Source organism: Lactuca sativa, chromosome 2 (assembly GCF_002870075.4).
Source record: "Lactuca sativa cultivar Salinas chromosome 2, Lsat_Salinas_v11, whole genome shotgun sequence".
NCBI classification, from domain to species: domain Eukaryota; kingdom Viridiplantae; phylum Streptophyta; class Magnoliopsida; order Asterales; family Asteraceae; genus Lactuca; species Lactuca sativa.
In genome coordinates, this window is record NC_056624.2 from 45,314,568 (window position 1) to 45,386,656 (window position 72,089).

General features: G+C 36.7%; 2 protein-coding genes across 2 annotated transcripts; one reads left to right on the forward strand and one right to left on the reverse strand.

Annotated features, from left to right (window-relative positions):
- The first annotated feature begins 19,881 nt into the window (after positions 1-19,881).
- On the forward strand, positions 19,882-27,596 carry LOC111887178 (protein argonaute 1). The gene is made up of 21 exons (XM_023883333.2): positions 19,882-20,075; positions 20,863-21,659; positions 21,740-21,948; positions 22,034-22,183; positions 22,277-22,410; positions 23,216-23,325; positions 23,410-23,516; positions 23,601-23,739; positions 23,824-23,940; positions 24,297-24,404; positions 24,501-24,572; positions 24,665-24,787; positions 24,864-25,029; positions 25,740-25,999; positions 26,090-26,232; positions 26,302-26,364; positions 26,436-26,635; positions 26,712-26,785; positions 26,904-26,998; positions 27,093-27,124; positions 27,211-27,596. Exons 2-21 carry the CDS (start codon positions 20,871-20,873, stop codon positions 27,429-27,431), a joined length of 3,312 nt encoding a protein of 1,103 aa, XP_023739101.1. The 5' UTR covers positions 19,882-20,075; positions 20,863-20,870; the 3' UTR covers positions 27,432-27,596.
- Positions 27,597-39,859: 12,263 nt separating this feature from the next.
- On the reverse strand, positions 39,860-40,378 carry LOC111887173 (uncharacterized). Its single transcript, XM_023883329.1, has one exon. The coding sequence runs from the start codon at positions 40,376-40,378 to the stop codon at positions 39,860-39,862; it is 519 nt and encodes a 172-aa protein (XP_023739097.1).
- Between the last annotated feature and the right edge of the window lie 31,711 nt (positions 40,379-72,089).

Below are 72,089 nucleotides of genomic sequence, written 5' to 3' on the forward strand. Positions count from 1 at the left end.
AACAGTCCATGTTGACATCAACTCACCGAGTACCCTCGGCTACTCGCCGAGTTCCTTGAAGTACAATCCAACCTGACGAGTCATTGGGGTGACTCGTCGAGTTCCTTCGATTCTCGATCAAACTTTAAGGCCACCCGTTGAGTTCCCTCCTTGCAACTCAACGGATACACACGCATACATATTCTAGGGAAAACTCATCTGACTCGCCAAGTTGTTCTTCAACTCGTCGAGTCTTATGGTAATCTTCATCGGACTCGCTGAGTTGTTCATCCAACTCGGCGAGTTCACGACCATCTTCATGTGACTCGCCGAGTCAACCTTGCGATTCGTCGAGTCCATTCATTCCTCTTTCCATACAGACTTGTTTTGAGCCATGCAACGGCTCCAAATCACAGATCCAAGCTTCTAGGGCATGCTTATCACGTAAAGTTGCAAACTTTACATGCATGCATGGCTATAAAAGCTCTAAATGCCTATTTTAAGTTCTTAATGGAACTTCATGCTCAAGAGGGACCTTAATCATGACCAAAACTGAAACTTTATGCTTCTAGAATCCAAGGAGGGTCCAGATCTCAAGTTACAACCTCATATCTAGCCCATAGTTCATCGTTCCAACTTGTTATCTCACCAAAACCCTAAAACTCAACCAATAGAAGAGATTCACTAGGAAAAAGGCGATGTGTTTACCTCCAAAAGATGATAACTGAGATAAGAGTTGATTTCCATATTCTACTTGCTCCAATCTCCTTCTCCTCCAAGCCTTCTTCCTCCAAAGATCCTCTTTTCAAGCTTCAAACACGCAATGGGCACACACACGCGTATTAGGGTTTTAAGGGGATCTCAAAGACTGCAAAGAAGCCAAAGGAGGATAGGCTCCTTTAAATAGAGGTGCAAACCCCGGGATGTAGGGTTTCATCTGCCAGCTCCTACTCGCCAAGTCCCAATATGGACTCGTCGAGTATGTCACTTAACATGCGATCCCACCCCGCTGCTACTCGACGAGTAGGTTAGCCAACTCGCCGAGTAGAGCTTCACCCAATAAATCTTATTTAAACAATACCTAAGAATCGGGGCGTTACACATTGTGTATTCATCAATGGACATGCTTCCTTTCTTCAATGTAATTAATTGGTTCTCTGGCTCAAGCAGATTTTGGGCCGAGTAGTACTTGCGCTTAAAATGCACCAAAAACTTACACATGTCAGCTGTAGTGGCTCATTGGTGCTTATGGTCTTCCCGAGAGTGTTCCATCAACGAACAACACCACCTCTGAACTGACGTACTGCATATGTGGTTTGTAGCTTGCCTTTGCAACCACATGTTATGAAGGCCAACTCCATCTCTGAGTCCGGTCCATAACTCCAATTGGATCATCTTTCCCAGTGAAATTTGATGGCTTGCAGGTTGTGAGGTCCTTATACTTGCATTCGTTCCTCTCGACTCCTTCATCTTGGTTCATCCTAACTACTGGCGGTTCAGCTTGACCAACGGTCCTACTGTAGTCCCCTTCTTTTGACTGTCCATCATTCAATTATGGTTGTTCAATAGGCATCAAAGGTTCATCCTTATTATTAAACAACATTTGCCTCATTTATTCCCTCTTTTCGGCCACCATAGCCCGAATCATGGTTTGTACTCCAACTATCGTGATTGGCTCAGGTGCAACTGCTACCACCGGTACTTGCTCGTTCACTTGGGGTTGAGGCTGCTAATTCATGTTCCCATTTGCGTTTCCGAGTCCACTTGGGTTCTCACCATGTCGATCTATAAACCAAGTAGGTGAATTTAGATCTTTATTTACGATAGACGTTTAAATCCTCCTTATCACTCTAAAACGTTACATGCTAGTTTTAATATCGTAGTCGAACGCTTATCCAAATCCGGTCGGCAATAGACCATAGATCTGAACAAATGATAACATATAAGGAATCTTTACAGCTATAACATAAAGCATTTAGCACATAAAACATTTTAGACGTCTTTCCTAAAATAAACTAGTGCTCGTGTCTAAATTATAGTAGACACTCATCTCACAATCATCGCTTAGCATTCTAAGTTTAAGTCTAGAAATCCTACAAATTCCTAGTTCTCTTAAACTAATGCTCTGATACCAACTGTGACATCCCCAATTTCACGGCCAGAAAAGACCGATCTATTTATGCTTTATTTGAAAATCATAGTATACTTTTAAAGAAATATGCTGCGGAATTTGTTCCAAAAAATATGATAAAGAATTTATCAAAGAATTTCCGAAGAAATGTATTTTCATTATATTACAAACCTCGGGATGTCATTGTCAATACATATCAAAAGCATAAATAAAAACAACATAGGCCACAAAAACAACATAGGCCTTACAACATTCTATTTATTTCTACTGGCCTATAATCCATAATCTCTCATCAGATCATCACATCTATGCTCTTGTGTCAGTACCTGTAATACAATAAACTGAGTGGGTCAGGATGGGGAGCCTAGTGAGCACATAGGGTTTTCAACCCACAATAAATAAGTTTATTATTTTCATCAAATCATTCAACCCGATTACCTGTTCCCGTAATCCTCAGTTTGCGTCCCTAAAGCATCTATTATAAGGGACCTAGTCTAAGGATTTTTCATCGGTGTGGACAACATTGCTTTGGGGATTCCTCAACAATACATGTCAAATAAGGCAACCATGAGGGGGATGGGGTATACCTGGTGAACATGTAGTTAAAATAAACACCTACAGGTTGCGCAACTACTAGCGTTCCACTTAACTGTCTAGAATAGTTTGTGGTTGTCATCTATACTTCGCTAGATGACTGGATCATCGTAAACATCTAGGCCTTTCATCATTTTATTTCATCACACATCAACTATTTCATCTACCCGTGTTTTACCCAACATATTTGTAGATATAAAATACATATACAACTTAAATCATAAAAAAATGTTTAAATCATTCATCCAGCATAGATATCAGGTAAACATATAATATGCACACATATCAAGTAATTTATAATAAATACTTCATATCTATGTGTAAGATAAAAGTAACTATGCACTCACATGATAAAGTGGTGATTCCAACCTGGACAGCGCTTCGTTTCTTAACAATATGATTTCCTTCGACGAAACCGGGAGGTTTGCTAGAAATCGGGATCTGCGGGGGTAGAACTTTTCGAGCCGAAAAGCTCTTTTTTCTCGGAGCTTTTGGGCGCTCCAAGGCCTTCTTTTAGCACTAGGAAGATTCTAGGGGTTGGGATGTTTAGAGAGAGAGAGAGTAGAGAGAGAAAGAAAGGGTTTTTGGTGTGAAGAATATGGAAGCCTCGCGCCTCTATTTATAGGGTTGGAGCTGCGCAATACGTTGGGCGTACCCTCGGTGGTACGCTGCATATAAGGGGAACGTGTCATTCTTCAGATGGTGCGTCGTGGCTACTTCGGAACCGCGCAATAGGAGACTGTGGTGCGTACCTTCGGTGTACGCAGGGCGTACTCGTTACGCGAGACGTCCGTAATGTTACATTGGGTGTAAGAAGATCACGTGTCAACATCCGAGGCGAGGACCGTGGGGAGCAAGGGAGGGTCCGAATCATGCCACTTCATCACACTTCACAAACTCCATTCCCGACTTCTAAAATTCGTAACTTTCGCATACGAGCTCCGTTTTTGACGTTCTTTATATCCACACATAGGTGGAGACGTACTTTATAACTTTTGTTTAGACTCCGTCAACTAATTTTGACTTTATTTTTAAAGTTATAGTTTTAACAGGCCAAGACAGGAAAAGTCCGTTAAAAATTCATATTTTTGTCATCCGACGTCCGTTTTCGTTTGTCTTTATATCGTTGAGCTCCTATTGATGAGATCTTCGATTCTCGCTTAGGTTGTATCGGCTAAAAATCGTTCGATCTAAAATTCATAAGCGCCCTCTTGCTACCCATATGCGAGGCGCCGTCTTAGCCTTCCCTGACCAGGGTCGCTCCCACACCTATAGCGTTCGTGATCGGCCTCCTCAACTGTGTATCGATCGAAAGGCGCATTTGAAGTTCTTTCCAAATGGTTCAACATTTGAAGTTCTTTCCTTGGTCTTCATTCAGTGAAAGAAGGCTTGAACTTGCTGCATTCTAGTTTCCGACTTACTCCCCAAAAGCATGCTATGCTCAAAGGGAGAAGCCGGTCCGCCCGATTTCAGTTGAAGTCAATTCACGGGGAAGAAAGAGCTGGCGATCTTCACTCGTCCATAAAACTTCGTGTTGCACACTGTTATGCCAAATCTTAGAAAATTAATAACTTCCTCATACGAAGTCACATTTAGACGTTCTTTTTATGCACACTCTCGGTTTAACATATACTTTGACTTTCGTTTAAATGCCTAAGGCTAAAAATCACTTTATCGTAAACTCACTTTTTACGTCACACAACGTCGTGCCGGTTTTGTCTCGAAACTTCGACATGTCATAACTTATTCGTTATAACTCGGATTTCAGCGTTCTTTATATCTTCGGAATCCTTGTCACGACCACTACAACTTTCTTCGTAGATATTGGGTTTATCTATTATTTTATTTTTGACGTTTATTTTCATTCTTAATTTATTATATCTTATAAATAAGTATAATGCACATAAAATCACATAAGCCACATAATATTCAAGTAATTCCTCTTTATTACTTAAAAATAAGTTACATTTGTTGACCTTAACTATTACATCATCATATTAATGCTTAGTCTTGAAACACGAGCGTTACACATGATGCTGAAAGTAAACAATGTAGAAAATGAGTTAAGTAAAAAGAATACAAACGTAATTGTTTTAGGTAATTTTGGCATTATATAATTATATAAAAAAGAGTTCCCAATTCAACAGTACTTGTTGTTGATTGGACTAAAATTTTAATGGTATATACTCATTTGCACCGCTTTTACTACGTGTCCCCAACCGTCATCATCCTCCAATTAATTCTTCTTGGGTGTAACCCCCACCCCTCCACCGCCTAATCAAGTACCCGTTTCTCCTCATTATTTCAGAACCTTCTTCGTTTTTCTTCTCTTGTGCTTCATTCTACCATCGATACCCTTCACCACCTCTTTCTTCTCCCTGCTTCGCACCTTGATGCATTGACACCGTGATTCTTCCAGTTTCTTCTCCACTGCCACTTTCTCAATTCATCTTCCCCAATCGACGAAGGTAGGGTTCGCCAACTTCCCCGCAACGTCGCTACATTGTCGTCGGAACTTAACGTCAACGTCGACGAACTTCTCGCATCGGGTCCTTCCACCGGTTCAGTGGGAAACAGAAAGGGGAATCGAGAGATTGAGGGTGAGACTTTCGTTGTTTTCTCTTCCTACCACCTCGATGTTGCACACTCTTCTTCTTGATGGCTCTATTCCCTCGTCACTCCTCTCCCAACCTACTCGAACCATTACCGGTGCGACTACTGGAGCAGGTTCCCCAATCGACGAATGTAGGGTTTATCTTCCAATCTCGAAGGTAAAGGTTTGCATACACACTCTGTTTCCAGATGTTTGTTGTGAAATATTTGCTATTATTTGTATGTTTATGCCTGATAAAGGATTTGGTTTTATTTGTATGTTTATTTGGGGTAAATTGTAGAAAATGAAAATAATTTGAGAGATTAATACAAAGAAAAAGCTCACATATTGTCAAATTTGAAACTGACTTCATGAGGCACACCAGTTCTCGACAAAATGTTATTTGTTCTTTCTTACTGAAAATACCCACACAAATTCTCACTGAAGTTCTTTTGTTGTTGTCATAGTTCAGAGATAGCCTATAGTATGTCCTTTCTCATATACCTTTGTAATAAATGATATGCACTAAAAAACACTGTTTTGGTGTTTGTATATGGTAGGAGTGATTTGTTTTTTTTTGTTTTTTTTTTTTTACTATTCTTCAGGTAAAACTTGAATTCCGTGATTAGTTTGTGTTTATTTGTATTTCAGACCTGAACTAAAATTGAAGTAACGTAATCCTAACAAAGCTTCCGAGTTCCAAAAATTTGTGAGTTCGACTCTTTCCATGATCAATCCTTCGTTGGTTTTCATCAGTGGCAATCTCATTGGTATTCTCTTTGAATTTTACTATCTCTTTTGAATTTTATTTGTTAGCATATTTTCCTACAAAATTAACCTAATTTATTTCTTTTGATGAAAGTAGCTAACCCTTGAGTTGTTCATCGGTTATATGTTATAATTTGTTGAAGTTGCTTATTTGATGATGTTTCCTTATTTGATTTTTAAATGCTTAGGAATTGGAAAGCCAATTACTCTGATGTAGTTTGACAAGAGTTAGGGATTGAATGGACGAGACTATAATTCGATAATAATTACCATTGTAGGAGTTTGATGGTTCCTCTCATTATTGTTGATTTCCTGCCCCTTTGTCTTTGAAATTTAAACCTGAATTGTATTTTTCCCCAATTTTCCTTTGGTCAGCTTCAATTGATTGTTTCAGGTTCTATAGTGGTCTGTCGATTGTCTGCTCCATTCTTACTATTCGTTTGTGTAAGGGTAGAAAGACTGCATTTCCATCGGAGAATATTGGGATAATAGGGATTAATCACAAAGCTACATGTAAAATTACAATATCTAGCAGTTGAAGTCATCAATGATTTAGGATTGGATACTGTGACGTTTTTAGCTGTTACTGTTTTGGTGGTTCCCACTTTTAAGATTGTCATATCTAGCCCTGCAAGCTTATAAAAACTTCACACAATTTCTTCCCTTTTTACCCTTATTAGTTTTTACTCAAAAGATATATCATATTTCAGATGCTTGTTTTCTTTTTTTGTAGGGGTTGTGCTTAATCAATTTGTGCAAGCTTATAAAAACAAACAATTTCTTCCCTTTTTACCTTTATTAGTTTTACTCAAAAGATATATCATATTTGAGATGCTTGGTTTCTTTTTTTGTAGGGGTTGTGCTTAATCAATTTGTGCAAGCTTATAAAAACAAACAATTTCTTCCCTTTTTACCTTTATTAGTTTTACTCAAAAGATATATCATATTTCAGATGCTTGGTTTCTTTTTTTGCAGGGGATGTGCTTAATCAATTTGTGCAAGCTTATAAAAACAAACAATTTCTTCCCTTTTTACCTTTATTAGTTTTACTCAAAAGATATATCATATTTCAGATGCTTGGTTTCTTTTTTTTGTAGGGGTTGTGCTTAATCAATTTGTGCAAGCTTATAAAAACAAACAATTTCTTCCCTTTTTACCTTTATTAGTTTTACTCAAAAGATATATCATATTTCAGATGCTTGGTTTCTTTTTTTGCAGGGGATGTGCTTAATCAATTTGTGCAAGCTTATAAAAACAAACAATTTCTTCCCTTTTTACCTTTATTAGTTTTACTCAAAAGATATATCATATTTCAGATGCTTGGATTCTTTTTTTGCAGGGGATGTGCTTAATCAATTTGTGCAAGCTTATAAAAACAAACAATTTCTTCCCTTTTTACCTTTATTAGTTTTACTCAAAAGATATATCATATTTCAGATGTTTGGTTTCTTTTTTTGTAGGGGTTATGCTTAATCAATTTGTGCAAGCTTATAAAAACAAACAATTTCTTCCCTTTTTACCTTTATTAGTTTTACTCAAAAGATATATCATATTTCAGATGCTTGGTTTCTTTTTTTTGTAGGGGTTGTGCTTAATCAATTTGTGCAAGCTTATAAAAACAAACAATTTCTTCCCTTTTTACCTTTATTAGTTTTACTCAAAAGATATATCATATTTTAGATGCTTGGTTTCTTTTTTTGTAGGGGTTGTGCTTAATCAATTTGTGCAAGCTTATAAAAACAAACAATTTCTTCCCTTTTTACCTTTATTAGTTTTACTCAAAAGATATATCATATTTCAGATGCTTGGTTTCTTTTTTTGTAGGGGTTGTGCTTAATCAATTTGTGCAAGCTTATAAAAACAAACAATTTCTTCCCTTTTTACCTTTATTAGTTTTACTCAAAAGATATATCATATTTCAGATGCTTGGTTTCTTTTTTTTGTATGGGTTGTGCTTAATCAATTTGTGCAAGCTTATAAAAACAAACAATTTCTTCCCTTTTTACCTTTATTAGTTTTACTCAAAAGATATATCATATTTCAGATGCTTGGTTTCTTTTTTTGTAGGGGTTGTGCTTAATCAATTTGTGCAAGCTTATAAAAACAAACAATTTCTTCCCTTTTTACCTTTATTAGTTTTACTCAAAAGATATATCATATTTCAGATGCTTGGTTTCTTTTTTTGTAGGGGTTGTGCTTAATCAATTTGTGCAAGCTTATAAAAACAAACAATTTCTTCCCTTTTTACCTTTATTAGTTTTACTCAAAAGATATATCATATTTCAGATGCTTGGTTTCTTTTTTTGTAGGGGTTGTGCTTAATCAATTTGTGCAAGCTTATAAAAACAAACAATTTCTTCCCTTTTTACCTTTATTAGTTTTACTCAAAAGATATATCATATTTCAGATGCTTGGTTTCTTTTTTTTGCAGGGGTTGTGCTTAATCAATTTGTGCAAGCTTATAAAAACAAACAATTTCTTCCCTTTTTACCTTTATTAGTTTTACTCAAAAGATATATCATATTTCAGATGCTTGGTTTCTTTTTTTTGTAGGGGTTGTGCTTAATCAATTTGTGCAAGCTTATAAAAACAAACAATTTCTTCCCTTTTTACCTTTATTAGTTTTACTCAAAAGATATATCATATTTCAGATGCTTGGTTTCTTTTTTTGCAGGGGATGTGCTTAATCAATTTGTGCAAGCTTATAAAAACAAACAATTTCTTCCCTTTTTACCTTTATTAGTTTTACTCAAAAGATATATCATATTTCAGATGCTTGGATTGTTTTTTTGCAGGGGATGTGCTTAATCAATTTGTGCAAGCTTATAAAAACAAACAATTTCTTCCCTTTTTACCTTTATTAGTTTTACTCAAAAGATATATCATATTTCAGATGTTTGGTTTCTTTTTTTGTAGGGGTTATGCTTAATCAATTTGTGCAAGCTTATAAAAACAAACAATTTCTTCCCTTTTTACCTTTATTAGTTTTACTCAAAAGATATATCATATTTCAGATGTTTGGTTTCTTTTTTTTGTAGGGGTTGTGCTTAATCAATTTGTGCAAGCTTATAAAAACAAACAATTTCTTCCCTTTTTACCTTTATTAGTTTTACTCAAAAGATATATCATATTTCAGATGCTTGATTTCTTTTTTTGCAGGGGATGTGCTTAATCAATTTGTGCAAGCTTATAAAAACAAACAATTTCTTCCCTTTTTACCTTTATTAGTTTTACTCAAAAGATATATCATATTTCAGATGCTTGGTTTCTTTTTTTGTAGGGGTTGTGCTTAATCAATTTGTGCAAGCTTATAAAAACAAACAATTTCTTCCCTTTTTACCTTTATTAGTTTTACTCAAAAGATATATTATATTTCAGATGCTTGGTTTCTTTTTTTGTAGGGGTTGTGCTTAATCAATTTGTGCAAGCTTATAAAAACAAACAATTTCTTCCCTTTTTACCTTTATTAGTTTTACTCAAAAGATATATCATATTTCAGATGCTTGGTTTCTTTTTTTGTAGGGGTTGTGCTTAATCAATTTGTGCAAGCTTATAAAAACAAACAATTTCTTCCCTTTTTACTTTTATTAGTTTTACTCAAAAGATATATCATATTTCAGATGCTTGGTTTCTTTTTTTTGCAGGGGATGTGCTTAATCAATTTGTGCAAGCTTATAAAAACTTCAAACAATTTCTTCCCTTTTTACCCTTATTAGTTTTACTCAGAAGATATATCATATTTCAGATGTTTCTTTTTTTTTTTTTTTGCAAGGGTTATACTTAATCAATTTGTGCAAGATCAAAGTTACAGGGCATATGTTTAATAAAGCGTATTTTTTTTAAAGAATGTAGTCATTGTCATAGTTCAGAGATAGCCTATAGTATGTCCTTTCTCATATACCTTTGTAATAAATGATATGCACTAAAAAACACTGTTTTGTTGTTTGTATATGGTAGGAGTGATTTGTTTTTTTTTTTGTTTTTTTTTTTTTTTACTATTCTTCAGGTAAAACTTGAATTCCGTGATTAGTTTGTGTTTATTTGTATTTCAGACCTGAACTAAAATTGAAGTAACGTAATCCTAACAAAGCTTCCGAGTTCCAAAAATTTGTGAGTTCGACTCTTTCCATGATCAATCCTTCGTTGGTTTTCATCAGTGGCAATCTCATTGGTATTCTCTTTGAATTTTACTATCTCTTTTGAATTTTATTTGTTAGCATATTTTCCTACAAAATTAACCTAATTTATTTCTTTTGATGAAAGTAGCTAACCCTTGAGTTGTTCATCGGTTATATGTTATAATTTGTTGAAGTTGCTTATTTGATGATGTTTCCTTATTTGATTTTTAAATGCTTAGGAATTGGAAAGCCAATTACTCTGATGTAGTTTGACAAGAGTTAGGGATTGAATGGACGAGACTATAATTCGATAATAATTACCATTGTAGGAGTTTGATGGTTCCTCTCATTATTGTTGATTTCCTGCCCCTTTGTCTTTGAAATTTAAACCTGAATTGTATTTTTCCCCAATTTTCCTTTGGTCAGCTTCAATTGATTGTTTCAGGTTCTATAGTGGTCTGTCGATTGTCTGCTCCATTCTTACTATTCGTTTGTGTAAGGGTAGAAAGACTGCATTTCCATCGGAGAATATTGGGATAATAGGGATTAATCACAAAGCTACATGTAAAATTACAATATCTAGCAGTTGAAGTCATCAATGATTTAGGATTGGATACTGTGACGTTTTTAGCTGTTACTGTTTTGGTGGTTCCCACTTTTAAGATTGTCATATCTAGCCCTGCAAGCTTATAAAAACTTCACACAATTTCTTCCCTTTTTACCCTTATTAGTTTTTACTCAAAAGATATATCATATTTCAGATGCTTGTTTTCTTTTTTTGTAGGGGTTGTGCTTAATCAATTTGTGCAAGCTTATAAAAACAAACAATTTCTTCCCTTTTTACCTTTATTAGTTTTACTCAAAAGATATATCATATTTTAGATGCTTGGTTTCTTTTTTTGTAGGGGTTGTGCTTAATCAATTTGTGCAAGCTTATAAAAACAAACAATTTCTTCCCTTTTTACCTTTATTAGTTTTACTCAAAAGATATATCATATTTCAGATGCTTGGTTTCTTTTTTTGCAGGGGATGTGCTTAATCAATTTGTGCAAGCTTATAAAAACAAACAATTTCTTCCCTTTTTACCTTTATTAGTTTTACTCAAAAGATATATCATATTTCAGATGCTTGGTTTCTTTTTTTGTAGGGGTTGTGCTTAATCAATTTGTGCAAGCTTATAAAAACAAACAATTTCTTCCCTTTTTACCTTTATTAGTTTTACTCAAAAGATATATCATATTTCAGATGCTTGGTTTCTTTTTTTGTAGGGGTTGTGCTTAATCAATTTGTGCAAGCTTATAAAAACAAACAATTTCTTCCCTTTTTACCTTTATTAGTTTTACTCAAAAGATATATCATATTTCAGATGCTTGGTTTCTTTTTTTGTAGGGGTTGTGCTTAATCAATTTGTGCAAGCTTATAAAAACAAACAATTTCTTCCCTTTTTACCTTTATTAGTTTTACTCAAAAGATATATCATATTTCAGATGCTTGGTTTCTTTTTTTTGCAGGGGTTGTGCTTAATCAATTTGTGCAAGCTTATAAAAACAAACAATTTCTTCCCTTTTTACCTTTATTAGTTTTACTCAAAAGATATATCATATTTCAGATGCTTGGTTTCTTTTTTTTGTAGGGGTTGTGCTTAATCAATTTGTGCAAGCTTATAAAAACAAACAATTTCTTCCCTTTTTACCTTTATTAGTTTTACTCAAAAGATATATCATATTTCAGATGCTTGGTTTCTTTTTTTGCAGGGGATGTGCTTAATCAATTTGTGCAAGCTTATAAAAACAAACAATTTCTTCCCTTTTTACCTTTATTAGTTTTACTCAAAAGATATATCATATTTCAGATGCTTGGATTCTTTTTTTGCAGGGGATGTGCTTAATCAATTTGTGCAAGCTTATAAAAACAAACAATTTCTTCCCTTTTTACCTTTATTAGTTTTACTCAAAAGATATATCATATTTCAGATGTTTGGTTTCTTTTTTTGTAGGGGTTATGCTTAATCAATTTGTGCAAGCTTATAAAAACAAACAATTTCTTCCCTTTTTACCTTTATTAGTTTTACTCAAAAGATATATCATATTTCAGATGCTTGGTTTCTTTTTTTTGTAGGGGTTGTGCTTAATCAATTTGTGCAAGCTTATAAAAACAAACAATTTCTTCCCTTTTTACCTTTATTAGTTTTACTCAAAAGATATATCATATTTCAGATGCTTGGTTTCTTTTTTTGTAGGGGTTGTGCTTAATCAATTTGTGCAAGCTTATAAAAACAAACAATTTCTTCCCTTTTTACCTTTATTAGTTTTACTCAAAAGATATATCATATTTCAGATGCTTGGTTTCTTTTTTTGCAGGGGATGTGCTTAATCAATTTGTGCAAGCTTATAAAAACAAACAATTTCTTCCCTTTTTACCTTTATTAGTTTTACTCAAAAGATATATCATATTTTAGATGCTTGGTTTCTTTTTTTGTAGGGGTTGTGCTTAATCAATTTGTGCAAGCTTATAAAAACAAACAATTTCTTCCCTTTTTACCTTTATTAGTTTTACTCAAAAGATATATCATATTTCAGATGTTTGGTTTCTTTTTTTGTAGGGGTTATGCTTAATCAATTTGTGCAAGCTTATAAAAACAAACAATTTCTTCCCTTTTTACCTTTATTAGTTTTACTCAAAAGATATATCATATTTCAGATGCTTGGTTTCTTTTTTTTGTAGGGGTTGTGCTTAATCAATTTGTGCAAGCTTATAAAAACAAACAATTTCTTCCCTTTTTACCTTTATTAGTTTTACTCAAAAGATATATCATATTTCAGATGCTTGATTTCTTTTTTTGTAGGGGATGTGCTTAATCAATTTGTGCAAGCTTATAAAAACAAACAATTTCTTCCCTTTTTACCTTTATTAGTTTTACTCAAAAGATATATCATATTTCAGATGCTTGGTTTCTTTTTTTGTAGGGGTTGTGCTTAATCAATTTGTGCAAGCTTATAAAAACAAACAATTTCTTCCCTTTTTACCTTTATTAGTTTTACTCAAAAGATATATCATATTTCAGATGCTTGGTTTCTTTTTTTGTAGGGGTTGTGCTTAATCAATTTGTGCAAGCTTATAAAAACAAACAATTTCTTCCCTTTTTACCTTTATTTGTTTTACTCAAAAGATATATCATATTTCAGATGCTTGGTTTCTTTTTTTTGTAGGGGTTGTGCTTAATCAATTTGTGCAAGCTTATAAAAACAAACAATTTCTTCCCTTTTTACTTTTATTAGTTTTACTCAAAAGATATATCATATTTCAGATGCTTGGTTTCTTTTTTTGCAGGGGATGTGCTTAATCAATTTGTGCAAGCTTATAAAAACTTCAAACAATTTCTTCCCTTTTTACCCTTATTAGTTTTACTCAGAAGATATATCATATTTCAGATGTTTCTTTTTTTTTTTTTTTTGCAAGGGTTATACTTAATCAATTTGTGCAAGATCAAAGTTACAGGGCATATGTTTAATAAAGCGTATTTTTTTTAAAGAATGTAGTCATTGACAATATTAGATCATGCTTAAATGTATTTTGGAAAAGTGAATGTTAAAATAACGTAACTTCCCTTTTTAATTATATAATTATATTCCATTGATACAATCAAACAGAAAACAAAACCCCTTCTAACCCATGCAAAACATGGGCATCTTTCCTAGTTCAATTAAAAGTATACAATGCAACAGACTTTCATGGATGTTTAAACCTAAAAAACACAAAAATACAACTTTCAGTTAAAAGTATAATGCTATTATGGATGTTTAAAACTAAAAAAAAAATACAAAATTAATCAAAAGTTTTGCCATTTACCTATATCAAGTAGAAAAAAAAGATATACTTTTATGCCCCTTCCGAGTACAATAGCATCAAATTTTTATGTTCACATATACCAATAGTCGATTACACAAACAGATAGATACATAATGATATAAAACAAATTATATGTTGATTCAAATGCACACAAATTAACGACAATTCATATAAATAATTAAAACAGGGAGCAATTATTTAAATTATTTCAAACATACAAAAAATATGTAAAAGACAAATATGCCCCTACTCATGGAAAACCCTTAACAATACCTTTTTTTTTTAAAGTACAATGCAACCGACTTTCATGGATGTTTAAACCTCAAAAACTAAACCTCAAAAACACAAAAATACAACTTTCAGTTAAAAGTATAATGCTACTATGGATGTTTGAAACTAAAAAACAAGTACCTGATGAAGAATGAACCTCGAAGCCTATGCAAAAACCGCATGGAAGCTGATAGCTCACAGATGCAGAAAGCGAATTCAGTTTTGGAGTCCGGTACGTTGAAAAAAGAAGGGAACAAAATATGTATCGATTCCAATTTATTGAGATGATTATTATACCTTATTTATTATTTATTATTGGCTAATATAACAACATAAAATTTCCTTTTCCTGATTTGATGGGATAATTAAATACTTTCCATTTGAATTTAATATTTTCTATTATTATAATTTTTAAAAAGATTCTGATAAGCCAAAAAATAAAGGATGATAAAAGTTGAAAGCTATAAAATCAGTAATGCAATCAATATTTGAGTTCTGTGATTGTAAACGATATAATAATTTGTTGAATGAATACCGATTTTGGTGGAAATTCTCATAATAATCGGTATTAGTTACATTTAATGAATACCGAATTTGTTGTTATTGATTTTAAATGAAACCGGAAATTGTTTGAAAACTCTATTATGATGACAAGTGACATTTGCTGACATGGCACGCTATGGAGATACATGTGTCTTTAGGAACTATTGTTTTATTAGTAAGGATCCATACTAAAAAATACATAATATATAAAATTTAAGGAAACCAAAACCCTAATTAAAATGCCGATTTTAAAACATTGATCTGTACGTTGCATAATAATTTGAAAACAATCCATCCAAATCATTCATTCAAAACAATTTAATATTCTGGAAACATCCATAAATGTCGTGATTTCATATAACTATATTAAAATAATTACAAAATATTTCAATAAAAACCAATCATTTAGAAAATTACCAAACTGTTTACATATTATATTAACAAAACATTTTTGCATATGTAGCCGATTGTTCCGTTGACTTTAACTTATATATTTTATTATTGATTGATTATGATTATATGTCGCCATATTAAACCAAAATTTGATAAAACGATTTAAGAAATTAAAACCATATTTTCCCAAGTTCCAAATAAAATTACCACGGATATACTAAACCCCTAAAAATATGTTATTTTATAAATTATTTCCATCTACAACAAATATCTCATGAATAATAATCTTATTTTATTCACAAATCCATCTTATTTTTACTGGGAAAACTACATAAAACCCAACGTGTGTTATGTTATATTTATTCAATCAAAATTTCAAAAATATATTTTATAATGTATTAAGAAATCATTATTGTATATCGTTTTTTATTAAAACCATTTATTTTTATAAATCAACTAGGTTAAAACCCGTGGAACCCACGGGTGCTAATTTTAAATAGAGCTAAAAAATTGATTATTTAATAAAATAATATATCATTAATTTAGAAAAGCTTATGAATTGTAATATTGTATTTTTTTAATAACTTTGTAATTTGTAAGTATTTAATTACACATATAAATCTTCCTATTTTATAAAAGTCAGGAGTTTGTATAATGCAATATATTATCAGTTTTGGAGTTTTATTCTTATTAAATACATGGAAGTTGTGATGCACTTACAGCAGGACAAGTGCATGGGTTGTAAAAAAAATATTTATTCTTATTGAACCCTTACTTTTGGTGCATGATTCTTGGGAAGAAAAACAATATTTATAATTCAAAATTATAAGGATTAATTAAATATTTGCAAAAAAAAATATTAATTTACAATGATAGAAGTTTTGTCAGTAACTTTATAATTTTGTTTTAAAATAAATATATACACCGTTATGAAAAAAAATAGGTTTTAATAATATATTTGCGAACATTTTTTTGTATATAATAAGAGATTGATGTTGTAATTTTATGATCATTATATACAAATTAATCATCTTAGTAAAAACTCCATGAGACCATGTTAGAACAAAAATGAGTAAAAAAATCAAAAACAAAAATGAAACATATATGATATGTAATTAAAAGTCTAAATGTAAGAAAAAGCAACACACGTTCATCTTATATTGTCAACATATGAATCTAAAAATAAAGAAAAATAGTACCATTATGTTGGCTTTAGATAACTTACTGGCTCGAGTGAATTACCTTGCATTTTATTTGGAACAAATTGGCAAACATAATTCCTGAAAATGAGAATCAGTACCAAAGTATTAAATACAAATATTACATCTATTATAATAAATGAATGTTTTTTTTTGCCACATGTCATATTCTCATTTATTTGGACACATGGCATTTTCTAGATTTTTAAAATTTTCTATTTTCCACTTGTCATTTTATTGTATTTTTCATTTTATTAAATTAAAATTTCACATTTAATATGTAAGGTAATATATATGTAAGGTATTTATTAGAAAGGGTTTATATATGTAATGTATTCAATACATTAAAGCTTCCTTAATTTTAATAATTCAAAATTTTTCTCATTCTTCTTATAAATTCGAACTTTTTAAATTGTTAAAATTTCATATTTAATTTTTTTAAATAAACCCATGTAATACATGAGTCTCACACCTAATACATTATAAATAAAACTATTTGTTATAATTGGAAAAGATGGAGCTAGGTTATGAAAGTTTACCTATAAGTGAGATTATAAATAAAACAAATTGGAAAACACAATTCAAATCAGCACTCGGTTTCAACATGAAGCATCCATTTTTAGTACATAACTTGATCACTTGAACTTTAACACTTAATATCTTTTGCAAGGAATCTGAAACAACTTTGGCACTTTAGTAGCACGAACCATTTACATTAATTATAGCAATATACTTTCAAAGTACATTGTTATTTTAGGGTTATTTTACGGAATAAATTTTTTCAAAAAAATGATAACTTATTTCCATTTTATAAAAAAAATAGCAAAAGTCGATGGAAATGGTTTTCTGAGACAATTAGATTCCCTTGAAAAAGTTATTGAAAGTAAGTCCCTACTTGTAAAATTTGATAATACTTTAAAAAAACAATACATATTACTTACTGTTGAATCTCTTTCTAGGTATCTTGCCAATGGTGAACGAATAAAGAAAATTTCTTACATGTTTAGTACTAAATCAAGTAGTAAACTATAACATTAAACAATATTTGGAAAGATAAATATATAGCAAGATAGTTTGCATTGTTGCCGACAAATATATGAAAAAAAAACATCGCCTGAACAACAACAATATAGTATTTTTGAATTTTGCCGGTCACCGCAAACGTTTGATTATTTGATGGAGCCTGATTATTTACCTGAAAATGAATGCTTGATTTGAGACAATATAATAAATTGCTAATGTACAAATATATATATATATATATATATATATATATATATATATATATATATGTATATATGCAAATCCTTCAGAAAAAAGGAAGGTTATATTTTTAAAAAGAAATTAAGATGAAAAAATGTTTATTTTTTAGATGGAGGGAGTATAACCTAAAAATATTAATAAACGTATATCTAGATGATTGAATATTAAGCAATCAAAATGACATTATAAAAAAGTATTTAAACTTCCATATAACATTTTAGCAGTTAAAAAGGTCGAATACAACAGTAAATAGTCTTAAAGAAGTAACTTGATCGAGCAAAAGTTTTGTTGTTTTTTAGCATAATCTCCTACATTTAGATTCTTGCACATCTCTTTAAAATTGTCGGTCTAAACTAACCTCTAAATCCCTCTGCACATGTTATATATACCACCAATCATGAATCAACATTGGGTTACTAAAATCTACAGAAAAAGTGGATTCGGTACCTTTTGCAGGGAGTTTATTACACATAAGCCAACTCAAAGAAAAACAATTAGGTGACCATAAATATTCATTAAGATCATCATAATTGCACCGCTCTGAGTGAGGTGCCTTTCCATTTCTGCTCCTTTTCACTTCCTATAGCATAACAATAAGCATTAAGTTTAAAAAACAAAATAAAGTTTTCTCTGTTGAACTTTTATCTGTACTTTAGGAAGCCTTATGTTGTGTTTCCTTCCTATATAGTTGCACCAGGTTTTATAATTTTTAAAATGTATTGTCATAACTTCATCCACATCTCAATCATCAAGATGTATAGTAATGGTTGTTAGAAGTTAGAACTTAGAACTTAGAAGTCAAATAGTCAAACGTGAAAGGTAATATTTATATGAAGGCGAAACTAAATTGCAATCTCTAATCGAGAATAAGAAAAATAATCAGAATAGTACGAATATCATGTATAATAACCAAAACCCATAATCACAATAATATATATCTCACACATAAAGAATCATAATAATCAAAACCCATAAAAAGATAGTAGAAACTCATTAAGGTAAACAAACCATACTCTAAAACAGTTAACCCAAAATCGAAATGATGATGATCGACAAATGCATTTCACTATTTTAGCTCTCATATACCCCTGAATATTCCAAGCATTAAAGAAACATCTAAATTTGCAGAGATTTTAAGAGAAACTGTAACGTTATCGGGGGGGGGGGGGGGGGGAGGGGGGAGGAGAGAGAGAGAGAGAAGCTTACCAGCTAGAGCAGACAGGGCCACCACGGAGTGGCTGAAATTGGTGAAAAGATTTTGTCGATTAATTGGAACCATGTCGCCGGTAACGGATGATAAAAGGCAGCGATGAATACCATCCAAAACCCTAAACTATTTTTGGTTTCGATCTTGTTGAACAACCATTCAAACATCAAAAAACTTGGGTTATTAATTGCTTATTTAGGGATATCTACCTTTTTAGGATTTCAAAATTTGAATCAGGAAGTAACAGAGATATGCGAGATTATGGGAGAAGAAGGCGAATGTGGGGTATGAAGAGGCGGAAAGGTCATTTTCAGAACTTCACATAGAAATCTAGAGCGGGAAAATTCGCTAGGGAGGGCCTCAACAATTGCCACGTGACAATTGGATACTTATTTATTAGGATTAGGATATTTTAAAAAGTTGGTCGTTACAATGTTGATATATAGGATTCTAAAAGAAAAAGACGATCACATCAAAATTAGAGAAAAAACTCTCAAAACCCTAATCTTATCCAATAAAAAGATATGGGTAATCGCAATCATCATTTTATATTCTAATTCTTTTTGAAATCATATTGTATCAAAGATTGTTTGAATCAAGTTACATTGTTATATTATATTACGACTTTAATAAAAATACAATGTTATAAAATGGTTACCAAGATTAATTTAGACAAAATCATACTATAAAATAAATATAACGAACGAAAATATAATATAGTGAATTTTTTTAGATTCCAAAGATATCAAGTTGGATTTTCTTTAAAGTTCTACTTATTTAATTTTTATTAAATAATTATTTTTGTAACAAGGCTTCGTTTGGCGACTTTATATCCGTTATCCAAAAAAATCAACCGAGTCAAAGTACACAACGAGTCGACTCATCTGAGTCGGGGGAAGGGAAGAAACTAGGGACGTAGTTGTCATTTTCCTTAGACCTACCGCAGCTTTAAGTAGGAGAGAGAGATTGTGGGGGAATTTACTAAGAAAGAGGAAAAGATAAAAACAACTGTTTGAGGTCTCCTCTCTCTTTCAATCCTTTTTCTCTCTCTACTCTCTACTCAACTTTAGGGTTTTCAGCCATCACTCCTTGCTGATCATTCGCTTAGATCTGCAAGGTTTCGCCTCTAGCTCCGTGTTTCTACACCGATCTGTGCCGATTTCGTAGGGTATATGCTCGTTTCATCTTTGTTATTTGTGTGTATTGTGATGAGCTGTTATTATTGTTACTTTTTTCTTTTTGTAAAATTTTGCGTTCGGTTTTGTGCTTATTGTTTGAAGTTTATGTGTTGGAGCACTGTTATTTGATGTAATTTGCTATGTGTTGTTGAATGCGATTATGAGACTTCGTTTGTGAGAAACTTTCGCTTTTGCTTTTTTTTTTTTTTTTTTTTTTGTTATAATTTCTTCTGCTATATATTTTGTACAAGTTTGCTCTGGTTTTGGCTATGTGATTTTCTTTTGCTTATTGAAGAGTCACAAGGTAAAACATGACATAATGTGTTTTCTTTCTGTACGTTTTTAGATTTTGTGAATATATAAACATGCAGCAGAATATTTATGCTCATTTATTCGATGTGTTTGTACTATTTTTACTTCAAAAAAATTCCTTGTTGCTTTCACCAGATTTTACATAAAAAAACGTACTTTTGATCTTATATGTGCTCTGTTAATATTGTTTTATAATGACACTTATGAAGTTCGCTAGACATACCTTCTTCCTCTTTTTATAATTCCGACTGTGTTTTTTTTTTTTTTTTTTTTTTTGGTAAAATTATCTGTATATTGTGATTTTTCTTACCTTATGATTACTTTATATATCATTAAATAATTCTAAAATTTTCTCTATGTTACTGTTTGATGTTTTTTTGCTATCCTTTTTGATGAATATGCTATGATGAATGCACTTTATTTTCCTATGGCTAAACTGTGAATGATTTTTTTTCTCTGTTTTAGCTGTCATAATGGTGAGGAAGAAGAGGACTGAAACCTCCGGTGGTGAGGGATCTCAGCCTCAGGAGGCTGTTTCCGGACAAGGTAGTGGTGCTCAAAGGCCACCACAGCAACAACAACAACAACAGCAACAGGGAGGTGGTGGTGGTGGTGGTGGCTACCAGGGTAGAGGACAGGGTGGTTATCAAGGAAGAGGGCAGGGTGGTTATCAAGGTGGTGGTTACCAAGGTGGAGGAGGACAAGGAGGTGGTTACCAAGGCGGACAACCTCAAGGAGGAAGAGGATGGGTTCAGAGGGGAGGACCACCACCACAGCGTGGTGGCCCACCACCACCACAACAATACTATGGTGGTCCACCTGATCAACCCCAACAAGGTCAACAACAACAAAGGCCTCCAAGAGGAACTGCACCACCTCAGCGGCGTGGTGGTGGTGGTGGATCTGGACCTTCGTATGCCGGTGGCCCTTCAAGGCCATCGGTTCCCGAGCTGTACCAAGCTACACAGGCTCCCCAACAGCCTGTGGCCACCTTGCAGCCTATTCCACATGTGAAACCAGCTGAAGTGCATCATGGCGAGTCGTCTTCCACTTCACCCACTGACCAGGTTGTAGACGAGTCAGTGACTCAGTTTCAGCAACTCACTGTGCAGCAAGAAGAGCCCATGCAAATCGCACCTGCTTCCAGCAAATCCATGAGATTTCCTATGCGTCCTGGAAAGGGTAGCACTGGAATCAGATGCATTGTCAAAGCAAACCATTTCTTTGCTGAATTACCTGATAAGGATTTACATCAGTATGATGTGAGTTTTTCTTTGACCTTTTTATTCCTTATATGTGATATGAGTATGTGATAATGTGACCCTTTTCTTCATTCATATAGGTGACAATCACACCAGAAGTAACTTCACGTGGTGTGAATCGAGCTGTTTTGGGAGAACTGGTGAAATTGTACAGGGATTCTCATCTTGGAAAGAGGCTTCCTGCATATGATGGAAGAAAGAGTCTGTATACTGCTGGACCTCTTCCTTTTGTTTCAAAAGAGTTCAAAATCACCCTTGTTGATGAAGATGATGGAACAGGAGCTGCTAGGTCTCTCTTCTCTCTCTTAACAAAATCTTTCTTCACCACTTAACTTTATTCAACATCTTTCTAAAACCCATTTTTTTTACTGCAGGAGAGAGAGAGACTTCAAAGTTGTGATCAAGTTAGCTTCACGTGCAGATTTACATCACCTGGATATGTTTTTACAAGGGAGGCAAGCGGATGCTCCACAAGAAGCTCTTCAAGTTCTGGATATTGTTTTAAGGGAACTGCCTACTAATCGGTATATACGAATATCAAAAGCAAAGTTGTTAACTTTTGGTAACTTTAGGAGTATCTAATGATATAATATTTTGTTTGATTGAATTTTATGCAGATATACCCCTGTGGGGAGGTCTTTTTATTCCCCTGATCTTGGGCGTAGACAACCATTGGGTGAAGGTTTGGAAAGCTGGCGTGGTTTTTATCAGAGCATTAGGCCTACACAAATGGGTCTTTCCCTGAATATTGGTTAGTTTGTTAACCCTATTTGGTTTGTTAGGTTTTCTGCTATTCAATTTACAAGTAACTTTGACCTAAATTTTCAGTTCATGTAAAGTAAAGCTTCCTTTGATCATACAACATTATAAAATCTTAGAGTAAATTATAAAAACGGCCTCTCACCTTTCTAATTTCTACCATGTTTAGCTCAAATTCGAAACATCTTTCAGTTTTGGTCCTTATTTCAAGTTTCATATCGGTTTTAGTCTTTGAAATCTTCAATAAGGGACAAAATTGATATGAAATTTTGGAATTTGGACCAAAATAAGAAAGTTAATGGAACCAATTTTGAAAAGGGTTTCAACTTTGTACTAAACTTGTAAAATTCAGAAAGTACAGGGTCCAATTTTGTAATTTACTAAAAAATTTGCAAGTTTTCTGATGTTGTTTTGTGACATCAAAAGGACCAAAATAAGAAAGTCAATAGGACCAATTTTGTAAAGGGTTTTAACTTTGTAATAAACATGTAAAATTCAGAAAGTACAGGGACCAATTTTGTAATTTACTAAAAAATTTGCAAGTTTTCTGATGTTTTATGTAAAATTCAGAAAGTACAGGGACCAGTTTTGTAATTTACTAAAAAATTTGCAAGTTTTCTGATGTAGTTTTATGACATCAATAGGACCAAAATAAGAAAGTCAATAGAACCAATTTTGTAAAGGGTTTCAACTTTGTACTAAACATGTAAAATTCAGAAAGTACAGGGACCAATTTTGTAAATTACTAAAAAATTTGCAAGTTTTCTGATGTTGTTTTATGACATGTTGTGATGCAGATATGTCTTCTACTGCTTTCATTGAGCCACTGCCTGTGATTGACTTTGTAACACAGCTTCTGAACAGGGATGTTTCTGCAAGACCTTTATCTGATGCAGACCGAGTCAAGGTTAGCTTGTTTTTTAAACATTTTGTAAAGTGATTTAATATGATTCAACACCCATTTAATTATTTATTTATTTATGCTGACTAGATCAAAAAGGCACTGAGAGGAGTCAAGGTTGAAGTTACCCACCGTGGAAATATGCGCAGAAAGTATCGCATATCTGGTTTAACATCTCAAGCAACACGAGAACTAAAGTAAGAAGCAATTTTCTTTGTTGTTTATGTCAAGCTTTCTTGATTACATGATGATAATATTTATTTATTTTGGTGAAACATCAGTTTTCCAGTTGATGACAGAGGCACAATGAAATCTGTGGTTGAATACTTTCGGGAAACTTATGGATTTTCCATTCAGCATATTCAATGGCCATGTCTGCAAGTTGGGAATACTCAGAGGCCAAATTATCTCCCTATGGAGGTTATAAAATTTCTTTTATTTATTTTCTTCTCTTGTTTAATATTAGTTTGACAATAAATGCATTCTAATGTTGTTAATTTTCAGGTATGCAAAATTGTAGAGGGCCAAAGGTATTCCAAGAGGCTAAATGAGCGACAAATCACTGCTCTTCTTAAGGTGACATGTCAGCGACCTCAGGAAAGAGAGAAGGATATTTTAAAGGTTTGTTTTTTTTTTTTTTTTTTTTTTGTTTTTGTAAGGCCAAATTACAAAAAAAAGAACTATTCTGTTTTGCATAATTTTGCTTTTTAACCATTTGTACCTTTTTTTATCCGATCAAACACAAAACGTTTCAGACATTTTGAAATTAATCATCTAATAGGTTGCATCATGTCAAAATGGTTAAGTTGGAAATCTTTATAATAAAAATCTACAAAAAACCGTGATGATTTTCTCCAATCATGTCATCTTTTTCAAATTAAATTTTTATGTTCTTTCTTGTTTTTTGTTATATAATGTTATGTTATGTACTCTATAATTGTTAAGAAAAGTTATAAATATGTGCTTTGTTTTTGCAGACTGTTAGTCACAATGCTTATGGTCAGGATCCTTATGCTAAGGAATTTGGTATAAAAATTAGCCAGAATTTAGCCTCTGTTGAAGCCCGAATATTACCTCCTCCCAGGGTAAATGAGTGAATTTTTTATTTATTTTATTTAAAGATAACCAACCATTTATTTAGTATTTGATTATTCCTAATTTTTTTATTTGCTTTTTTTTAGCTTAAATACCATGACACAGGACGTGAAAGGGATTGTCTGCCTCAAGTTGGCCAGTGGAACATGATGAACAAAGTAACTACCTGTTCTTTTTTTTTTTCAGTATTTTAATTAGCACCTAATAGAATCCTACATTATTGCATTCTAATGACCTTTTTTTTTGACAGAAAATGGTTAATGGTGGAACAGTCGCCAGCTGGATTTGCATAAATTTCGCACGAAATGTTCAAGATAATATTGCTAAAGCTTTCTGTCAAGAGCTTGCACAGATGTGCAATACCTCTGGCATGGTATTGTCAAAAAAATAAAACTTTTTTTTTTTAAATATATCTATATATTTTTTAATAAATGCTTTTGTTTTTACAGGCATTTAATCCTGAACCCGTGCTTCCTGCATTTACTGGTCGTCCTGATCAGGTTGAAAGAGTCCTGAAAGCTCGTTTCCATGATGCAATGACTAAACTTCAACCCCACAAAAAAGAACTTGATTTGCTTGTTGTCATTCTCCCAGATAACAATGGCTCACTTTATGGTATCTAATTTAAACCAGAAATCTATTATAATTGTTTGTTATTATCAATTAGCATACTTTCTTTTTGCAATTTTGGTCCTTATTGATATTTTGTAATGTTTGTGGTCTGTTTTCAAAGTAAAATGACTTTGGTCCTTGAGTATAACTGATTATTGCAAATTTGGTCCGAAAAATAGTCATTTTATCTACAACTGGGAGCAAAACACATTACAAAAACCACAAATAAGGACCAAAATTGCAAAAAAAGACATATCAGGGGCCATAAATGTAATTTACTTTAAATAAATTTTCTCTTATTAGGATGTTATTCTTTTAAAACTCTACCAAGTTATAGCATTTAAAATTGATTTGTATTAGATGACATTGTTATAGTTTGGTAAATATTTTTGTTCGCTTAACATATTTTCTTTTTGCAATTTTGGTCCTTATTGATGTTTTGTAACGTTTTTGGTCCGTTTTCCAAGTTAAACGACTTACTTTTGTTCCTTTGTATAACTAACTGTTTTTTGCAAATTTGGTCCCAATAAGTGATTTTATCTTGAACAGGGAACAAACAGATTACAAAAACCTCAAATAAGGACCAAAATTGCAAAAAAAACAGATATATCAGGGGCCAAAATATAATTTACTTAAAATATTTTTTCCCTCGGTAGTTTGGTAAAAAATGCTATAATATCAATAATAATATCATATGTATAATATTTTTGCAGGTGATTTGAAGAGGATCTGCGAGACTGATCTTGGGATTGTTTCACAATGCTGTCTAACAAAGCATGTGTTCAGGATGAGTAAACAGTACCTTGCAAATGTAGCCTTAAAGATCAATGTGAAAGTTGGAGGAAGGAATACTGTTCTTGCTGATGCATTGTCAAGAAGAATCCCTAATGTCAGTGATGTCCCAACAATCATATTTGGTGCTGATGTCACTCACCCTCACCCTGGAGAAGATTCCAGCCCCTCAATTGCTGCTGTAATAACCCCCCTCCCATTCATTCTCCTCTTTTCCATATTGTTTTCTTTTTACCTTTAATTTTATATTACTGAAAATGGAAATATGTAGGTTGTTGCTTCTCAAGATTGGCCTGAGATTACAAAGTATGCGGGATTAGTCTGTGCTCAAGCTCATCGCCAAGAACTGATTCAAGATCTGTTCAAGGAATGGCAGGATCCTAATAGAGGCAAAGTCTCTGGTGGCATGATCAAGTAAGCTTTTTCTTTTCTTTTCATCTTGTTTACTTTAATTACTAGTCTCTAATATTTTGTTATCATTAGGGAGCTTCTCATATCCTTCAGAAGAGCAACTGGCCAAAAACCACAGCGCATCATCTTCTATAGGTATGGAACATTCGAACTGAGTTGATTATGTTTATAAAGAAATATTCTGATTGTTTGATTGATGAATGCAGAGATGGTGTGAGTGAAGGGCAGTTTTATCAAGTGCTTCTTTATGAGCTTGATGCAATCCGAAAAGCGTGTGCATCATTGGAGCCAAACTATCAGCCTCCAGTGACATTTGTTGTGGTTCAAAAACGTCATCACACCAGATTGTTTGCTAACAACCACCATGATCGTAATTCTGTTGACAGAAGTGGAAACATTCTTCCAGGTATGCTAATATTATTTTTCTTTTAAAATATTTTAACGAATGTAAGTTTAATTTTTTCTTTAATATAAATCTTCAGGCACTGTTGTTGATTCCAAGATCTGTCATCCCACCGAGTTTGATTTTTATCTCTGCAGCCATGCTGGTATTCAGGTAATAATTTTATATATAATGCTTACCTTTACTGGAATATGTTTGAGAAGCTTCTAGAATTTTGTATTGTGGTGATATTTATATAAATATATATATTGTGTTTGTGTGACAAAAACAGGGTACAAGTCGTCCAGCTCATTACCATGTGTTGTGGGATGAGAATAAGTTTTCAGCTGATGATCTGCAGTCACTCACAAATAACCTTTGTTACACGTATGTTGCTTTCTCTTCTTTCTCATATATATGGCGTATATCATAATATAAAAATTCATTCCATTTTCTGTTTTGTTTTATTTATTTTTGACAGTTATGCGAGGTGCACACGATCTGTTTCAATTGGTGAGTTTTTTTACTTTTGTTGTAAATATGTTGTTATCTTTTAAATTTTTTTTGTTTATTAATGAATGTTAATGTGATATATGCAGTGCCACCTGCATACTATGCTCATCTGGCTGCATTCCGAGCGAGATTTTACATGGAGCCAGATACATCAGACAGTGGGTCAATGATAAGTGGTGCAGCTGGTGGACGTGGTGGGATGGGTGGTGGTGGTGGGAGGAGCACTCGTGCACCAGGTGCAAATGCAGCAGTTAGGCCTCTTCCTGCCCTCAAGGAGAATGTCAAACGTGTTATGTTCTATTGTTAAATCTGATCATTTATTACATTATTCTGCCCGGATATGATTTCTGTGTTTTATTATTTGCTACCATTGGATTTGGATGTTATGATTATGAGGGGTTCCTGGTTTGGTAAAAACACATGTTTGTGACGTTTGTTTGTTTGTGTGATGGTAATGAAATGACTTGAAAAATGGCTTTTTGTTTCTTTGTTGACTATTTTTTTTTTCTTCATGTATTTTTTTTAGACAAGAGTGTAACTAAATCTGTCAGAACTTCCGTACAATTTTTTATTCACCTTTGACTAGCAAAATGTTTGATAGATATAGAATGCATCGCTTGAGCAGAATCATTTTGATGTCCTGTTTGGCTGTTTGCATTGCCCTAATATCGTTTCTTTTTGAACATCGCCTTGCCATTGCTATCAACAGATGATGAAGATATAAGCACTATTGCTAATTTAGTATTGGATTGTCTTGTTTTAGTGGGCACCACCCCTTATACTTGTGACATTCCAAATCTCAAAGAGTTTTGAACAGGATGCGGTTACACAATGTATTCTATTATCACTTTGCCTTCGGTAGGATTCAAAAAGGCACTTAGGTCCTAAGTGTATTGAAATTACATAAAAGAAAGGTTGTTTTAAAAAAAAATGATGATAAAGTTTATAGCAATAAACATAGCAAATAGCAAAATCATAGTATTTTATTGAGTAAAGACAGCTAACTGATGACTCGTGAAGCTCTCATTCTTTGTTAGTTTCGATAAGAATTTCAGATAATTTGAAATCTTATTCGGAATTATGTTACGCCCTGTTTCTATTTAATTGGAGTATTTTGAAATAGGTTAATAAATAATACGAATAATTATATAACTAAAGACTAATTTTTGTAAATCTGACAAATGAATTAATTAAATAATATGCATTGCATAGATGTGAAGGGGTATAATAATAATAATAATAATAATAATAATACAAAGGGAATTCGAAAATGGGGTATTTTTGGCAGTATGCCAAACTTCAAGGCCCAAAAATGCCAAAATAAAAAAGAAGGTTGTCTACTTTTCCTGGGATACATGCAGCACCTCTTTAAACCAAAAAAACTTGATTTTCTTGAAATCCATTCGATTCTTATCCCTTGTTACACTTAGTCTTGATCTTATAAAGCCAAATTTCCAGGATTAAATATAAAATATAAAAAAAAATAGGATCATGTGTAGCTTCCCATTTCCCCCCTATAAAAAAACTAAGGTCATATACCCCCCTCCCCAATTTGAGCAGGTAGGGGACGGGGACTATGTATATACTTCTATTATCTTATGGTTGGACATATATGACCAGTGGCGGACGCAGACTGTTTTAGTAGGGGTGTCCCTCGTACTTCAAGCGGGTGTCCCTAATAGAAAAAACCAAAAAAAAAAAAAAAAAAATTTACACTGCGTGCCGGAAATTGAGCAGTGGCCCGGGACCCCAAAGGCCCTACATAGGTCCGCCACTGCATATGACCTAAGGTGGTTTATGTTTTGGTTACTAGCTAACACAAACAACCCAAAATGGTCTTTTGAAGTGATAATATAAAAGTTTAACATGCTCAGCGTAGCCCAATAAATCAATGTTGAATGAAAACTGGTCAATGTTTACCAAGTCCATGTATTTGTGCTTTCCCTTCCAAGAAAGTTGGTGAACTCCCACATATAACAAGCGTATAGAGAAAATAGTTGGATGACTAGCTTCAAAAGAAAAACAAAAGTTTTAGTGTGAGGTTTAGAAGTTTACACGGAAGAAGAAAGTTGAAGAAAAACGAAGTTTCATTACCGTAATGAACTTCTACATCGATTTCATCCATATCTGCTCTGATTATCCAAACCATCGTTGTCGATTTTGCTTCACAAAACTAGGTTTTTTTGTTGAGAAATTGTGGATTTAGATCGAGGATGAGTGAAGAAACTTTCTGATACCACAATGACAACATATACATGCGTACTCACTTGGGCACAAATGTAAAAAGACCAGCATACCCTTGCATGTAAGACACATATGACATTTAAATGAAAAAAATGGCTAACAAAGCCAATGATGAAGCATGGACATTTCAAAATAACAAGGGATGTAGTCTAAGTGAAAAGCAAATCATACGGATTCAACTAACAAACTATATGGTCCTTGTGGCCAACATAAAGTATAATTTTTTACATGGATTGTCCTTTTGGCTGCCAAAAAGTACAACCTTTTCATAGATGATCCTTATGGTTTGTACGTGGTTAATCCTTATGCATAATGCGATTGAAAAACATAGCGTTAAATGCATGTAATCATTAACTTTGATGAATCAAAATTTTCAATAAACGAATCAGTAACTATGAAATTAAAACAACACAATGATCTAAATATTAACAACTTAGCTCTTTGATTGATTTTGAACAAGGTTACAATAGACTCTAATAAAAGAGAGTTATGAGCTCTAAGAAGTAAAGAAAAACATGTAATCTGATCTATGGACATACACACACACAAACACACACACACACACACACACACACACACACACATATATATATATATATATATATATATATATATATATATATATATATTGTAACGACCCAGTTTTGTTTTTCAAAAGAAATTTTTCATTTTTAAATAATCAAAACATTTCCAATGAACCACAAAATCTCAAGAACAATTGTTTTTAAATTCATAATATCAACATTTTTATTTCAAATATCAGAGTGTCCCATAAAACGCCTGAGAGAGCATGTCGCGCCATCAAGGCTCCGAAGTACCTGAAACAATAAAAAAATGTAAGCTAATGCTTAGTGAGTTCCCCAGAGCATACCCCACACAATCCACATAATCACATAATCCATATTAGCTATAAAAACTACATAAATCATATGAGCCATGCATACAACATATAAGGATGCCATAAAACCCTCCAAGGTCTTAAACCTAGTGTCACTGGAACCCCCACATGGTCTTAACTACCTGTCATGGGAACCCCAACATGGTCTTTACTACCAAGAAATATCATACAAGCTAAACATGCAAATATATTAGAATGCCATGGAAACCTTCCAAGGTCTTACACTAATGTCATGGGAACCCCTACATGGTCTCAGTCTACTGCCACGGGAACCCCCCTGGGGTCTTCCATGCAAGAGTTATACTAACATAATGCATAATCAATCAATAATCCACTTAACGTAAAATGGGTTGGCCTTGGTGCCTTAGACCCATTGGTATGGTGAGAAGACTCACCTCTCAAGAATGTTGAATTGCTAAGATCAAATAAGTCCCAACACGCAACTCCAACTCAAATGTCTATAACCAACATGTGATTAACTTGTCAAATCTTGTAATACCATAAATTCCCTCACAGTCAAACTTGGTCAACCCTGGTCAAAGTCAAGGTCAACGGTCCATGTTAAACCCAACTCGTCGAGTTCCTTCAAGGTCCATAAAACTGAAATCCCGAGTCAACTCGCCAAGTTATGCGAGTAACTCGTCGAGTTCTTCAGTGTCCAAGGGCCAAAAACTCTAAGCCGGAATCTCTAGGTCGAAACCCCTAATCAGCTCACCGAGATCACTCAGGATCCCGAAAACGGGTGAACCTTGCCCGACTCGTCGAGTTGGCTAAGCAACTCATCGAGTCCCTTCAGTCCTTTTTCATGTTCAGTCCCTTCCAGTGGAATTCAAGACTCCAAACTATAGATCCATCCCCCTAGGGTGTAGTTGCCACGCAAAGTTGCCAACTTTACATGCATGCAAGGCCTTAAGAGCCTAAAACACTCAAAACTAAGGTTTATACAAAGTTTAGGGCATGGACAAAGGCTGAGGCTAGATAAAGTGAGCAACTTTATGTCCATGGAGGTCTAGAGATGTCCAAATCTGAAACCCAATCTTCATAACAAGTTCCAATCCAAGAATGACACCATTATGTACCAAAAGTGACCATTTACTTCCATAAAATGAGATCTAAGCAACTAAAGATCAAGATGGCGACTTTATACCTCAAGATGGTTGTAACATCCATAAAATTTGAGCAAATTTGAAACTTTTTAAATCATTTAAAACCATTCGGTTATTACAATTTGTTTTCAAAATAGTTTAAACATTAGAGTTCCCAGAAACCAAAATCATCAATCGAGGAAGTGTACGGTCATGCCTTCGCCTTCCCACGGTCATCCGCTGAACCTGAAACAATAAACCGAAACTGTAAGCTCGAAGGCTTAGTGAGTTACCCCCAAAATACCAATGCCATACCGATATAACCACAACATATAGCATATAAGTAAACAAAATGCATAATGAGCCTTCAGCCTGACTGGACCGCCTCGCAGGCCTACAACCTATCTAGACCGCTCCCGAGCCTTCGGCATGACTGGACCGCCTCGCAGGGCCTATAGCCTATCCAGACCGCTCGCTGGGTATGTTGGCCTACAACACAAAGCAGGACCGCCTCAACCTAACCCCCAACCAAACAACCATGTGCACATATAACATATAATCACATAACAGTCTATAGACAACAGACCGATCTAACAAATCAATAGCATAACAACATCCTATAACCAGGATACCGACCTAACCGATCACTAACATGACATCATCCTATATACCAGGATACCGATGTGCACATAAATATCATACACTAAATCATATCATATTGTAGTCAAACCGATCTAATAGATCACTAATCATAGCAACATCCCAATAACCGGGATACAGACCTAACTAGTCACTAAGCATAAGCATTTCACCATCCTAACTACCAGGATGTAATCAATAAACATATCATGCCATAATACATATACAAACCATAAAGGGTCGGCTTTGGTGCCTTAGACCCTATTGATATAGTGAGGACAACTCACCTTGCACTGCCGATTTGAACTAAAGAATCGAACTCCCAAATCGCTGCCTCACCAAAAATCCCGAACAGCTGATCTCTCGAATCCCAGATCTATCAATACCAAAATATCACTTAATTCAAAACAATAATCCTCCATTTTACCCTTTGTCCAAGTTGGTCCATATCTAAGGCTCAAATTCATAATATAAAAAGCCCAACATTGGATAGGCTTCCCAGATCCACTAGTGGCCCACTAATGGACTAATTTGCTAAAGTGGGCCCAATCCCTCTTGTGGGCCTTACCCTAAGCCCAAACATCTTCTTGGCCCACATTATCTGACTCTTGATGGCCTATTAAGTCCCAAAGGACCAAAATCCCCCTACATGGCCCATACCGAGGCCCAAAATCCATAAGGCCCATAACTGTTGAGTACGCTAGGCGTACTCCTATGTACGCTAAGCGTACTATCCAAATGGTGTGTACTGGGCATACCTGCTTGTACGCTCAGCGTACTTTGTTGTTAATTCATTTTCCCATTGAGTGCTTAATACTTAGATTCAGAAGCTACAATCACAGATCCAAGTCCTTTCCAACGTCTTAATCCATAAAGTCACTGACTTGGTGACTTTGCATGCCCCCCTAAAAGACCAAATCTCAAAGTATAACATTCTACTTCCATGGAAAAGACTCAAACTTCAACATGGATGGTCTTAAACTCTAAAGGTACCAACTTTATGGACCTTTAACCGCAGAAACACTAAGAGGGGCAACTTAAAGCTCCTGGAATGAAATCAAGACCACTAGATCTCATATCTGGTACCAAAATGAACTAAAACTTGTTTGGAAGTGTGTCCAAGGTCATTAACAAGTTGGTGATATCTCTAATAATAGCAGGGTCCTCTTGGGTTTCCCTCAAGACTCAAAATTGAGTTGAATAAATAATAGGAGTAATTAGTTTATTAATTATTATGGTTTAATAATTAATTAGAAACTAATTAGAAAACAATTTGGGAATTAATTAACAGTTTAATTAATAGAAGGGTTGAATGTGAATTAATCAATAGTTGGTTAATCAGGAAACATTCCATAACCCTAGAATGAAGGGGGTTGGACGAAATTCCCTTTGGATAAAGGGAATTTCATTCTTAGCCTATCCTCTCCCACATGGATGGAAGGATAAAACCCTAGGAAATATCCAAGCCTGTAAATAGGGCCTTAGGGATTCATTCATCCTTGCTCATTTGGCTTGAGTATTCGCCACCTTCTTTCTCCCTCATTGTGGAAGAACTTTTTTTTAGTTCATCCCTCCTAGTTTAATATTTGTTTCTACTCTTTTGAGTTCATTGGGTGTGAACCAAGAGAGGGATTCTAGTTTGGATCCTCATCATCCAAACAAGGTGGCACGCACAAGGAGTCAATCTCAAAGATCATTAGCTGCTAAAGAGGTTAGCATTCTTCCTTGTATTTTCGGATTTCGTAGGGTAGAAGTAATAGTATGAAGCCATAGATCCATAGGTTGCATATACACTTAGGTAAATTGTTTTGTTGTTTCAATTCTTCCGCTGTCTAGTTATTGAGTGTATTTGATGCATGTATTACCCAACAGTGGTATCAGAGCCATTGGTTCGTGGTTACTATCACCCTACATCCATATTTTCTGAAAAATAATTGTTTGGAACTGAATAATGAAAGAGTAATTAAAAAATTTGTAATTTAAAAAAAAAACCCTAATCGTAGGTCACAACATGAACCTGTTGTTCACGACATGAACTCAGCAGATTCGGGATTTTCAATTTTTTCTTCATTTTTCGAATTTGTAGTTTTGATAAATATGGATAAATGTCAAATTTTAATTGTGTAAATCTGAAAATAGATAAATATCATTTAAATATGTTTATTTGAATTTGAATATTTATTTATTATTTAAATAGGGATTTAAATATTTTAAAATTATTTATAATAGAGTTTTATAAATTTGAATATTAACCCCTCATGTTTTATTAATTATTAAATTACATCATTGTAATTAATTTGAATTAATAAATAGACAACTAAATTTAAAGGTTTTAAATTTAACCCTTGTATATATGTTAGATCCATATCTATTATATGTATAAGAGAATTGCAATATGCATCCTTGCATATATTAAATATTAACATTGTCAGTCTTACCTCGACTAGGCGCACCCGTTCTAATGTAGGGGTTTAAGGAGGTCTCTATGATTCCTAATGAGGTCGGTTTTTAATATGCTTCACACTTACCATTCTCACCGCCCTATTGCATTTTGAGATGGAGTTACCGAAAGGGTTTGATAGTGATGATGGTCAATCTAAAAGTATTCTAAATACAAGTATAAAACAAAATCTCGTTTTATTTAAATAAAAGTGAATCTTATGTTATCCATAAAAATTGCACATTCTCTTTATAACTTGTTGATGGAGCTCATGTGGTTAATCGACACATCAATTTGAGAGTATAGGTAGAGAATGATGTGAGACTCGCGAATCTCAAGCGTAACTTGAGCTGGGGACCACACAATTTTGTATGGGTGATTCATCATCTATTCAATGATCCGCGGCATCCCCGTCATTGAATTTGAGATGAACATAATCCGAGATTAACATGTCGTTGATAGTCAACGAATCTCAAAGATCTAGGAATTTCATAGTGATTGAAATTGACAAAGAGCTTTGTCTACCTAAATAACTTCATGGTGTGTTTACGGTATCCATTTACACATCCTGAAGCCAAATATGGATCCTAGCCTTATTCTAGTAATTTGTTTTAGGGTAATTGCTAATTAAGGATTTGTATCAAACTAATTGGAATCTTATCTTTTGTATATGTCGAACCAAGCAAACAAAAACAACAATAATCTTCCTCCTCCTCCTCCTCTAACTCAAAACTTAAACTTCTCTCTAATGCAGGTTCTTAATAGGGAGAAACTCAAGGAGGATGGATCCAACTATCTTGATTGGATCAGGACCTTGAGGATCACGTTAATATATGAGAACAAAGAGTATTTTCTCGACGAAGATGTTCCCATACTTGGAGAGAACCCTGCCCCAGAATAAGTTACTGCCTACAACAAGCATTACGATGAATAAACCAAAGTGGCTTGCCTTATGTTAGCGACCATGGCTTCTGGTATCCATAAGAACTTTGAAACATGGGGTGCATTTGACGTAAACCAGCAACTCGAGGAGATGTTCCAAGAGCAAGCTAGGCAAGAACGATTCGACATCGTTAAGTCCCTCATGACATGTAAACTACAAGAGGGAGCTTCTGTGTGTGCACACGTCCAAAAGATGAAGTCGTACATAGACAGACTTGGGAATCTAGGTGTCGAGTTGCCTAAGGAGTTGGCCATAGACATGGTTTTGAACTCGCTTACTAGTTCATATTCTTAGTTCATCATGAACTTCAATATGAATGGCCTTGACAAGACCTTGATGGAGTTGCATGGCATGCTCAAAACTGCTGAAGAGAGCATGAAGAAACCCAACAACTCTAACCCTACTGCTCCAGTATTGGCTGTTGATCGTAGTTCTGCTAAAAGGAAAAGGGCGCCTCAACTGATGGGATGTCAAGTCCACCAAGCAAATTACACCCTTTCTTTGCAAATAAAACGTAATATAATGGTAAAAAGGGGTATCGATCCTCAGGGAAATGGTTGTATTCAATCACCAATGCAATCCAAAAGAACTAGTGTAATTAAACTAATTAACTACAATTAGACTAAAAGAGGGGGGGGGGGGGTGTTTGATTCCTTGAAAACTAAAAAAACTTGAATAATTAAAAATCTTGCAATTAAGCAAGTTGATGAGATGCTCAAAGGTTAGGAATAATTGGTTAACTATGGCAATTCAACACAATGAACATTTATGTGTTTATCATTAGGATCTAATACAAAGCTTATCCTTCATCCCAAATTGGTTATAGCAATCATGAAGCATGAGATGCCAAGATTCCTCATAGGTAGTATGGAGGTTGGGGAAGCCCACAACACACCTTCTTAATTAAGATCAAGGGTCAATTGAAGCAATTGATCCCAAGAAATCAATTAGCCTTAAGAATGAAGGAATCCCCAATTCCTAGAGGATGTCAAATGCTTACACATCCATAAAGGAGTTATGATTCATAAGCTAGAGATGATTTCTACCATCGTAAACCTTTTGTTCTATATAAATTCAATGATCCAATGCAAAATCAAAGAAACAAATCAACAATTGCTCATTCAATTACTAAGCTCATGATCAAAGCATCAAACAAGCATAAGAATTGCAAACTAGAATCATAAACATGGAATAAATTGATAATCAACATAAATCCTTCAAAAACCACAAACATTCACTGGTTTTCAGCCAAAGTCAACCAAATAAGAGTATTAGCCACTCAAGGCAACAAAGTAACAAGAACAATAATCTAATTGCATAAAGAAACTACCTAAGATTTGGAAAGATGAGAGGAAATGGTTTCTAGCTCCCAAAATCGACTTTTGCAGGTCTCCAATGGTGAAAAATCGTCAATGTGGCTAATGGATCTGATCCCCCTAGGTTATGGTGAGCCAAATGACCAAAATGCCCAAAACTGGGTAGTTGCGCGGGTACCCGCGCAGCTGAAATTCCACCCGCGCAAACGCTGCTGTGTTGCCATTGGTCCACCATTCCACTACTCCACCCTTCCACTATCAAATATTCCTTTGGTCCCCCCTTGTCCATGTAATTTGAATCCACCAATCATCATTTAGCTACCAAATGGATGCTCCAAACCCAAAATTAGAAATTTATGATCCATCTTCACAAGCCCAAATAATCCAAGCCATCAACTTTAAAAGCCCAATTCTTCTTCTTTGATTCCGCCAAGCCCAACAATGCCTCGGGAGCCCACTAAGCCGTCTTCACTCTAATCCACAATCACAAAAGCTCCAAAACCCTGCAAAATTCCTCATGCAACATAACAAGTCCCCGATACGATCTATGATAAAGAAATTAATTAAAATACAATGCAATACTAATAAAAAAAACTAAAAATCTAAAATAAACTAATAAAAAGAAAGAAATAAAATAAGCTATCAAATCACCTCAAGCTTAAACCTAACTTGTCCCCAAGTTAGAACAAGACTAAAATGAGCTCGGGATGAGCTAAACTAAAAAGAGAAAAAGAAAGATACCATAGAACTTGGTCAACATCAGTCAACATGGTCAGAATTAGTCCTTCAATGGACCCTACGCATCTTCAAAATGTTCCCCGCTTTATAACCATAAACCACATTCTTAACCACTTGATGGGCGAATAGATCACGGCTGGATGCGGTCGCGGTGTGCAAGACAAAGGAAACAGAGATGCGCCCAGTGGGGGCACTTTAAATCACCAATGTAGACCATAGTGCATGAAGGAAAGGCGCCTCTTCACACACTATGATTCCTATATTTGTCAGGCTAAAGTGTATAGTACGAAATAGGGCTTTGCAACACGACCTCCGGGCAAACATCCGGTTTCAGAGGCTTCTCCCTTGTACTGTCCTTTACAGTCTACCGTCTCATCGTCGGGGCCTTTTCTCACCAAAAATCAAAAATAAAACAAAAAAATAATAAAAAAATAAAAATAAAAATTCTACTTAACCTAAATCTAAACCTAACAACCTAAATCTTCAATCTTGAACTTCTTTTATTTGGTCTTCAGTCTTCTTTGCTGCTTGATTTCCATTTTTTTTTTGTTTTTTTTGTTTTTGTTTTTTTATATATAACATAAGTCTTGAACTTGGAACCTTGTTCTTCTTTTCGTGTTGCTCTTTTTCTTTATTTTTCTTCTTTCTTTTTGTTGCTTTTCTTGAATCATCTGTTATAGGCTCTTATTGTCTTCACTTTTTCAAATTTCTTCATTTTTTTGTGTTTTCTTCTTGGAAGGTCTAAGGAATTTCACAATGTAAGATAGGATGGAGGCTAACATGAACACCTAATGATCATTGATAATGCGCCAAGATCAACTAAAAAGGGGTGGGATATGACTCAAAAATGGGTGTTACCGAAAAAACTTGGTCCCAAAAGATGTGAATTAGGGGACCCACTTCAAAGTTCATCAAGCACCTCAATGCAAAGTGTGATAAACAAAATCTATATAACTATCTACTCCAGACCCCTAGAAAAATGATAACCTATCCTAAAAAGGTGGTGAGAATCTAACTAAGCAAGGATCGGACAAGACTCGGGAGTACTAAGGGGTACTCCTTCCAAAACCAAGATGCGAGTCTTCAATATCTTCAATGTCTTCAATGTCTTCAAAATACCTTACCGGGCTAGTCTTTGCTCGCACACATTGGCATGACCAACCACATCCCTCCGCACCTAGACCCAATCAAGCTACCTGCATCTGACCCCCACACAAGTGGTCTCAAAGTGGTCTGTGAGGCTTAAAACGTGTCCCATTCATCAAATACAAGGAATTCCATATCAAGACCCGGGACCAATCTATGATTCAATACTTATGACTCGGCGCTATGGTACCTGTAGGGATGAGAAGACAAGAGAAAACAAAAATGCATGAACTTAAACTAGAATGCATCCAAAAAGTATGAAAATTAGAAAAGAAAGAAATAAAATATGCAATATATATATATATATATATATATATATATATATATATATATATATATATTTTAAATTTTTATGCAATTTTTTATGAATGACCTAAATGACTTACTCTAAATGCAACAATATACAACCTAAATGCAATTAAAAATAAAATATAAGAATACCTCACCCCAAGCTTAAAATGAAGCATTGTCCTCAATGCTTAGGATGAGAGTAAGGAAGGATCGTACCGGGATCAAGGTGGAGGAGGCACGCGAGGACGGTATGGAAGCAACATATGGGTTGCACAATGATGTGTGGGTGGAGTTCTTGGATGCCTAAATACACATGGATGAAAGCTTGGTTGCGCAAAGGAAGCATATGAAATGGCTCGAAATTTTCTTATAAAGTGGCATATTTGCGCAGGTACCCTCGCAAACTTTGCGCGGGTGATGGCTGGGTCACGCAAATAAAGAATTAACGTCATTGGTCTCGCAAAGAAGAGGAAGGATTTGGCCTTGGCCGCGCGAAAATCTACGAGGGTGGAAGGCAGTCACGCAAGTAGGTTGTGAGGGTGGTAGTCGGCTGCACAGAACTTGCGCGGGTTGGGGAGCCGGCTGCGCGCAAAAATCAGATTGCATCCCATGTGGGGGCAATTTGGAACTCGGGACTTGCGTGGCTAGGGTCAGTCGCGCAAAGTCTGTGCGGGCACCCGTGCAAAAGTCAAATTTTTGGAAATTTTTAAACTTCACCAAAATCACTATAAGACTTGTATATGCTTATTTTTAGGCCAACTTCAAGTTTAGAAACACCCAAAACTTCAAGAGGATATTATTTATTCACAATCCATTTATTTAAAGTCTTTGCCAAGACATAGTCCCGCTTCCGTCAATCTTCGTAATTCGAGTTTTCCATTGTTATGTTGTCAAATTCTCCCGTGTCAAAGCCTTCATAAAAAGGTTTCAAGCGGTACCCATTCACTTTGAATATTTGATTCGTGTCCAAAATCTTAATTTCAACCGCACCATGATCAAACACTTTTATAACAATAAAAGATCCGTGCCATCGAGATCGCAACTTTCCCGGGAATAACTTTAAGCGTGAATGATAAAGAAGAACTTTTTGGCCCGAAATAAAAATGCTTTCGAGTGATGTGCTTGTCATGAAACGATTTTGTCTTGTCTTTGTAGATGCTTGCATTTGCATAAGACTCGTTCCTCAACTCCTCGATTTCTTGAAGTTGCATTTTTCGTTGCTTTCCACTTTCTTCAAGATTGAAATTGCACTTTTTAACCGCCCAATATGCCTTGTGTTCCAATTCCACCGGTAAATGACAAGACTTTCCATAGACGAGGCGGAATGGAGACATACCAATTGGAGTTTTGTAGGCGGTCCGATACGCCCACAATGCATCTTCTAACTTCAAGCTCCAATATTTTCGTGTAGTGTTAACCGTCTTCTCAAGAATTTGTTTGACTTCTTGATTTGACACTTCAGCTTGGTCATTTGTTTGTGGATGATGTGGTCGATATCCGGTGTGTGACACCATATCTCTTTGTCATGGCTTCCATCATTTTATTGCAAAAATGAGTGCCCCTATCACTCACCAAAGCTCTTGGTACACCATATCTTGCGAATGTTGGATTTCAAGAAGTCAATTACCGTTTTAGAATCATCATGCCGTGTTGCCTTTGCTTCCACCCACTTCGAGACGTAATCAACCGCCAAGAGTATATAAGTATATCCAAAAGAAACGGGGAATGGGCCCATAAAATCGATTCCTCATACATCAAAGATCTCACAAATGAGGATGGGGTTTTGAGTCATTTCATTCTTCATGGATATTGTTCCAATTCTTTGACATTTATCACAACTCTTGCAAAATAGATAAGTATCTCTTGACATTGTGGGCCAAACGAGTCCGCATTCGAGCACCTTTCGCATGGTTTTGTTTTGACCAAAATTTCCTCCGCATGCATACTCATGGCAAAACTTCAAGATGGATTCGACTTCATTTTGGTGAACACACCTCCGTATTAGTTGATCCGGACAATGTTTCCAAAGATAAGGATCGTCCCATATGTAGTATTTGGAATCACTCTTCAACTTGGCCTTTTGGTGCTTGGTAAACGCATGTGGAATTTCTTTCGTAACCAAGTAGTTCACAATATCCGCATACCATGGAATAGTGTTTGAAATGTAGAAGAGATGTTCATCCAGGAATTCATCTAGAATGGAAGAAGATGAACTACCAATATGCAACCGGCTTAGATGATCCGCAACTAAGTTTTTGGCACCACTTTTGTCCTTTATCTCAAGATCGAATTCTTGTAAGAGAAGAATCCACCTAATTAACCGTGGCTTGGCATCTTTCTTGGTCATGAGGTATTTCAAGGCGGCATGATCGGAGTACACAATTACTTTTGTCCCTAGAAGGTATTGCCGGAATTTCTCCAATGCAAAGACAATAGCTAGAAGTTCTTTCTCGGTGGTGGAATAGTTGGCTTGCGCATTGTCCAAGGTTTTGGAGGCATAGTAGATGACATGTGATGCTTTGCCCTCCTTTTGACCTAAGACCGCTCCAATGGCGAAATTGCTCGCATCGCACGTGATTTCAAAGGGAAGCTCCCAATTTGGAGGTTGGATTATAGGGGGGGGGGTGAGAAAGTCTTTTAGTTTGTCAAAGGCTTCTTGGCATGAAACATTGAAGTCAAAGTTAACATCCTTTTGGAGAAGGAGGCACATCGGTCGCGTGATCTTCGAGAAATCTTTGATAAATCTTCTATAGAATCCCACATGGCCCAAGAAAGATCGCACTTCTCTAGCACATGTTGGGTAAGGAAGGGTTTGGATGACATCAATTTTGGCTTTATCAACTTCAATTCCCTTTTTGGAGACAATATGACCCAAGATGATGCCTTGATTGACCATAAAGTGACACTTCTCAAAGTTTAATACTAACTTTTTCTCAATGCACCTTTTCAAAATCTTCTTAAGATTATCCAAGCATTCGTCAAACGAATTGCCCTACACCGTGAAGTCGTCCATAAATACCTTAATTATATTCTCTACATACTCGGAAAAAATTCTCACCATGCATATTTGGAATGTGGCAGGGGCATTGCATAATCCAAATGGCATCTGCTTGTAGGCAAACGTACCAAAGGGGCATGTGAAGGTCGTCTTGTCTTGATCTTCGGGTGCAACGAGTATTTGATGAAAACCCGAGTATCCATCGAGGCAACAATAATGTGATTTTCCCGCCAATCTCTCGAGCATTTGGTCGATGAAAGGAAGAGGGAAATGATCTTTTCGTGTGCTTGAATTTAACTTTCTATAATCAATGCATACCCTCCATCCATTTTGGACTCGAGTGGGTACCACTACGCCCTTGTTATTCTCTACAACTGTGATTCCTGTTTTCTTGGGAACCACTTGGACTGAACTAACCCATTTGGAGTCGGAAATCAGGTAAATCATGTCTGCATCAAGGAGCTTGATGATTTCTTCCTTAACAACTTCCATCATGGGAGGATTTAATGGTCGTTGAGCTTCTCTTCTAGGTTTACAATCATCTTCCATGAGGATCTTGTGAGTGCAAATATTAGGACTTATCCCCTTGATATCCGCTATCGTCCATCCCATTGCTTCTTTATGTTCCTTCAATACTTCAAGCAATTGATTTTCTTCAAAGTCTTTCAATTGAGAGGAGATGATCACCGGAAGAGATTTGTCTTGACCTAGATAAACGTACTTCAAAAGGCTAGGCAAAACTTTCAATTCAAGTGTGGGTGGTTGGATTATTGAAGGGGGAATCTTGTTTGGAGAATGAGATAAGGAAACTTGAGAAACATCCTTCTTTGTGGAATTGTTAACTTCTAAAATCTTCACAATCTCTTCAACTTCGGAGTCCATTGTGTACATATCCAATGTTTTCTTCAAAATTTCACAATCAAGACTCAAGTTGAGCACCATCTTCAAAATATCTCCATATGGTAACTCGAATAGTTGTTGGATGATTGGTTCAATCACATCGACCCGATACAATGGAGAAATATTGCTAGGATACCTCATGGCATTAAAGATGTTGAAGTGAATGGTCTCGCCATCGAACTCCATGGTGATCTTCCCATTATGAACATCAATAATCGTGTGAGCGGTATTCATGAAGGGTCTTCCAAGGAGAATCATAGATGACTTGGACGGAGTCTTCTCTTCAAGGTTAATGACATAGAAGTCCGCGGGAAATACTAGTTGATTGACTTGCACTAGTACATCTTCTAACACGCCTCTTGGAAATACACTTGACTTGTCCGCTAATTGAATTATCACTCCGGTTTCTTCCAAAGGTCCAACATTGAGAGATTGAAAAACCGAGTAGGGCATCACATTTATTGAAGCTCCAAGATCTAGCATTGCACTTTCAACATGTAAATCACCAATTGTGCATGGAATAGCGAACATTCCCAGGTCCTTGCATTTGGGTGGTAACTTCTTTTGGATAACCGCGGACACATTTGCATTGACTTGAATCTTTTCATTCGCCTTAAATTTCCTCTTATTGGTGCATAAATCCTTAAGGAATTTGGCATAGCGTGGTATTTGCTTGATTGCATCCAATAAGGGAATGTTGATTTGGACTTTGCAGAAGGTTTCAAGAAATTCCTTTTCATCCTCCTTTTTCTTTGATGAAGCCAACGGGATGGGAATGGTGGTGGTATAACCAATGGCTTGACATTCTTGTTGGAAGAGTCGGGTTGATCAACGTTTGGCACAACCGGTTCCTTTGGAGGAGTTACAACTTTTGAAGGTTCCACTATAATAACTTCATCTTTGTCTTCTCTTGAGACTCTCTTAGGGTTACTTTCTCCAAGTGTTTTCCCACTTCGCAAAGTTATTGCACTCGCATTGGGGTTCTTCTCGGTTTGAGATGGAAGTTTACACCTTTGTTCCATCTTGTTGAGAGCGGTGGCCAAGTCTCCAATTTGTGCTTGAATGTTGGAGAAGGTGTTCTCGGTTTCTTGTTGAAATTGGGTTTGAATTTGAGCAATAGAAGTAACAAGTTCTTGAAGGCTCATTTGATGGTTACCACTTGATTGGCCTTGTTGCGGAGGTTGTTGGTAGTTTGGAGGGTGAAAAGAAGGTTGTGGATATGGAGGTTTTTGAGAGGGGTATTGTGGATGTTGAGGTCTCATCAAAATTTTTGGTGGGTTTTTCTTTGGTGGATATGGATTGTGTGGGTTGTTCCTCCAATTTGGGTTGAAATTGTTTTGAAATCCCATGGGTCTTGGTTGAACTTGATATCCTCCCATTGCATTCACATCTTCCGGTTCGTTACTAAGTGAGGGACACTTATCCGTATAATGCCCCGTCATTGCACAAATGCCACACACCATCAATTGTTGACCACTTCCCACCACCATTTGACTTAGAACATTAGTCAAATCCAAGAGCTTTGATTCCAAGTGTTGAGTGTTTCTAACTTCACCAACCACTTGTGGAGAATTTCTCTTCATTTCATTTCAGGTTCCAAAGTTTCGTTGATTTTGAGAAATGGTTCCAAAAAGGGATCTTATCTCTTGGGGTGTCTTGTTGAAGATGTCACCACCACTTGAAGCATCAATCATCCTCCTATCTTTTCCATTCATTCCCTCATAAAATTGTTGAAGAAGTAGTTGTTCGGGAATGTTGTGTTGAGGGCAACTTGTACACAAGTTGTTGAATCGCTCCTAAAAATCATGAAAAGTCTCATTCTCCCATTGACGAATCCCCAAAATGTCACTTCTTTGACTTGATGTCCGGGAGGCAGGATAGAACTTGCTATTGAAGGCCTTGAGTAACTCTTCCCATGTGTGAATAGATCCCGGTGGCAAGTTGAATAACCATTCTCTAGCTTTATTTTCCAAGGTGAGTGGGAAGGCGGTTAGCTTGAAATCATCCAATGTCACATTTTCGGGCAACATTCTAACACATATCATGTGAAAGGACTTCAAATGCCTTTGAGGATCTTCTCTATCCAAACCATGGAACTTGGTAAGTTGATGTATGAAACTTGACTTCAATTCAATTCCCCGACGGTTTGCGAGATAAACAATACCAAGAGGTGTGTGAGTAACATCCGTCTCCATCATTTGTCTAAGTGTCAACTCTTGAGGAGGGTTGGGTGGGTTGGGGTGATTGGGATATTGTTGCATGTAATTGGGATATTGTTGGTAGGGTGGGTATTGGTGGTTCATTTGTGGTGGATAAGGTTGGTAGTTAGGGTATTGGTGATAAGGGAGTTGTTGTGGTGGATACATTGGGGGTTGATGCATTGGAGGGTGTTGGTAATTAGGTGGATTTGGGTAATGTACTTGTTGTTGAACTTGAAAGGCATTGTTTTGAGGTTGATTGTTTTGGTGGAAGTTTTGGTTTTGTGGTTGGTAATTGGGTTGGTTTTGAGTAGGGGCTTGATTCCAAGGTGGCATATCAATGAGAGGTTCTTGTTGTTATTGTCTTGGTGGTTGGGGTGGGGTATTGGTGTCCTGATTGTTTGGGTTTGGGTTTGGGTTAGGATTGAGAGGTGGAGTGTGATTCATGGCTATGTATTTTTCAAAAGGAATGTCTTCAAAGGATTGACCAACAATTGGAGAACTCGTTTCGGTGTCGGTATCACTTGAAGTATGAACTTGATCTTCTATGTTGATTAGTGGAGCTGATGAAGAAGCTTGAACAAGTTGTTGTTGCTTTGCTTGTTTTGCTAAAATTTTCAACCTTTTTGCTTCTTTTTCAATTTCTGGATTGTAGAGTAGTTCACCGGTTCTTGTAGACCTAGGCATAAACAATCAAATAACAACAACCAATTTCCCTGGCAACGACGCCAAAAATTGATGGGATGTCAAGTCCACCAAGCAAATTACACCCTTTCTTTGCAAATAAAATGTAATATAATGGTAAAAAGGGGTATCAATCCTCGGGGAAATGGTTGTATTCAATCACCAATGCAATCCAAAAGAACTAGTGTAATTAAACTAATTAACTACAATTAGACTAAAAGAGGGGGGGGGGGTGTTCGATTCCTTGAAAACTAAAAAAACTTGAATAATTAAAAATCTTGAAATTAAGCAAGTTGATGAGATGCTCAAAGGTTGGGAATAATTGGTTAACTATGGCAATTCAACACGATGAACATTTATGTGTTTATCATTAGGATCTAATACAAAGCTTATCCTTCATCCCAAATTGGTTATAGCAATCATGAAGCATGAGATGCCAAGATTCCTCATAGGTATTATGGAGGTTGGGGAAGCCCACAACACACCTTCTTAATTAAGATCAAGGGTCAATTGAAGCAATTGATCCCAAGAAATCAATTAGCCTTAAGAATGAAGGAATCCCCAATTCCTAGAGGATGTCAAATGCTTACACGTCCATAAAGGAGTTATGATTCATAAGCTAGAGATGATTTCTACCATCGTAAAACTTTTGTTCTATATAAATTCAATGATCCAATGCAAAATCAAAGAAACAAATCAACAATTGCTCATTCAATTACTAAGCTCATGATCAAAGCATCAAACAAGCATAAGAATTGCAAACTATAATCATAAACATGGAATAAATTGATTAATGGGTTTTGAGCATTCTAACACGTCCTAAGTGTACATACAACCCTAATAACCTTGAATCTATGTTTTCAATATATACATGCAAATTTCTTTTTCAAGGTTATTTCCTAACTAGCATGGCATGGGGATTACATAAAAATATAAAACTAGTAGAAATACATACCTTGTTGTTGCTTGGATTCCTTCAAGACTTTGTGAGCCTAGCACCCCAAATGTTGTGCCTCAAATGCTTCACACAAGACCACAAAACTTGGAATAACTTGAGAGAATACTTCTATCACTCAAAATCGGTTATTCCCTCTCTAGAAACACTAGGTCACATTTTCCTAGCCATGGGGTCCCTTTTATAGTGGTGTCACAATTAAGGTTTCATCATGAAGACTCATAATTGTCATGACTCTTCCATTCTCATGACCCATGGGTTTGTAAATCCCATGGACTATCCATGGAGCTCCAAATGGTTATATCCATAACCCATAAACCATGGATCATTTAATCCACTATAAAAGTTTAGATGATTGTCATAATCAACCCCATATATTTAATTAGTTTGAACTTGATCACCAAATTAATACTAGATTAATACTTGATCAATACTAATTAAATAATACTATTATTAATATATTAGAACTTATAATATATTAATAATCATAAGTGCCTTATTCTCTCATTTAGTCTATCCAAGTATTGCAATGCCATGCAACCCAAATGGACCATGCCGGGTCGGGTCAAGTATATACCAAATAAAGTTATGGACTTAGTGTTGGAATAGTGTCTAAGGCTGTAACTATATCCGGTTGTGCATGGTCCTTTTGGGTTGCCTTCACCATAGCAACTTGATAGGATGATTTATTAAGGGAGAATAAATATTATTAATATATTATGGGAATAATATAATGAGTAATATATTTGTTATTTGATTAATATAAGTCATAGAATTAATTAGAATTAATTTGGTGACTTAAAGAGATTAATTAAATAAAGGGGTATAAACTGTCAATTGTTTGATAGTTAAGCTTTAAACTGTAAATCCATTTGGATATACTATGGACGAATTCTAAGAGGATTAGGATAGCTAAAATCGTCCATTAGAGTTATCTAGGAATGGATTTGGATAGCCTTAAGAGAAGATTATCTGATAGGGACTTATCTGTAATCCTTAAGGAATCTACAAGTATAAATAGACCCCATGGCATAGGGAATTCGTAACTTCTGAAAAAGCAAGAGAACTCTGGTCGAATTCCTCCCCTCTCCTCTCTCCTAAATCATTCTTATTGCTATTGGTGTTTGTAAGCCATTAGAGGAGTGACATTTGTGACTCTAGAAGCTCCAAGACCTCAAGATCAACAAGGAACTCAAAGGTATGATTCTAGATCTGTTTTAATGTTCTTGTATAACCTAATTAGTAAATTAGAAGTCTTGGATTCAAAGCATGTTTATTAGAAAGCCTAGATCCAAGCATTAGGGTTTTGCATGCGCACATAGGAAAGTTCTTATGGCTAAAACCCATCACTTAGACCCTATATCCAACATTGATAATCAACATAAATCCTTCAAAAACCACAAGCATTCACTGGTTTTCAGCCAAAGTCAACCAAATAAGAGTATTAGCCACTCATGGCAACAAAGTAACAAGAATAATAATCTAATTGCATAAAGAAACTACCTAAGATTTGGAAAGATGAGAGGAAATGGTTTCTAGCTCCCAAAATCGCATTTTGCAGGTCTCCAATGGTGAAACTGATCCCCCCAGGTTATGGTGAGCCAAATGACCAAAATGCCCAAAACTGGGCAGTTGCGCGGGTACCCGTGCAGCTGAAATTCCACCCGCGCAAACGCTGCTGTGTTGCCATTGGTCCACCATTCCACTACTCCACCCTTTTACTACCAAAGATTCCTTTGGTCCCCCCCTTGTCCATGTAATTTGAATCCACCAATCATCATTTAGCTACCAAATGGATGCTCCAAACCCAAAATTAGAAATTTATGATCCATCTTCACAAGCCCAAATAATCCAAGCCATCAACTTTAAAAGCCCAATTCTTCTTCTTTGATTCCGCCAAGCCCAACAATGCCTCGGGAGCCCACTAAGCCGTCTTCACTCTAATCCACAATCACAAAAAGCTCCAAAACCCTGCAAAATTCTTCATGCAACATAACAAGTCCCCGATACGATCCATGATAAAGAAATTAATTAAAATACAATGCAATACTAATAAAAAAACTAAAAATCTAAAATAAACTAATAAAAAGAAAGAAATAAAATAAGCTATCATCAACCCAAAGGAAAGGGTTAGGGTAAGGTCAGACAGTCTAAACTTGCTCCCAAGAAAAGGGCTCAAGCTGAAATAACTCCTTCTGTTGATCTAAGTGAAGCCATTTGTTTTTATTGCCAGGAAAAGGGACACTGGAAACGTAGCTGCCCTAAATACCTCAAGGACCTTAAGAAGGACAAAGTCAAGGTGGCTGGCACTTCAGGTATGTTCATGATAGAACTCCATAGCACATCTACTTCTAGTTCTTGGATTCTTGATACAGGGTGTGGTACTCACATTTGCTCTGATATGCAGAGACTAAGACAAAGTAAGAAGTTGAAGCATCGTGAGCTCAACCTAATCATGGGAAACAGGCACAAGTCAGCTATTACAAGGATTGGGAACTATGAGCTCATGGTTAGTGGTGGTGTTTATCTTAGTTTATTAAATTGTTTCTACTCGCCTGATATGGTACGAAACATTATTTCCTTTCATGCACTTTATAAGGATGGTTTTTGTTTTTCTTTTGATAATGATAATGGTGACATTTTGGTTTATAAGAATGGTTGTTTTATTTTTAAAGCTAGTCCTTGTAATGGTGTGTATGAAAGTATTGTTTGTGATGGTGATGGTGATGTTGATAAACTAATAATGAATGTAGGTTCGTCTAAAAGTGAATTAGATAAATCATGTCTGTGGCATTGTTGACTTGGCGATATAAACAAGAAACGCATTGCCAAGCTCCAATATGATGGAATCTTGGAATCATTCGACCTCAAATTGGACGATGTATGCGAATCTTGCTTACTTGGCAAGATGACAAAAGCGCCATTCACAGGTCACTGTGAAAGAGGCAAGGATTTGTTGGACCTCATCCACATAGATGTTTGTGGACCCTTCAGATCTGCCACAAGACATGGAAAGATACTTCGTGACTTTTACTGACGATTTTAGTAGATATGGATATATCTATCTAATCAAGCATAAGTCAGAAATGTTTGAGGTGTTCAAAGAGTTTCAAAATGAAGTAGAGAACCAATTGGGCAGAAAGATCAAGATGCTCCGATCCAACAGGGGTGGAGAATATTTAAGTCTTGAATTCTACGATCATCTAAAGAATTGTGGAATAGTTTCACAATTATCTCCTCCCAGAACACCGCAGTTGAATGGTGTGGCTGAAAGGAGAAATTAAACTTTGTTAGACATGGTTCGATCTATGATGAGTCGAGCTACACTTCCGATATCTTTTTGGGGGTATGCCTTAGAGACAGCCACCCATATCCTAAACCTCGTACCTACTAAGAAGGTTGCTAAAAAACCTCTGAAATGTGGAGTGGGACACGTCCTTCTCTAGCACATATAAAGGTTTGGGGACGCGAAGCTTTTGTTCGTCGCGAGGCGAATGACAAGCTCGAACCCCGGTCAGAGAAGTGTTACTTCATTGGTTATCCATAAAATTTGTTTGGATACTTGTTCTACAAGCCTTCGGAAAACAAAGTGTTTGTTGCTCGAAGGCGATTCTTCCTTGAAAGGGATCTCATTTCCAAAGAGGACAGTGGGAGCCATATAGACCTTGAAGAGCTTCAAGAGACGAATGAAGAAGAACCTTTAGTAGACACTAGCACTCAACCTGAGGTGCAACAACCCGTTGAGGAACCTCAAACCGGGGTTGAGCGACCTGTTGAGCAAAATGATATATCTCCACCTCCCCTTCGCAGATCCAATAGAGTTCGTTATCCTCCTGAGTTCTATGGTTTCCATGTGAGCACATAAGGAGACGTATTGATCAATGATCATACAGTGGTTGATATGGATGAACCATCCAACTATAAGGAAGCAATGACAGGCACTGAGGCTGCTAAGTGGAAGGAAAGCATGGAGAGAGATATTCAGTCTATGCATGAGCCAGTTTGGAATTTGGTTGATCCTGCACCTGACACTAAAATTGTTGGGTGCAAATGGATCTTCAAGAAGAAGACAAGCATGGATGGGGATGTGCACACGTTCAAGGCTAGGTTGGTAGCAAAGGGTTACACTCAGACTCAAGGAATTGATTATGAAGAAAATTTTTCACCAGTAGCCAAGATCAAGTCTATTAGGATATTACTTGCCATAGCAGCTTTTCATGATTCTGAAGTATGGAAAATGGATGTGAAGACCGCTTTCCTTAATGGAAAACTCACAGAGGAAGTGTACATGGCACAACCTGAGGGTTTCATAGAACGAAAATATCCAAATAGAGTGTGTAAGCTTGAAAGGTCCATATATGGACTAAAACAAGCGTCTCGCAGCTGGAACCTTTGCTTTCATGAAAAGATCAAGGAGTTTGTTTTTTCAAGAAGTGAAGGAGAGTTCTGCGTATATATCAAAGCTAGTGGGAGTAATGTAGTCTTCCTAGTGTTGTATGTGGATGACATACTCCTTATAGGAAACGATATCCCGGCGTTGCAAGGTGTTAAGACGTGGCTTGGGAGTTGTTTTGCTATGAAAGATCTAGGAGAAGCTGCATACATACTTGGTATAAATATCTATAGAGATAGATCAAAACGTCTAATAGGACTGAGCCAAAGTACATACTTGGATAAGATCTTGAAGAAATTCAAGATGCAGGACTCCAAGAAAGGTTATTTGCCTATGTAACATGGCACGAAATTGAGTAAGAATCAATGTCCTAGTTCTAGTGATGAACAAGAAAGAATGAGTCGAGTCTCGTATGCTTCTGTTATAGGATCAATCATGTATGCCATGACATGTACTTGTCCTGACGTCTCATTTGCTCTAAGCATGATGAGTCATTTTCAGGACAACCCTGGAGAAAGTCATTGGACGGCAGTAAAGAACATTTTAAATACCTAAGAAGAACAAAGGATATGTTCTTGGTATATGGGGGTATGGATGAGTTGAGAGTCACAGGTTATACAAATGTTGGTTTCCAGACTGATAGGGACAACTCATGTTCGTAGTCGGGATGGGTATTCTTGCTTAATGGAGGAGCGGTCACTTGGAAAAGTTCCAAGCAGTCGACAGTGGCAGAATCTACGTGCGAGTCAGAGTATATAGCGGTTAGTGAAGCTGCGAAAGAAGCTACATGGCTGAAGAATTTCATTGATGATCTTGGTGTCGTTCCGAGCATCAAGGATCCCTTGGAAATCTTCTGTGACAATGAGGGTGCAATAGATTTGACTAAAGAACCCAAAGATCATGGTAACTCAAGACATATACTTAGAAAGTTCCACTATGTGAGACATCGAGTCGAGGATGGGGATATTGTCGTGAGCAGAGTGTCGTCGGAGGAGAATCCAGTCGCTCCGTTCACTAAACCATTATCAAGGATCAAACATGATAGTCATACTAGATCTATAGGCATTAGATTTGCTGAAGATATGGTGTAATTGTTTAGTTGTTTAGTTTGATAAAATATTGAAACATTTAGTAGTATGAATTTGTAATAAAATTGGTGTTTATTTTGTGGAGACTTAATAAAGTGTTGGTGTTGCTATCATTTCTATTAATTTAATAATGTGTTTCGCTTTTGCATGTTTAGAACCCACTTCCCGATTATTAATTTACTCAAACCTCCACAGTCGGTCATACTCTTGGAAGTAAGTAGTGATTCAAGACTATCATGAGTGTTGGTGGATTGACCATTTTGATTGAGCATGACATTGTGACTGTGTCAACACTTATGAGTACTTAATAGTGATTTAAGTATTAGATCAACCCGCACTTAGAGATTACTTAAGTCACGAGTAATTCTAATATGATAATATCTTCTGTTCTTCAAACCGAGATACATGTGGGGCTTTGCTCTAAGATTCTGTTATGCATTGGTATACTCCAACACTATCTGTAATTGGTGGCTATAACGGGTGTATTCATGTGTGACATGATGAAATAGACAAAGAATAGGTAGTCAAATTTTATTCATCCCTTCTGCCTTAATAGGAGAAGCGATATCTATGGGCCCCTCGATGATTTGGTGCTGACATCTTAAAAGTCTGGTCGGGTGCTGACTAGAATTGATGTGTTTGATTTAGTAGTCAAATGTAGTCGTCACAAATCTATATCGGGAAACATAATATTGAATTATGTGATTGACCATTATCCATGTCTCGAATTCATACAAATATCATGAGGATGAAGGAATAGTTGATCACTTATCGGAGGGTTGAAACTGATTAGATCAGAGTTCGACAGATGCATTGGATGACCTTCTCTCTGTTGATTATTTGAGAAATATAGAACCATATATATACCTAGTTAATGACTTGTCCAAGTGGGAGACTGTTGGAAGTGTGTCCAAGGTCGTTAATCAGTTGGCGATATTTCTAATAATAGCAGGGTCCTCTTGGGTTGCCCTCAAGACTCAAAATTGAGTTGAATAAATAATATGAGTAATTAGTTTATTAATTATTATGGTTTAATAATTAATTAGAAACTAATTAGAGAACAATTTGAGAATTAATTAACAGTTTAATTAATAGAAGGGTTGAATGTGAATTAATCAATAGTTGGTTAATCAAGGAACATTCCAGAACCCTAGAATGAAGGGGTTGGACGAAAATTCCCTTTGGATAAAGGGAATTTCGTTCTTAGCCTATCCTATCCCACATGGATGGAAGGATAAAACCCTAGGAGATATCCAAGGCTATAAATAGGGCCTTAGGGATTCATTCATCCTTGCTCATTTGGCTTGAGTATTCACCACCTTCTTTCTCCCTCATTGTGGAAGAACTTTTTTTGTAGTTCATCCCTCCTAGTTTAATATTTGTTTCTACTCTTTTAAATTCATTGGGTGTGAACCAAGAGAGGGATTCTAGTTTGGATACTCATCATCCAAACAAGGTGGCACGCACAAGGAGTCAAGCTCGAAGATCATTAGCTGCTAAAGAGGTTAGTATTCTTCCTTGTATTTTCGGATTTCATAGGGTAGAAGTAATAGTATGAAGACATAGATCCATAGGTTGCATGTACACTTAGGTAAATCGTTTTGTTGTTTCGATTCTTCCCCTGCCTAGTTATTGAGTGTATTTGATGCATGTATTACCCTACAAAACTCAATAGCAAGAGATCTAAAATATCAATGATCAAGTTCAAAGATTTATACCTTCAACAAGCTGAAAATGAGTCCCAAAAGCCAGATCCATAAGCTTCCCCCTTGATCCCCATCTTCGCACCAAGCTCTACCTTCTTGAAAATGGACCAAAAACTCCAAAAATGGATTCCCTAAGCTCAAAATGCCACCATGAGTGATTGAGGACGATTTCTAAGGTTTAAAGGGATGGAGCCCGAAGATATTAGGGTTAGGATATGAGATAAAGAGCTTAAATACGGTCCAAGACCCTAAAATAGGGTTCTGATCTGACTGGAGTACGCCCAACGTACTCCTGGGAACCTTTGCGACCATCCTGATTAGTACGCCCAACGTACTACCTTTTTCACTAGTACACCCTGCGTACTCGGCTAAGCCTGAAAACCACGAAACTTCCAAAGGCCACAACTTCTTCGTTATAATCTCGTTTCCGACGATCCTTATATGCATGGAAAGGTCCCAATGAAGAATAAGAGGAGAGCAAAGCGCCAATAGCGCGCAAAGCGCATGCGGAACGCCGTGCACTTCTATCAACTCATACCTTTCTTATAACCTTCCGAAAAAAATCCATTTTTCACGAAAGCCCAACTGACACTTTACCGAAATACCCCTAGGCTCCAACACTCGAATCGAACACCTGGATTACTTCCAATACATCACCCGTACCCAAATAGTCTTCAAACCTACCTTTTCAAAAGCCCTAACCCTTATGATGTCTGATATTCGAGCCACAGCCCCATACTAGGAGTCGATTCAGAACAGGGTGTTACAACTCTCCCCCACTTGAATTAGCTTTTGTCCTCGAAATCCGTCCTTACCTTCCCAGCACATCCAACAATCTGGTCCATACCTCCACAATCTGGACTAAATACAGCCTTCCCAAGGTATCCTGATACCAATCCTAAAAGGAACGAACCTTAAACCTTCCTGCATAAAAAAACCTCTCTATTCTTCCGAACTCGAAATTTCAAATTGACCTAGCTTCTCGACAACTGCCCACGTTGAACCATCATCGAACTTATTTCTTAAGAAAACCAGCCTAAATAGAATACCTTCCACCCGTAATACCTTGAGGCTTCAAAAAGAACAAGGTTAATGATCAAATGCGGCTGTGGATTGCTCAACTTGACATGAGGCTCTAATAATCCTTCGAGTAAAAGACTCATCCCTGCAACGGTTAGACTCAGACGGGAGATGTGCAACATGGTCAAGCCAGACCCTCTGAGATTATTTAATCCAACTGCAAACAACTTAGCATATACCCCGAATCCAGGCAACTCCACACACGAAACCTAAGTCATAAACCCACTCTAACTCTTCCTGTTACCATATGTTGCTTCTCAGACGAAGCCGACCTGGTCCCAACTTGTCTGCCTGCTACCCGAAATACCGGACACCTCACCGATCGCTGAACCAAAAGACACACACAAATAGCAGTCCCATGCGTCTCCCGAAAAGAAAACCGACTGGATGGACTTGCTTCCACACCCTGTCATCAAACTAAACGCTACATGACCCACTTGTTCTTATTGTGATATGTGTTCTTACTTGTTATTTACTTTTGTTTGTTTTATTCTTACTTGTTCTTACTGTCATATTGTTCTTAGTATGTATGCTTATTAGTATACTTATCGTAAAATACTTATATTTTAAAAGTATACTTTTAGTCAGAGCACTCCGACCCCATTGTATTTATAGTTGCATATCTTTTACTGGTTGATATACTAAGTTCACTATAAACAATGCTCTGATACCAATCTGTCACACCCCCAAACCGAAACGGCGCAAACGTTCGGGGGTAGAGGACGTCATGTTTAGTATCTAAACAATTGAATAATAGTAATCAAAGCAACAACAACCATTGTTTTAATAGTATAATGTTTACATTGTATTTGAATCATAAACAATTGACTCCAAAAGTAAATAACAAGTACAGACTTGAAGCTACTATGCTCAATCTTCTTGAACCCGATGAGTGTACCTGTCTACTAATGTCCTGAGAATACAAGTAGGTTTTGAAAGAGTATCAGCATAAAGCTAGTGAGTTCATAAGTGTTTTGTTTTAGAAAAACTATTATGTGTTCTTTTGAAAAGTACGTTATGTTTCTCCAGAAAACCTTACATTTTCTAATGTAATAAATTTTTAAGTAAAAATGATTCTTACTAGTTCTTCTTGCGAGTATTTAGTGTATACAAATCATATACAATCCAGATCGAACAAACAATCGATTGTGTGGTTCTGCCCCAAGCCCACAACCAAACAAGGAACAAGGAATGAGGCGGAGGCCACACATTCCACTGGTTTTCGGATCCTCATGTACATAATCCTGAAGTATTCACTAGATACTTACAAAGTTAATTGTATTGGTCCTTTGATATCTGTTGAAAGTTTCCTCAAGAAAATCCAATATTTTCTTATGTAATGTATGATTAACCCATTCCTTCTATGACTTCTTAGCTCATACTAGTTAGGTATAAACCAATATTAGATAGACAATTAATTGTGTGGATCTACCCTAAACCCACAACCAAACAAGGAACAGGGAATGAGGCCGAAACCACACACTCCACAGTCTATTAGATATTCTTCATATGTAACCTTGATGCATAAACTAAGGAGTCATGGAATTAATAATGAATATTCGCTAATTAAATAATTAACCAGTTGTTGTAAAGTACTGATGTTTACCCTGGAAAATCCTATATTTTCCCTATGTGTACATTATTGAATTATATGTTCCAAATTGTGATGTACAAGTATCTACCATAGTTATGTTGTTTAAGCATTGTTCTGTTTGAAAACCCTAGTTACCACCAGTAATGTATAATAGTCTTATTACATAAATAAAAACTAGTTGATAACGTGTTGTCTGTATCCCGAAAGTGTTGTTAATACCCTCCTGTGATCACTTAGTACATACGAGTTATAGAAATCTAGATCGAACAAACAGACGATTGGGTGATTCTGCCCTAAGCCCACAACCAAACAAGGAAACAGGGAATGAGGCGGAGATCATACATCCCACTGCAAGTTGAATGTTAATTTCATATTACTCTAATGTACATACTAAGTCGTCACATAGTTACTAACCCTATTGACTATTTGTTAGGTATATTATTACGTGAACGAGTCGTTGTTTCACCTGTGGATTCTTATAACCATATTATGGGCGTTCAACATTACGACATACTCGGACGTACGTCTTGAAAATGACGTTTGTCACCCCAGGTTGGCTGTAGCTAATAGTCAGGGTGTGGGATTGTCACTCCCGTATAAATCTATACACAAACTCACGCTCTCTCTCCAGGAGACTCTGGTTACAAGGCGTCACACATTGTAGTTCTCTCAACGAATCCACGAATAATACTATGAAAACCCATTTTGTTATTAACATGAATCCTTATAAAATAATATATTTTATTTTATAATTAATAAGTTTGTTTGCTTTGTTCTGAAAACTGTATTTGCAACATGTATATCTTAACATGTTTATAAAGCTGCCGCAAATCTAGTAGTAACTATGTTCTTCAGGTTTAGTAAGTTCTATGTTCAATGTATACTAATGACAGGAAAATATAATAAACCAAATTATATTTTTAAACACAAGATTACTTGTGCTTTTACTTGTATCCCCCCCTGAAAACATTAAAAAAAACTCGGAAAAATATAGGGGTATGAACTCACCGTTTGTTGGGGGAAAGCGTCGTACTGGAAATGAAGATCCTCGAGTTGTTGTACGTGGCACTTAACGGAATCCTAATATCAAATAAATACATATATGTATCTAAATTAGTGATTTTCGTTAGATAAAGTGTTACAATAACACTTGCTTTCGGTTAAGGAATGTTACCGAGACTTGATCGAGTCGAGGAAACAAGTTTTTCACCACTTAAGAGGTGTGTACGACCGTGAACTCCTCTTCGAAGGGTTTACGGCCCTTACAGATTTGAAAGGTGTACGACCGTACACTCAAGAACAAGGGTGTTTGATTTCGAAGAAAACGTGTTCCAGATGCTCCAAATCGACCCCAAATGTCAATTTTTGATGATTTTCGGGAGAATAAGGGTGTTTTTGGGAGTTTATGGTCAAGAGTCTAGAGAAAGAATGTCACACCCCGAAAACCGAAGGCGGAAACATTTCCGGGGTTGACTCCACATTGAGTATCAAATCCAATGTACATAGTAAGTAAAGTGAAACAAACATTACATTACATATTAAAAGTTTTACAATTTGTTTCAAAAGACACAGTTTATACAGTTGTGATACATAATATAGATATGAACAAAATGAACGGGCCTTGCACGCACACCATCCTGGATTAAGTAAGTCTTCGGGTACCTGTACTATCGTTGACCTGAGAACACAAGCGGTTTGAAAATCAGCATAACGCTGGTGAGTTCATAAGTAGTCTTGTTTTGTGAAAATGTTTATGTTTCCTTTCTGTTTCTGAAAATGTAACACACGCCAAGAAAATCCCACATTTTCTTAAAAATTGGTTGTTGTTTCACAAAAGTAAAGTATATTTTGGTTATCCAATTCGTTGTTCTATTCCGTTTATGTACCAGTGTATTCCCAGGAAAGTCCCATACTTTCCTGAACGTTAGTTATTGTAAAAGATGTAATGTTATTCACTTTGTTACACTTTTCTGGTTATGTATATGTTACCCAGGAATGCCCCATGCTTTCCTGTATGTTGGTTTTAGTTGTGAAAGATGTATTCTGTTAGACCTTGTTATGTATAAGGTTTCCCAGGAAGGTCCCATACCTTCCTGAATGTTGGATATTATTGTAAAAGATGTAAAAGATGTAACCGAAACCTGGTTATCTGTAAAATGTAATAAGTGGTTCATTATTACTATAAGTAAATCTCTGTTATCCTAGTTGCGAGTTCCATAACCATACTAAAGACTGAACCTGTGGCAATAAGTAGTCCACAACCTTATGACTTTCGTCACCCTTGAACCATTTCGGTTCGGCTGTAGCTAGCAGCCAGGTGTGGGGTAGTCAGTCCCGTATAGATCTATACACTCAAGTCACGCTCTCTAAATCCCAAAGATTCTGGTTACGGGTGTAGTCCTCCACTCGCGTATCTCTGTGGAGTGTTCGCCGAGGACGTGTCTCCAATCATACAGGAATAACAAATTTACTAGTAATAATAGGATAATCCTCCATTCGCGTATCTCTGTGGAATGTTACCGAGGACAAGACAGTGTACAAATTATATTGTTCATGTGTTCTAATGTAATGCTTTTAACTGATAAAATATGAAAAACCATTTGTGAAATATATAAAGCATAACAGTTTATAAACCCATTTCACAAATAAATGTTTATGTGATCTGTATGTTCTACCAATTATCAGTTGTGTATATCAGTATTAAAAGCATATGAAATGCGAAACACACACACACAAAAATAATTTTTGAGTACAAGAAAACCCTTGTACTTTGCTTGTGTTCCCCCTGAAAACAGTGAAAAAGGTAGGGGTATGAACTCACCGGACTCGGAAGTGTGTCGGTTTTGGATACTAGACGTGGTTTCGGGGATTGATTACTCGCGATGTCCCTATGTAAAATGAAATAATGTCCATATATATTTAATTAGGGATACATTCACTAATTAAATGGAATATTACACTCCGACGAGATTAAACACCTCAAAACGAGCGTTTGGAGTGACCCGGGTGACATCTTCGGACGTAATATGGCACTAGGGTCTTGGGAATTGAGTTTAATCTCCAAAAGTAAACATTTAAATGAGTTTACAACCACAAAACACACACATACATGAGTTTACGGCCGTAAACTCATGTTTGTGTGATTTTGAGTGTTTAATGGCTTGTTTGGACATGGGGATTGCTGGAATGAATTTCTAAAATGCCTTGGAATGGATTAAATGTAATTATACCATTTAAAAGGGAGTTTACGGCCACACACTTGGAGTTTACGGCCGTAAACTCACCCATGGCCAAGAATGATTAATTTGAGCTACAAAGGACAATCACATGTGATTCTAACTAATTTTCTAAGGCTTGGTATCAATTTTAGGCTTCATTTAACACCTTCATATGAGTTTATGGCCCAGACACAAACTCTCTAGCCGTAAACTCTATTATGGTTAAGGAAAATTAGTTTTTGATGCTTAAAACACTCATATGTATTTCTAGGAATTTTTCCAAGCCTTAAGGGTGAATTAGGAGCATTTTTGGCATCATTATATGAGTTTACGGCCAAAGGCTATGTGCTTAGGCCGTAAACTCCAATATGTATGGTATTTGATGTGTTTAAGGTCTCCAAACCATTTTTAGATGACTCTAGGATTTACCACAAGGCCATTGGTTAAATTACAAGGCATTTGGACATGTTTAAAGGCACTTAATCCCCATTTTAGAGGAGTTTATGGCCCAAGAAGGAGCCTTGGCCGTAAACTCTCTTTTGTCCCCTAAAATTCATGTTTACTGTGTTCCAAGTCTAGATTTGCAAGCCTCAAGGTCATATCTAAGTCCCAACTATGATTTGGAAGGGTAAATTTTTCTTAAAAACCCCATTTTGAGGAGTTTACGGACCAAGCTTGCTCCTTGGCCGTAAACTCATGTTCTTGGTCCCAAAACTTAATTTAATCCTCAAATTGAAGGCTAAAGAGGTTGAATAACAAGTTAGAGATTGTCACACCCCCAAACCTGAACGGCGGAAACGTTCGGGGGTGGATGACTTCATGTGGTAACGTAACAAATGAATACATAGTAAAGAAAGCAATACAACCATCATATATATAATTGAAAGTTTACATTTGTCAAAATTTACATGTTCAAAACTTAATTACAAATTGATGTTAAAAACACGAGATTTAAACTGGCGCCGCAGCATCCCTTCATCAAAAGCGTAATGAATACCTGAAATTACTGATTTCCTGGGACATACAAGAAATTTTGAAAGAGTAGATCAGCATTTAAGCTGGTGAATTTCATAAGTATTTAAGTGACAATGTTCAAATGAAATGAAATGTTTTATCTTTGTTTGTTTGTGTTTAGAAAATCCTATATTTTCTACTAGTATAAAAGTAGCCTTCACTCAAGACCAATGTTTGTCTCCAAAATGTATGTAAGTGTAAAATAACCAATGAGTTTGAAAACCTTGTAAATCAATGCATTTTTAATACCCCTTGTGAGTTTTATAACCATACTATTGACTCGGAATGCCTATACACAATGTTCTTCAGGCGTTGGAATGTTATGACGTTTGTCACCCCAAACGGTGGACTGCAGCTAACAGTCAGGGCGCGGGTTTGTCAAGCCCGTATAGATCTATACACAAACACCATGCTCCCCCTCCAAGGGATTCTGGTATATAATACAGGGCTTGAAATGTGTACTCGAACGTACATGAAGTTAGTGTCTCACAAAACCGTGGTATAAAAACAAATCTACTTGTTAAAATGTTACGTTTGTTCTTGTATACGAAAGTAAACTTCTTGAAATTCATGTTTCTAGTACATAAGAGATAGAAATTTGTTCGTAAAACTATACCTATTATAGTTTTCTAAAAGTGTGTCTTGCTTGTTTAGAAATACCTAGAAAAAGAATCACTTGTTTATGAAAGCATAGATTTTTGGTGTAGAGTCTAAGATAGACAAGAATAATCTAAGAAAAGTTTGGTTTATACATGCATTATAACAAATTTGTATTTCAAAAGATAGAATGCTATTTTAACATATGTTATATATATATAAAAGTTCCTTAAAGGTTTATAAATCGCATGTGATTTGAATATATAACAGCATATAAAAGAGTTTCTTTATGTAACACACGATAATACTCGTGTGTTTTACTTGTAATCCCCCCCTTGAAAGCATATAAAAGCATTTAGAATATTTAAAAAGGTTGATTAAGGGGTATGAAACTCACTTGAAAGTTTTGGAGATAGCGAGGTGGAAAAACCGGGCAGAGTTTCGTCTCGGGAAACGGATTTTCCTTGGGAATCTCGGGAGTAAAATCGACCCTCGGGACTTGAGCCAAAAAGACCAGAGCTTCAGGTTTGAACGGACACGGAAAACGAGGCAAGATTGTGAGAGAGAGGAGAGAATTGAGCCCTTTTCTCGGAAGCCCTCGCATCCTATTTATAGGAAGGGAATAATATTCTACAACTAGCAATTCATTTATTTTCAAACCGACCCATTTACTATCTATTATTTGATTGACTAATCCTTTATATTGGAATGGTTGAAGAGTCAAATGGTTTGGCAGTTCCTACGGGGTGGAGATGATGGGGTCGGTCCATGGATTTTCCTTCCTTTTGCCGCATTTCGCTCAAAGGGTTGAAGGGAGATAGTGCATCAAGCTGTTCGCAAGGGCCAACTTGATCCTCTTCCCCAGGGATCCCCGATAAGGGAACCCTAGGAGAGCCGCCGACTCCAACTACCGTCCATGTACGATCCATACTAGATCTGACCAACTTCCCATCCTACCTCCTCTACGTTATTGACGTTCTTGACAGCCCATCTTTGTCTCAGTAGAGGCTCGTACGCAGCGCGTACGCGTACGTCATGCATGACCGAAGCCTCAACTGCCTCGGCTTCGGATGGGACGGGTTGCTGGGTACGCGGGTCGGATGGGACGGCGGGTCGGATGGGACAGCGGGTCGGACGGGTCGGCGCTTCGGACGGGTCGGATTCCTCGGATATGGCGACGTGGACGATCAGAGGCCAAGTCCTTCGAGTACGCTGGGCGTACAAGGGTACGCAGCGCGTACCCGGATGAGGACGCTGACTCCTCTTCGGATAAGGTCTGAATTTTGAATTAAATAAATATATAATTTATTTAATAAACTTCAAAAATCCATATCTTCTTCATACGAACTCCGTTTTCGATGGTCTTTATATCCACGCGTAGGTGAGACTACGCTCTACAACTTTCGTTTAGACTCCGTCGGCAAATTCCGAAATTATTTTTTTTTATTATTTATTATAAACTCATCGTGTTTAAGGAATTTCTTTGAAAATTCATAACTTCTTTATCTGATGTCGGTTTTTGCCAGACTTTTTACCGCTGGAATACCATTGTCGAGACCTTCGATTCTCGTTTAGGTCATTCCGGCCAAAAGTCGCTCGATCTCCGATTCGAGTTTTTAGCTATCTGTTGCTAAGCCGAACTTGGGAAAATCATAACTTCGCTATATGAAGTCGGATTTGGGCGTTCTTTTTACGTACGATCATGGTTCAAAGACATTTAAACATAGAAGGAAATAAAATAGAACTATTTGCACATTTTATTATGAAAGTAAATTTTATTACTCAAAAGTGGTTACAATACTTGACCCATTTTGGTCATTACAAAGAGTTGAAATATCGGGTTGTCACATCATCCCCCCGTTAGAGAGAATTTCGTCCCGAAATTTAAAGTAGTAAAGATACTAGTGAACATGAAAGAGATGAGGGTACTTTTGTTTCATCTGATCTTCGCGTTCCCATGTGAATTCAGGTCCCCGCTTGGCGTTCCAGCGAACCTTCACGATGGGTATGCGACTTTGTTTTGTCTGTTTGACCTCTCGGTCCATGATTTCTACTGGTTCTTCCACAAAGTTGAGGCTCTCGTTGATCTCGATCTCGTCGAGTGGAATAACAAGAGTCTCGTCGGACAGACACTTTTTCAAGTTTGAGACGTGGAAGGTTGGATGGATGTTACTAAGTTCGCGCGGTAGGTTAAGCTTGTAAGCCACAGGGCCGATTCTGGCAAGAATCTCGAAAGGCCCAATGTATCTTGGATTTAGTTTCCCACGCTTTCCAAATCGTATTAAACCCTTCCATGGTGAGACCTTTAATAAGACGTGGTCTCCTACTTGGAATTCCAAAGGTTTTCTCCTTTGGTCAGCGTAGCTTTTCTGTCTGTCTCTTGAGGCTTTCAATCGTTCGCGAATATGAACGATCTTCTCTGTCGTTTCATGTATGATCTCCGGACCGGTGAGAGTGCTTTCAGGAACTCTTCCTCTAGCTAACTGGGTATCGCCAACTTCAGTCCAGCACAAAGGGGATCTGCACTTTCGACCATAGAGGGCTTCAAACGGAGCAGCCTTTATGCTTGTATGATAACTATTGTTGTATGAAAATTCGACAAGGGGTAAATGAATATCCCATGCCTTTCCAAAGTCAATCACACAGGCTCTCAGCATATCTTCTAAAGTTTGTATTGTTCTCTCACTTTGTCCGTCTGTTTGTGGGTGGTAGGCTGTACTCATGTCTAGCCTAGTTCCCAGGGAACTTTGTAGTGACTGCCAGAATCTTGAAGTGAATCTACTATCTCGATTGGAGATAATGGATATCGGAACACCATGCAGTCGCACTACTTCCCTTAAGTAAGTTCTTGTAAGCTTCTCCATTTTGTCAGTCTCCTTGATGGGTAGGAAATGCGCGGATTTGGTCAATCTGTCGACAATGACCCATATGGTATCGAGTCCACTTGTCGTTTTGGGTAACTTGGTTATGAAGTCCATAGTAATCCGCTCCCATTTCCATTCTGGTATCTCTGGTTGTTGTAGTAATCCTGACGGTTTCTGATACTCGACCTTAACCTTAGCGCAAGTAAGACATTTACTCACGAAGGTAGCAATTTCTGCTTTCATGTTAGGCCACCGGTACAGCTTCTTAAGATCCAGATACATTTTATCTGAACCCGGGTGAACGGAATATCTTGAGTTGTGAGCCTCGGTCATGACTACGTTTCTGAAACCACCATGTTTCGGGGTCCAGATTCGGTCCATGAGATAGTAGGCTCCGCCACCCTTGACTTCTAGATTCTTCTCCATTCCACACAGGGATTCACCTGCCACATTTTCAGGTTGCAAAGCTTCCATTTGTGCCTCCTTAATTTGTGTGGATAAGTGGGAATGGATAGTCATGGTCAGAGATTTGACCCTCCGACCAGTGTATTCCTTTCGACTGAGGGCGTCAGCTACTACGTTGGCCTTGCCAGGATGATAACGAATTTCGCATTCATAGTCATTCAGTAACTCAACCCATCGTCGTTGTCGCATGTTGAGTACCTTTTGATCGAAAATGTGTTGAGGCTCTTGTGATCGGTGAAAATAGTACTCTTTGTTCCGTATAAGTAGTGCCTCCAGATCTTCAGAGCAAATACCACTGCTCCTAACTCGAGATCGTGTGTCGTATAGTTCACTTCGTGTGTCTTAAGCTGTCGGGAGGCATAAGCTATAACCTCCCCTCTCTGCATAAGAACACAACCAAGTCCTTGATTTGAAGCATCGCAATACACTACGAAGTCTTCTATCCCTTCGGGGAGGGATAGTATCGGTGCGGTGCACAAGGCCTGCTTTAGTGTCTGGAATGCCTTCTCTTGTTTCGCTTCCCAGTCAAAAGCCACACCTTTCTAGGTTAATGTAGTAAGAGGTTTCGCAATGCTCGAAAAGTTCTTTATGAATCTGCGATAGTAGCCAGCTAGACCTAGAAATTGACGAATTTCTGTTGGTGTCTTTGGTGCCGACCAGTTCTCAATAGCTTTAATTTTGGAGGGGTCCACGTGTATACCTTTCTCGCTAACAACGTGGCCTAAAAATTCGACTCTTCGAATCCAAAATTCGCATTTAGAGAACTTCGCATAGAGTTTCTCCGTTCGCAGTGTTTCTAGGACTTTTCGTAGGTGCTGACTATGCTCTTCCTCACTTCGAGAGTAGATAAGTATATCATCGATAAAGACGATGACGAACTGATCCAAGTAAGGGCAGCATACCCTATTCATTAGGTCCATAAATACTGCTGGTGCATTGGTTAATCCGAACGGCATCACTACAAATTCGTAGTGTCCATAACGAGTTCGGAAAGCTGTCTTTGGAATGTCCCCCTCTAGAACTCGTAGTTGGTGATATCCGGATCGTAGGTCTATCTTTGAGAAGTAGTTAGCTCCTTGAAGTTGATCGAATAGGTCGTCAATGCGGGGTAGAGGATAGCGGTTCTTGACAGTAAGTTTGTTCAGCTCTCTGTAGTCGATGCACATACGGAACGATCCATCTTTCTTCTTTACAAACAAGACCGGTGCTCCCCAAGGTGAGAAACTTGGTCTTATGAATCCTTTTTGAAGGAGTTCATTAAGTTGACTGGAAAGTTCCTGCATCTCTGCTGGTGCGAGACGGTAAGGCGACTTCGCTACTGGGGTAGCTCTTGGAACTAAGTCGATTCTGAACTCGACTTGGCGTTGCGGTGGTAATCCTAGTAGTTCTTCTGGAAAGATATCGGGAAAGTCGCGTACTACCGAGATGCTCTTGATGTCCTTCAGTTCTTGACTTGTATCAACGATGTGCGCTAGGAATGCTCGACAATCCTTCCGCAAGCACTTTCGAGCTTGGATGCACGAAATGATGCGAAGGTTTGTACTAGATTTGTCGCCGTAGATAACTAAGGTTTTGTTGTTAGGAAGATTAAAACGGACTGCTTTCTCAAAGCACATGATGTCGGCGCGAAGAAGACTCAACCAATCCATGCCGACTATGACGTCGAAACTTTTAATTTGAACCGGCATGAGATTGATTGGGAAAGAATGGCCGTCTAATGTTAACGTACAGCCCATGTATATGCAATTTGTGTTTTCGGTTTTTCCATTGGCCATCTCTACAGTGAATGATTTTTCTAACTTGCTAGGTTTAGGTTTAAGTAAATGAATAAAGTTTTGACTCACGAAGCTTCTCTCCGCTCCACTATCGAATAATATGCATGCGTATGAATTATCGAGAAGGAACGTACCAGCAACTATAGCTGGGTCAGCTACAGCTTCGTCGTGGCCTATTGCCAAAACTCGTCCCACACCTCCGGTGCCTGCTGCCTTAGGACAGTTCCTCTTGTAGTGGCCCACCTCGCCACAACCGTAGCAAGCCTGCCCTACACCCGCACCGGGAACTTGAGTGATCGGCTTTGCGGGTTCCTTGCAGAAACGGGCTGTGTGTCCTTTCCTGTTGTAGTTGGCGCACTGCATTTCTCGGCAAGGTCCATGGTGGTGGTAATTAGATTTGGTGCACTTTGGGAGGTTACCTATATAAGGCTTTGTTGGGTAGGTATTTGTAGGGGCTGTAGCAGGTACAGTGGCAGCATTCACTGAAACCAGTTGTTTCTTTGCGGATTCTTGGGAAGACCCACCCTTCCCTTTAATCCACGCTCTCTTCCTGCCATTGCTGTTGTTGTTGTTGTTGTTTTTGTTTCCTTTCTGTGGTGCTGGTGCAGAAGTGGTTGAGTTCTGATGACCTCCATAGTCGATCAGAGATTGTGCCAGTTCCTTAGCACTTTCAAAGGTGTCAGGTTTAGAAGCTAACACGCTTGATCACATTTGGGGCGTCAGTCCCCAGATGTACCTTTCTATTTTCTTGCTCTCGGGAGCAATCATATCTGGACAAAGGATTGCCAGCTCGCAGAATCTGTTGGTATAAGTGGTGATGTCGGTACCAACCATTCCGAGAGTCCATAGCTCGTGTTCAAGCTTTTGAATCTCTCCCCGTGGGCAATATTCTCTCATCATCATGGCCTTCAGGCTCTCCCAGCTTATGGAGTTTGCCACGATTAGGGTAAGTACTTTAACGTGGCCATTCCACCAAGTTAAAGCTTTATCAAGAAGGGTGAAAGTTGCAAATTTGACCTTGCTGTGCTCGGGACAGGAGCAGATTTCAAAGACTGCCTCCGTCCTTTCAATCCACTGCCTCAGGGCCATCACACCACCAGTTCCATAAAACATCCGGGGCTTGGCATTAGTGAAGTCCTTATAGGTGCATTCTCGAGGTGGTCCATGACTCTCGCCATGGTTGGATAGGTGTGTGCCAGATCCCGAGCCATTAGTACTCGAGTTATTGATCTGTGACATGGCAGCTGCTACCGCTGCGGTGACTGCTGCTTGAAACATTACAACATCAAATTGGGGTGGTGGAGGTGGTGGTACAGGTGCTTCCTCACCGTTGTTTCGCCTTGGATTCCTACGCGGAGGCATCCTTCAACTATAGGTTGAAAAGACAAGGATAAGAATTTCATAGAATAGAAAATGTATGTGTCTCATGTACTAAATCGCTATAGTTCAACAACAGATGATAGTATGAGTCTTAAAATAGAAGAATGAAAGTTATTTGTAAGACTGAAGGTATGAAACAAGTATTTGGGTTCACAAAGACCATTCAAGGTTCAAACGAAATACTTAACATAGTAGTAATAGTGCCACTTATATTAATATAAAAGTTGTTACAATGATCATGAAAATTTGACCCCTATAAGGGTCTCCGATTACAAAGTTCGAGAAATTTAAAGACTTTTAGCCGAGGTCCTAAGCTATAACAAAATTTGAGTCCTGGACAAGCACTACTTGCATCGAAGGTTGCGCTTGGAGCTTGACTCCACATCTGATTGCTTTGACTCCATTAGACGCCTATCCAAAGTGGCTTGTTGTTCCCTCAGTTCGGCGAGGGCTGCAATCATTTGCGCTTGAAATGCTTCGGTTTGGAATTGAGCGTTGTCTTGCATCTTATCCAGCCTACGGATGTCAGAAGTGTGAACCTGCACTTCCACGTTGATATCCCGGAGTCGACTAGCTTGAACTCTAGACTGATAGGACTGATTGGCTAACTTACCCACCATTACCGGGAGTGCTCGATCAGCTGAACCTCCGCCGCGGACATCATAGAAGTCCCGACACATGCCGTAGGGAGGGCGTAGGTTTTGCTGTTGGCTCCAATGGTAGAGGTGACTTCCCCAGACGGGAGTCGGTCCTTGAAAGTTCCTTACGAAGACGGGAGGTTGAATGGGTGGTGGATCGATAACTTCCGGCTCTGAGTCGGTACCGGAGTCATCACCCACTTCTATGGGTTCCTCGTCCTCTTCGGGATCATCTTCGATCCATCCTCCGTTGCCTTGGTTGGGAAAGTAGGGGTCACCAGGGTGGTGAAATCCAGCCATTTGACTGTACGAGAAATAGGGTTATAAGAATGGAATAAAGTTGAAACATGCAAAACATGTAAGTTAAACTAGTTTAGATCGCAAATACTCCTATAGTATTTTATTTCTTGTGTTCGATTCTTGCAATGGTTTGGTAAGGTTTGACTTGTTGCTTACTACGATCATTCCTCGATATACGTTGGTCCAATCTCGGGCAAATATAGTTGATCACGCTATATTTGTCCAAAATCTGATTACATATATCGAGTCTCAATCGTAGTGTCAACTTGTCTAAATACTTGTATAGTTGTATAATCATGAAAATAACTTGTGGTATGCATGTAATTGTACTTAAATGAACTATCAATTTGAGTTAAACGCAAAACTGCTTAAGCGTAAAAAGAAAATTTGTTTTGTCAGAGAGTATTAGTCCCTTAAGCATTTATAGTTTGTATATATTATGTGGTTCGATATACTTAGTTCACTATAAACATTGCTCTGATACCAATCTGTTACACCCCCAAACCTGAACGGCGGAAACGTTCGGGGGCGGATGACTTCATGTGGTAACGTAACAAATGAATACATAGTAAAGAAAGCAATACAACCATCATATATATAATTGAAAGTTTACATTTGTCAAAAGTTACATGTTCAAAACTTAATTACAATATGATGTTAAAAACACGAGATTTAAACTGGCGCCGCAGCATCCCTTCATCAAAAGCGTAATGAATACCTGAAATTACTGATTTCCTGGGACATACAAGAAATTTTGAAAGAGTAGATCAGCATTTAAGCTGGTGAATTTCATAAGTATTTAAGTGAAAATGTTCAAATGAAATGAAATGTTTTATCTTTGTTTGTTTGTGTTTAGAAAATCCTATATTTTCTACTAGTATAAAAGTAGCCTTCACTCAAGACCAATGTTTGTCTCCAAAATGTATGTAAGTGTAAAATAACCAATGAGTTTGAAAACCTTGTAAATCAATGCATTTTTAATACCCCTTGTGAGTTTTATAACCATACTATTGACTCGGAATGCCTATACACAACGTTCTTCAGGCGTTGGAATGTTATGACGTTTGTCACCCCAAACGGTGGACTGCAGCTAACAGTCAGGGCGCGGGTTTGTCAAGCCCGTATAGATCTATACACAAACACCATGCTCCCCCTCCAAGGGATTCTGGTATATAATACAGGGCTTGAAATGTGTACTCGAACGTACATGAAGTTAGTGTCTCACAAAACCGTGGTATAAAAACAGATCTACTTGTTAAAATGTTACGTTTGTTCTTGTATACGAAAGTAAACTTCTTGAAATTCATGTTTCTAGTACATAAGAGATAGAAATTTGTTCGTAAAACTATACCTATTATAGTTTTCTAAAAGTGTGTCTTGCTTGTTTAGAAATACCTAGAAAAAGAATCACTTGTTTATGAAAGCATAGATTTTTGGTGTAGAGTCTAAGATAGACAAGAATAATCTAAGAAAAGTTTGGTTTATACATGCATTATAACAAATTTATATTTCAAAAGATAGAATGCTATTTTAACATATGTTATATATATATATATATATATATATATATTTTGAATATATAACAGCATATAAAAGAGTTTCTTTATGTAACACACGATAATACTCGTGTGTTTTACTTGTAATCCCCCCCTTGAAAGCATATAAAAGCATTTAGAATATTTAAAAAGGTTGATTAAGGGGTATGAAACTCACTTGAAAGTTTTGGAGATAGCGAGGTGGAAAAACCGGGCAGAGTTTCGTCTCGGGAAACGGATTTTCCTCGGGAATCTCGGGAGTAAAATCGACCCTCGGGACTTGAGCCAAAAAGACCAGAGCTTCGGGTTTGAACGGACACGGAAAACGAGGCAAGATTGTGAGAGAGAGGAGAGAATTGAGCCCTTTTCTCGGAAGCCCTCGCATCCTATTTATAGGAAGGCTGGTCTGCCTTGGTACGCGGGGTGTACGCTCGTACGCAGCGCGTACGCGTACGTCATGCATGACCGAAGCCTCAACTGCCTCGGCTTCGGATGGGACGGGTTGCTGGGTACGCGGGTCGGATGGGACGGCGGGTCGGATGGGACAGCGGGTCGGACGGGTCGGCGCTTCGGACGGGTCGGATTCCTCGGATATGGCGACGTGGACGATCAGAGGCCAAGTCCTTCGAGTACGCTGGGCGTACAAGGGTACGCAGCGCGTACCCGGATGAGGACGCTGACTCCTCTTCGGATAAGGTCTGAATTTTGAATTAAATAAATATATAATTTATTTAATAAACTTCAAAAATTCATATCTTCTTCATACGAACTCCGTTTTCGATGGTATTTATATCCACGCGTAGGTGAGACTACGCTCTACAACTTTCGTTTAGACTCCGTTGGCAAATTCTGAAATTATTTTTTTTTATTATTTATTAAAAACTCATCGTGTTTAAGGAATTTCTTTGAAAATTCATAACTTCTTTATCTGATGTCGGTTTTTGCCAGACTTTTTACCGCTGGAATACCATTGTCGAGAGCTTCGATTCTCGTTTAGGTCATTCCGGCCAAAAGTCGCTCGATCTCCGATTCGAGTTTTTAGCTGTCTGTTGCTAAGCCGAACTTGGGAAAATCATAACTTCGCTATATGAAGTCGGATTTGGGCGTTCTTTTTACGTACGATCATGGTTCAAAGACATTTAAACATAGAAGGAAATAAAATAGAACTATTTGCACATTTATTATGAAAGTAAATTTTATTACCCAAAAGTGGTTACAATACTTGACCCATTTTGGTCATTACAAAGAGTTGAAATATCGGGTTGTCACAGAGATGATACCTCTTTGATTTGAAGCCTTAAATCTTTGTTTTGGACCTTTGATTATGGATGAGGAGAGAGGTTGGAAGTGTTTATGGAAGAAATGGCCAAAAGCTTCAAATGAAAGCTTAGAATCATTTATATAGTGTTCGGGAATTGGACACGACGGAATTCTACCCGATACCGACGTTAAGTGGGGCTTTTGGTCATACCCGACCAAATTGTTGTGACCCGATATGGTCGATTCTAGAATTATTCCGATAGTTATAATGGGGTGTTAAAATGATTCTTAGTGACATTAAGACACCCATTAAGTCATTTTAGATTGATATAAGCTAATGACTTAATAAAATGGCGAAATCGGAAACGAATTTGGAAACGACGTTTGGTTGATCAAATTGGATTACAAGTTGAGTTACAAAAAGTGATATGAAATTTCGGGTTGTTACAGAGAAAGAGAGAGTTTTCGGCCAACAAGCTTAAAATGAAGGTGGGGGTCTCATATATATAGGCTGGGGGTATGGTTGGTGGTGGGGTCCACTTGGCATCAACCGCAAACGGGTTTACGGTCGTACATGGGTTTA

Coding starts and splice junctions, on each gene's coding strand:
- LOC111887178 (XM_023883333.2), top strand. CDS start 20,871: ATGGTGAGGAAGAAGAGGACTGAAACCTCCGGTGGTGAGGGATCTCAG. Junction 23,326..23,409: donor CTGATGCAGACCGAGTCAAG/GTTAGCTTGTTT, acceptor TATGCTGACTAG/ATCAAAAAGGCACTGAGAGG. Junction 23,941..24,296: donor GAGAGAAGGATATTTTAAAG/GTTTGTTTTTTT, acceptor TTGTTTTTGCAG/ACTGTTAGTCACAATGCTTA.
- LOC111887173 (XM_023883329.1), bottom strand. CDS start 40,378: ATGGTGTCACACACCGGATATCGACCACATCATCCACAAACAAATGAC.